This window comes from Pseudophryne corroboree, chromosome 10 (genome assembly GCF_028390025.1).
Source record: "Pseudophryne corroboree isolate aPseCor3 chromosome 10, aPseCor3.hap2, whole genome shotgun sequence".
In the NCBI taxonomy this organism is placed as follows: Eukaryota; Metazoa; Chordata; class Amphibia; order Anura; family Myobatrachidae; genus Pseudophryne; species Pseudophryne corroboree.
The window spans coordinates 47106476-47178564 of record NC_086453.1 but is presented as its reverse complement, the minus strand read 5'-3'; the positions used below and the strand labels follow the sequence as shown (position 1 = coordinate 47178564).

The following is a 72089-nucleotide window of genomic DNA, read 5'->3' as shown; positions in this document are numbered from 1 at the left end:
ATTATTTCGTGGTACACATCTCAAATGAACAATATGCGCTAAATTGGTGTGGCCACTTATGCCAACCATATTTTTAAGAATATGTTTTTTCACTAGAATTGAAAATGTTTACTGGGAAAGACTGACAGCCTTTAACAATGTATGAGTGCATTGTTGTACACATTTAATGTATTCTGTTTTGTGCCCAAAAGGAAGCTTTAAACAGAATATGTAAAGGGTGTAAGGTAGCATTTTTACAGTTCTACGTGTTTGACCATTAAGTTAAGCTCATAGCCCAATATTTACCTTAAAGATTGTTGTAATGAGTAGGGAACCAAAGAAGCCACATTTTTTTAAATATAATGTCCAATATAATCATAAGTTTAGCCCACACTCTATTTATAATTTTCTACATGCATATATAGAAGTAATGCATGTTGTCGTAAAGCACAATAAAAGCAGAAGCCCAACAGTAACTAAATTGTGGCTGTCTTCAACCTCATACAGATCCAGACATCATGCCCCAGGATACCCAGCAGGAAACTGACTTGCAGCGAACTTTCATGCTACACCTGCAAGCAGTTGATCCGAACCAGCCAACCACGCCGGCTGACATTACTCCCCCACCCCAAACAACCCCCACCCAACAATTGAGCCCAACACCACTCCAGCCACAAATGGGACAAGACTTTTGGTCCAGTTGGTCCACACAACAGGCCCAACACTATGCCTGTCTGCAAAACCACAGCCAATACCTTGCCAGTCTGCCACATCATCTACCGAGACTGAGTAGAAACTCAGGCAGACTGATTGTACAACTTGGCAGAGTGGCCAATAGCATGGAACAAATGAGAGCAGACAACAGCCAAATGATAGGAAGCTTTCAACGCATCATGGCCCTCATTCCGAGTTGTTCGCTCGGTATTTTTCATCGCATCGCAGTGAAAATCCGCTTAGTACGCATGCGCAATGTTCGCACTGCGACTGCGCCAAGTAACTTTACTATGAAGAAAGTATTTTTACTCACGGCTTTTTCTTCGCTCCGGCGATCGTAATGTGATTGACAGGAAATGGGTGTTAGTGGGCGGAAACACGGCGTTTCAGGGGCGTGTGGCTGAAAACGCTACCGTTTCCGGGAAAAACGCAGGAGTGGCCGGAGAAACGGTGGGAGTGCCTGGGCGAACGCTGGGTGTGTTTGTGACGTCAACCAGGAACGACAAGCACTGAACTGATCGCACAGGCAGAGTAAGTCTGGAGCTACTCTGAAACTGCTAAGTAGTTAGTAATCGCAATATTGCGAATACATCGTTCGCAATTTTAAGAAGCTAAGATTCACTCCCAGTAGGCGGCGGCTTAGCGTGTGTAACTCTGCTAAATTCGCCTTGCGACCGATCAACTCGGAATGAGGGCCCATGGACGGACAAAACCGCCAGCAACAAGCCCTCATACAACTAATCCAGAACAATCAGCTAATCACAGAAAGTATGTCCAGAATAGTCGCCAACAACACAGCCGCAACAACACAACTGACAGCAAGCATCAACAACCTGAGCCAAAACATCAATTTGTTGGCAGCCCAGCAACAAGGCTCAAGCTCGGGGACAACCACACCTAGCCAGACCCCAATTTCCTCCCCAGTTAGGCGATCAAGCAGAACACGGCCCAATGTGCCAACAGAATCATCTGCAGCCACCAAAAAAAAAAATAAAAAAAAATGAGCAAGCAACAAAAATAATAATAAAGTATTGTCACATATAACTCACGATTCTAGATTTGTGCCCAACACAATTATAGTGTTTAATATAATAAATAACTCAAATGCTATATGTGTAATGTTTAATTTGTTATTGACTGACAGTGTAATCTGAAAATGTTATTGAGTAATTGTAAACAACATGCCTAATATCAAACAAAAACGCTTCACAAACATAATTCATAAATACATATATTTTATGTTTGGGGTTAGCCAATGTTCAGTTAGATAAATTAAGACTTACCTGTAAAATGACGCATAATCAGTTACTGGCTTACCTGCCTCCCTACATCTGTACTCACACTGTGGCAAGATGTTTCTAGCTCCTCTACTTGCTGACTGTTTACTTCATGTGTGCAATCTATGGCACCCAGCACATTGGGCATGCCTGCAAGCTCATAGAAAGATACCCTGACTGCATGCCACTTCGACTCCTGGGTAGGGAAGCAGATAGAGGCATCTATGTGTGGATACAAAGCATCCCAAACCTGAGTGGACATTTCAAAATATAAGGTGAGTGTCATGATGTGTTTAAAATACAATACTGTGTTATATTACATAACAGAAGCACAACTTAGACATAGAGGAGTATGTATGTGTTAACTTACCTGATTTTAAAATTTAGAAAAGGTGGCCTGTGAGATAGAAATTGCATCGCCAGTCACAGCGTGAAAGCTGACAGTAGCCATAAAGTGCAACACAGCCAGGAGTTTGTCCAGGCCGGAGACAGAGCAAGAGCGTGCTGTCTCAGGGTCTAGGTCCAGTTTGACAAGGTCATATAGACGGGAAACAATGTTTGTATGTAGCCAGAACATCTGTATGAGCTGGTCATCGGCCAATGCGTTAAAGTTTAAACGCCCCCTAAAAAACCGAGCGCAGGGAACCTGGACAACCATGGTCAAACATGGTCAGTTTCGTGGCCCTGGTTTATTGTAGCCTGCTGGAGCACTCTCAGGTATCCCACAGGCCCAAAAAAAACAGTACTACACACGGCAGCAGCCATTTCAGAGTGAGAGATGTTAAAAATGTGCTTGTTTCCCTTTTAAAGGACCAAAAATGAAGGTGTGATTAATGTAGAATTGTAAACACATGTAAACACGCTTCTCAAAAGCAGGTCTATTTTTTTCCAGCCTTTTTTTACGATTCGCTTTTTTTCACGGCCGCCAATGCACTTTCACGGTAGAGATTTCAAATACGAATGCATAGTAAATTACCGAGTTGTATACCTAAACAGCCGCGTTTGACCGATGGTGTATTAATTCGTATTTTTTAACTTTGACTTCCAAAAAAATACGAATGCCCTCATCACTGCCGAGATTTGAGTTTAGTAAATTCCCGAGATGACACTTTGAAGAAAAAACACAAAATCGGTCAAAATCGGGAGCTTAGTAAATATACCCCCATGTATCATCAGATAAATGTGCTCCCCATTTGTTGGAATAAGAAGCCGAAATGGGTGAGGGGTAAAAGCCTTTGCCCGAATAGAGCTCGGTAGTGTTTGTTTGCCCATGTACAGACCCTTAAGAAGGATTTAATGTATACTTCACAATACCTCGAAGCTTGCTTAGAACATATACGGCACGATGATACATGACCCTCAGACATTGATTCATACATACATACATGCTTTGTACTATCCCACTAGGCTATACATTTCCCACCTACAACTCTCCCACAATCATCTAAACTTTGTATATAATGTATAGATAATATTTTCTGTTTAGTAGTTAAGTGTGGCAGTTATTGATGACTGCTAAAGGGTGGATTGTCGAAGTCAAAAACATTACAGCCATACACATCACGTACAAACACCACACAGATGGCCTCCGTGCGCATACTTGTTCTGCCGTGCATGCACATACTCGCAAGTTGCGTATAACCGCTCATGCGGTGGTGCGTATTAGCGTGTGGTATGAGTAATTATGGTAGCATTTGTATTCGCATGGAAAAGCCACAAAGACATGTTTCATATATAATCCACATAGTGCACAATTTACACATAGCCTGCATGCACCACACCAGCAAGTTATACTTGCTTAAAAGATATAACAACAAAGGGATTCACCTTTACAGGATATGAGGGAACAGCATTAGGGTAGGAGGTGGTGTTTGGTATCCAGCTGTAAGGTATTTTAAGAGCAATATTCCGGTAGCAGTTTGCAGAAGATAGCACGCTGCTGTGTATAGATATGTGCAGGAATAGAATATTAATATTAACTGCATTTACTGTACTCCTGATATTCGGCGGGAACCCAGTGGAGACCAACTGCAAGTACACCTGGGCCAGCCATCGCCCACCTATTCAAACCGACCTATGACCCCTCCGGTACTGTAAATGACCAGCCCTTTGACCTATAGGTGAAGAGATTACAGTGTCTATTGTATCATGTTTTGGACAAATGTATAAAAGCCCAGCTGCCTGGCCGGCCACACACATTCTCTGGAGGTCATCTATCTTGATTGACTTAGGACCGGGACCGGGTGGCGCTGGCGAGATAAATGTATGTATAATTGATTGTAGCCTTTTCTCTTATTGTGTTTGTATTATCGTTGTAACCCCCTTTTAGAAAATAACTGTTGGTGGGTCGGATCTTAACATATTTTAAATACAATTGGTGTCGTGTCCCTTTCCTGCTAGGGGTTATAGAGTGTATTCCGCCTTACGTGTAGCTACTCTGAGCTTACAGCATGACGGCGTGCGCACACAACGTGTACGCATCTGATAGGGCTTACACACACGCTTATCGATCGCAGCGGCCTGTACAAATATAAGTTAAAAGGTATTGCTTTTATTCCTGAAAGTTAATCAGCTTTAACAGTGGCTACACGGGTTCAGTATGATTTACCGACAGACACAATACCGACGGTCATAATCCCGACAGCCATTGACCAACAGTCAAAATACTGACACAGTCAAAATACCGACATCCATTATGCTGACATGTTTAAAATGCCAACATATTCAGAATACCGACATTTGAAATGCCGACATGTCAAAATAGTGACGTGAGGTTTTCCTGTGTTTTTTGTGTGTCAATGTCGACATAAGTCGACATGGACACAGTCTAGTTGTACCGCTTCCCCTGCATGGCACTATTACATTCCACCTCCAGGCCCACAGGGATGGTAATGTATGAACAAGTCTGTTTTTGGGCAAAAAGTCCTTAAAAACGTATGTCGGTATTTCAAATAATCGGTATCCTTACTATGGCCCTCATTCCGAGTTGTTCGCTCGCTAGCTGCTTTAAGCAGCATTGCACACGCTAAGCCGCCGCCCTCTGGGAGTGTATCTTAGCTTAGCAGAATTGCGAATAGAAATTTCTTAGCAGTTTCTGAGTAGCTCCAGACTTACTCCTACATTGCGATCAGTTCAGTCAGTTTCGTTCCTGGTTTGACGTCACAAACACACCCAGCGTTCGGCCAGACACTCCCCCGTTTCTCAAGACACTCCCGCGTTTTTCCCTGAAACGCCTGCGTTTTTCTGCACACTCCCAGAAAACGGCCAGTCTCCGCCCAGAAACACCAACTTCCTGTCAATCACACTACGATCAGCAGAACAATGAAAAAACTTTGTTACGCCGTGAGTAAAATACCTAACTTTTGTGCTAATTTACTTGGCGCAGGCGCACTGCGAACATTGTGCATGCGCAGTTTGCGACTAATCGCTCCGTAGCGAAAAAAAACAACGAGCGAACAACTCGGAATGACCCCCTATGTCGGAATTTTTAACATGTCTGCATAATGAATATCGGTATTTTGACCGTGTCGGTATTTTGACTGTCAGTCAATGACTGTTGGGATTATGACCGTCAGTATTGTGTCCGTCGGTAAATGAACTGCTACCCGACTACACACATACTGTATCCAGAAGTACTCATATACACACTGTGCTCATAGACATAATATATATTCTGTCCAGCAATGCCCACATGCACATTATACTCAATGGCGCTAAATACACATTGGGGGGAATTCAGTTGTTTGAAAAGTAGGTTGGATGTCTGTTTTTTCCTGTGTATTAGAGAGGAAAAAACAGACACTCAACTTACTTTTCAAACATTTGAATATCCCCCAATGTGTCTATCTACCTACTGTGCGCAGCAAGTATGGGTATAGTCTGTATAGTGAGGGTGTGGTTTAACACAGCTAATAAAATATACTGTATATAAAACAATTATAGTTCAGAGGTATAGTTAAGAGTGCAGCTCTGTCTGACTAATATTCAATGGAGAGACTAGTGACCAATATAGTCATCTCCCCTGATGATGGGGGGGTGACTTATGTATCTGTCGAGTGTCATACTAGGTGCATGCACCAGTTTCCAAGTGGTAGACCTGAACCTCTGTCTATTGATTGTCACTATTCCTTACCCACAGAATCATGCCATCAGTACACAGAACCAGGGCCGCCATCAGGGAGGACTGCAAGGACTGGGGTCCTGGGCCCAACCAGAGTGAGCGCTCCTACCGATGGTACCTGGACTCTCCAGGTATGAGCAGGAACTCATTTGGCAGGTTGTGTGGGTCAGAGCGAGACAGGGATGGCAGTGTCCTTCTGAGCAGCATGGCATCGAGGGATCTAGGGACTGGTGCAGGAAGAAGCAGGCAAGAAGAGTGCTGGGGTAAGGGGTGGCCTGGTGGGCTGGCTGTGCGGATCGGGCTCCGGTAAGTGGCAATGGAGGGGTGTGTAGAAAGGGTGCTGGGGTCAGGGGTCGGCTGGCTGCAGTTGCTGTGCAGCTTATGTTCTACTATGTGGCTGCATTAAGTGTTTGAAATTAAATCTTGTCAGTGTGTGTTGAGTGAGGCTATGGGAAAGTGTGTAAGTGTGTGTGTGTGTGCGTGTGTGACTAGAGGGCAAGGTGTGCGGAGATATGAGGGCAGTATGTGTTCGGCTATAGGTGCAGTGTGTGCGGCTATGGGGGCAGTGCATATGTATGCGGCAATGGGGACAGTATGTTGGGGTACCATGCGTGGTTGCCCTGTGTGGACAGTGTGTGTGTGTTGGGGGGCCCTGCCTGTTTTGTCAGTATCGTCCCCACAATTTTTTATGGCATCCCTGCACACAAACCAAGGCGGGAGAGGGATAGGAAGCACAAATGAAAGGGGAGCAGAATCTGGATGTGACCCGCTGCCCTGTATGAGCTTATCTGTACACGTCATTAGCTGAAGGCTTCTACAAGCAGCGGAGGTGCTTTTATCTATATACTTTGTCCTTGAAGCTATTCATCCTATTGAGATTCACCTTGGATGACATTAGGCGCTGCCTGTAATTCAATTATTTCCTTTTTTCCTGTTGTCATATGTGTACTTGGGCCTAGTGGAGCGGAGGGAGGGGGTGGGTACTAATTACCCAGGCCCCGGCTTGTTAAGGGGTGGAGGGGAAGGAGCCCTCACTTTCTTACCTGCCAGCCTACAGCATTGCAGCCTCTCTTCCCAGACCAGCACACGCTGCTGTGTGCTGGGCCATGGTGGGTCCAGGGAGGCCGCTGCCGCTGAGCATCAGGAGTCTCCTCTGCCTGCGCATTGTGCGTGCACTGTGATTTTAAAAGTATTTAGTCAACCTTCATAAATAAATCTAGACTCCACGGGGTACATTTACTAAAGCTTCTAAAACAGAGAATTGGTGATGTTGCCGATGGCAACCAATCAGATGCCATCTATACTTTCTTTATTGCCTTGTAGAAAATGATAGCATCTGATTGGTTGGTATGGGCAACATCACCAGTTTTCTGTTTTAGAAACTTCAGTAAATTTACCCCCACTATTATCATTTACAAAAAGGAGTCAATGAGGTGCTGATGAAGGCAATAACGTTTATTCAGAACCATAGTGTAGACCTGTGGGTTTAGCTGTCCTGAGCAGTGATTGCTGGAACCACCACACACAAGACTGACCTCAGCATCTCCTCAGAGAAGGGGAGCAGCCGCTGCTGTCTTCTGCTGCAGTCCTGGCTCTCTTCTCCAGTGGAAGACATTTCTTCTACCCTATGACCCGATATTTGTATTCTGCCCTTACTACCGCTTTTCCCTCCCTCCCTCTTGTTTTTCCCTTTCCTCCCCATTCCCCCTTCATCTCTATCTTCTCTGATTACCCTTTCCCTTTTATCCTCGCCCATTGAAGGTCTACCTACACATATACTGTATAATGCCATCTCTAAGGATCATGTCTGGTCTCTAGATATTGTTGGCGCACCACAGAAAAAGACTAGGGGCTACTTTTATATACCGTATTTTTCATTCCAATTAAAATTGAAATTTCACTTCATTAACAGTTAATATCACTGCGTATTTTTATAATTGTCTTTTATCCTCTCTCTGAATATTGCTTCTAACTAACATTCATGTCAATGTGCCCCTGGTCCCTGTGCACTATTTGTGTGTATAAGCAGCTCTACTGTGGTGTAACATATATAAAGTGCTCTGCCATTTGCATAATGTGTAAAGATGCTCTAATGTGGTGTACCATGTATAAATGGCTCTACTGTGGTGTAACATGTATAAGCAGCTCTACTGTGGTGTACCGTGTATAAGTAGCTCTACTGCGGTATACCGTGTATAAGCGGCTCTACTGTGGTGTAACATGTATAAGTAGCTCTACTGTGGTGTAAAATGTATAAGCAGCTCTACTGTGGTGTAACATGTATAAGGGGTGTAACGTGTATAAAGGGCTCAACTGTGTTGTAACATGTATAAGCAGCTCTACTGTGGTGTAATATGTATAAGCAGCTCTACTGTGATGTAATATGTATAAGGGGCTCTACTGTGGTGTAACATGATAAGCAGCTCTACTGTGGTGTAACGTGTATAAGCAGCTCTACTGTGGTGTAAAATGTATAAGGGGCTCTACTGTGGTGTAACATGTATAAGGGGCACTACTGTGGTGTAACATGTTAAGCAGCTCTATAGTGGTGTAACATGTATTAGCAGCTCTACTGTGATGTAACGTGTATAAGGGGCTCTACTGTGGTGTAGCATGTATAAGGTGCTCTATTGTGGTGTAATATGTATAAGGGGCTCTACTGTGGTGTAATATGATAAGTAGCTATACTGTGATGTAACATGTATAAGGGGCTCTACTGTGGTGTAGCATGTATAAGGAGCTCTATTGTGGTGTAATATGTATAAGGGGCTCTACTGTGGTGTAACATGATAAGCAGCTCTACTGTGGTGTAATGTGTATAAGCAGCTCTACTGTGGTGTAACGTGTATAAGGGGCTCTAATGTGGTGTAGTGTGTAAGGGGCTCTACTGTGGTGTAACATGTATAAGGGGCTCTACTGTGGTGTACCGTGTCTAAGCAGCTCTACTGTGGTGTAATATGTATAAGCAGCTCTACTGTGGTGTAACATGTATAAGGGGTGTAACATGTATAAAGGGCTCAACTGTGTTGTAACATGTATAAGCAGCTCTACTGTGGTGTAATATGTATAAGCAGCTCTACTGTGGTGTAATATGTATAAGGGGCTCTACTGTGGTGTAACATGATAAGCAGCTCTACTGTGGTGTAACGTGTATAAGCAGCTCTACTGTGGTGTAACATGTATAAGGGGCTCTACTGTGGTGTAACACGTATAAGCAGCTCTACTGTGGTGTAACATGTATAAGCAGTTCTACTATGGTGTAATATGTATAAGGGGCTCTACTGTGGTGTAACATGATAAGCAGCTCAACGTGGTGTAACGTGTATAAGCAGCTCTTCTGTGGTGTAATGTATATAAGCAGCTCTACTGTGGTGTAACGTGTATCAGGGGCTCTACTGTGGTGTAGCATGTATAAGGTGCTCTACTGTGGTGTAATATGTATAAGGGGCTCTACTGTGGTGTAACATGATAAGCAGCTCTACTGTGGTGTAACGTGTATAAGCAGCTCTACTGTGGTGTAACGTGTATAAGGGGCTCTAATGTGGTGTAGTGTGTAAGGGGCTCTACTGTGGTGTAACATGTATAAGGGGCTCTACTGTGGTGTACCGTGTATAAGCAGCTCTACTGTGGTGTAATATGTATAAGCAGCTCTACTGTGGTGTAACATGTATAAGCAGCACTACTGTGGTGTAACATGTACTGTATAAGCAGCTCTACTGTGGTGTAACGTGTATAAGGGGCTCTACCTTGTGGTGTAATGTAACAGACACTACTGAGTGGTGTAATGTGAACTGATACTATCCTGTAACCATGCCCCATCCCCATGAAGCAACACCCTTATTTTTTTTACACGCGCAGGAAGCTTTTGTCCTGAGTGCCACAAGGTCTAGAACCGCCCCTGTTATGAATTCACATTATGTCACATTGTACCGCTGCCAATACACATTATGCAACACAGTACCCACAATTCCCATTATGACACACGGCATCCCCAGTTCATATTATATGCTACATTACTGTGTCCCCAGTTTGAGTTCATATTGTGCTACATTATAATGCCACAGTTCACATTAGGTAACATTATAATACCCTTCAGTTAATTTTATACCACATTACAATGAGCAGGTCCAAGGGCATAACTAGATATATTGTAGACCCTAAGGCAAACATTTGTATGGGCCCCTATGTACCACCCAGTGGTAAAAAATGTATATAACACAAGTAACTGTGACAAGGAAGGTGGCTTCTCTCAGCTCGCGTTTTCCAGTTCACCTAGCAGGCGCACAGGGGTATTCATAACTCACTGACACATTTTAAAAGATCCACAGATGTATCTAATTATTTCACTTTAGATTCTGTGAGGAGATGTGGAAAACATGAACTGCTTCGGTCCTGAGGACCCAGTATGAGAACCTATGGACTAAAACAGATTTTCCCAGGGCCGTCTTAACAGCAGTGTAGGCCCCTGAGCAAAGCAATGCACTGGGGCCCCTATGCATCCTGCAGCGGAAGGAGTGGGAGGTGCTATCAGTGGCAGCTTTGATATCCTGCGAATAGTAGGGGGTGTTCTCATAGGCGTGCGCAGCTAATTTTATTAGGGGGTGCACCGCAGGAGGGGCGTGTCTAGCACCACCTTTTGGGCGTGTCTAGCACCGCCTTTTGGGCATGTCTAGCACCGCCCAGGGACATGTCTAGCAGTATTTTACATTCTCTCAGTAAAATCACATGGCTTAATTTAATTTCTCCCTAGTTCCTAATAATAAAGTAGATATAATACACTCCAGAGAAATAAAATGATACATAATAGTGCGACCACCGGCCGGAACTGACTGTCCGGTAAGGCATAACCTTGAGTCCTAGCTGCCGCTGCACCCTATCGCTGCTTATACTTCCCCAACCTATCCCTGACCCAGAGGCAGAACTAGAGGGTTGTGCGCCTAGGTGCATATGCACCCCTCACCTCTTGCACCCCGTAAGCACCTACACCCTAAGTTTGAGTGGGACATTCTGAAAAATACAGGAGATATAGGGGGCCGAACATTTGAGTTTTAATATAACACAAGTACAGTTTAAAATATACACATGTGCCATCACAGCCACATCTGCCTCTTTCTATGCCATAAGACTCCTCCTCTGTAAGACAACAGCATTTGTCACACATGTCCCCATGCTCACCAGCTACTGACAGTAGTGCCCATTATTCACATTGTGCCACACAGTATGAGCCAAAATTCACATTACGCCACACGGTATAAGACGAAATCCACATTACGCAACACAGTATGATCCAAATTCACCTTACGCCATACAGTATGAGACGAAATTCCTTTTATGCCACATGGTATGAGCCAAAATTCACATTATGCCACACGGTATGAGCCGAAATGCACATTATGTCACTCGGTGTGAGCCAAAATTCACATTATGCTACACGGTATGAGCCGAAATTGATATTATGCCACATGGTATGAGCCAAAATTCACATTTTGCCACACAGTATGAGCCGAAATTCATATTATGCCACACAGTATGAGCCAAATTCACATTATGCCACACAGTATGAGCTAAAATTCACATTATGCCACACGGTATGAGCCAAAATTCATATTATGCGACACAGTATGAGCCAAAATCACATTATGCCAAAGGTATGAGACACATTCATATTATGCCACACGGTATGAGCCATATTCTCATTATGCCACACGGAATGAGCTGAAATTCATATTATGCAATACAGTATGAGCCAAATTCACATTATGCCCCACATTATGAGCCAAATTCACATTATGCCACACTGTATTAGCCGAAATTCATATTATGCCACACAGTATGAGCCAAATTCACATTATGCCACACACTATGAGCCAAAATTCATATTATGCCACACAGTATGAGCCAAAATCACATTATTCCACACGGTATGAGCCACATTCTCATTATGCCACACAGTATGAGCCGAAATTCACATTATGTCACATGGTATGAGCCGAACTTCATATTATGCCACATGGTATGAGCAAAAATTCACATTATGCCACACAGTATGAGCCGAAATTCATATTATGACACACAGTAGGCATAATGGTAGACAGTGGTAGAAGTAAATGACTGCAGGTCAGGTGGCACCTCGACCCCCGAGAGAGAAAGGGGGAGAGAGAGGGGGGATAGGATACGGAGAAGGAGAGAGACAGAGGGGCCCATTTATCAAAACATATTTCCGGCTACGTCCCCGAAAAACACCCGTTTTGGGGGGTTAGCCGCAAGTATTGTTTCCCTGGTATGTATAAAGGAGGGATCACAGCAGGTATCGGAGATACCTACAGTGATCCCTCCATTTCCACCCGCAGCCGCAGCCCCCATAGATTTCTATGGGGGGGATGCAATGCTGCCCAATGTACCAATTTCCGGAATGCAAAGCATGCCCAATGTACAGTATTAATATCGGGAATTCGCATTCCCGATATTGTTCCCTGCAGCTACTGCAATATTTGACTGCAGTAGCTCATTGTAGCCTACAGATCGGGGAGAGTAGATCCAGCTGGATTCCCCGAGAACCTTCTGCTAGAAATGCCTCAGTGCATCGCGGTCACCCGAAGGGATCGCATATTGCAATGCGATCCTGGGCGGTAAGATCCCGTCCAGATCACATTCAATATGTAATCCATGATAAATGGGCCCCATAGAAAGAGAGGGAGGGAGAGAGAGAGGAGAGAGACATATCTCTATATGGATATCTAGGTGGAGGGAGAGTGGGGGAGAGAGGGGGGGGGGGGGAGAGGGAAAGATAGGGAGAGAGGGGGGACGAGAGAGGGGAAGGGAAAGATATTTATATTATTTATAAGCAGTTTCTTATATAGTGCAGCATTTTACATTGCGCATTCAATTAGATAGGGAGAGAGAGAGATTTAATGAGAATGGAAATATAGTGAAAATATTCTGGCACTTAACACACCGTCTCTGTGTCACTTGCCTCATGAGTGGGGAGGGTACCCACAGCTGCTGTGTGGAATTGGCAGTCTTGCAGTCTGTGCATGGTTGCCTCCTCCTGCGGCTCTTCTGTAAGGGGCCCTACTCATTTGACGATGCGCCGCCGAGGTGCCCGACGGCCGAAACGGCCGACGAGCGACCCGGCGGCGGGGGGGCAGTGACGGGGGGAGTGAAGTTTCTTCACTCCCCCCGTCACGCGGCTGCATTGAAGTGCAGGCAAATATGGACGAGATCGTCCATATTGGCCTGCATGCACAGCCGACGGGGGACCAGCGATGAACGAGCGCGGGACCGCGCATCGTTCATCGCTGGAGCCTCCACACTGAAAGATATGAACGAGTTCTCTGCACCAGCAGGAGAAGGCAGGGCTGCACACAGATCGTCGAGCCCAGGGAAAGTTGGGGGTGTGGCCTAATCACGGACCCCCGTGGCCACGCCCACTTTTAGAGAAAACCCTTCCAGATCAACATGAACTGCCTATCCGGGCCAGAGGGAGAGGAGGTGCACGGGCACGGCACCTCAGTCAGTGCAGACAGAGCAGCAAGCTGGGCTCGGCGGCGGACCACAGCGATCACTACTCCGCTGTGCTGGAGACAGCGTGGCGTGTGGGGGGTGCCGCACATTAGGGGGTGCCTGTGCGCACCAGGCACCCCCCGTGCGCACGCCTATGGGTGTTCTATCTTCCGCTCAGCATGTAGGGCCTGGAGCAGTAATTTCTGCTAAGTACTCCTTTACTGCACAGATGGTGGGAGATGGGACGGGAGGAAGAACACTAAACTGTAGAAGGGGGCATTGGGCTGAATGAAGGGGCCCCCGTTATATGACTTCCCGGGTGGTAGGACAGGGTTTAATACACAGGGGAGTGGTGGATAGTAAAGTGGGCATAATATTCATCATTTTCTAGTGGGAAGGCAGCTTGCTTGACTGCAGATATCTCCATATCTCCAGGAGTCTGGAAATAGATTTCTTATTTTTCAATGGGAAAAAAACAGGGACGTGCGGTGAGCTAAATGGCTGAGGAGGCACTGGCTAGTATCAGAGCCATATTTACACAAAATATATGAGCCCATGGGTACATGTGGGCATTATACACAGGTGCAGCAATATAAAATCCTGAAAATTGTGTGAGTTTTAATCAGAGAGATGTGGAAAAGATAGGCTGGGGAGGGACTGCCTCACCTGTCATAGACTTTTTACTCCAGAGTTTTGGCTATAAAAATCATATAAAGAAGATATTTTAAACATATTCTTTCTATTTTCCATATACTTTATACAGTCAAAACTCTGGTGTAAACGTTAGTGTGACAGGGAAGGCCTCACCTGCCTCACATCACTGGAAAAAACTAGAGTCTCCCACCTTTCAGGAGGTACTGGGGACTTGGGAATCAGAGTTCCGGAGCCAGAGCAATCCACCAATGAAAATATAAAACTGCATACCAGGCGTGTGGAGCTGGAGCAGGGACCAGCTGCTTGAAGGCTGATATCTATGGTTCTGAGCATAGTAGAGACAAGCTGCCAGTGTTCACTGAAAGGAGAGAGTCCCAGCTTTTGGAGTATACCCTCAGAAAATCTCTAAGTCAGACAGAACCCGAGATATCTATCTGTGATGAGCAATTAACAGGCTCAGATGGGGACCACTGCTTAGAAGTCGGATATCTCAGGTTCCCTAGGGCCGATTTTCAAAAATCTGATACCCCTGGAAAGAGGGGACACTCAGTTATTAGTCTATGACCCTTAGACTCCTTGGGCCCTTGGGCAAGTGCCCACTGAGACCATATGAAAAGATGTCCCTGAACATGTCGACATCTTGTCACTGACTACATGATGAATGATGACATGGTCAATATTGACATGATGACCATGTCAACATACTCAATCCCAATCAAACCTAATTATGTATATAAGATCTATACTAAAGGGTATATTTACTAAGCCATGGTTGGAGATAAAGTACCAGCCAATCAGCTCCAAAATGTCATTTTTCAAACCCAGCCTGTGACATGGCAGTTAGACACTGATTGGCTGGTACTTTATCTCCATCCAAGGCTTGGTAAATAGACTGCTTAGTATATTGTGAAAAGGATCACATACATTTGATAAAATAAAAGCCGCTTCCTTTATCTTTCTCACACAGAAGGACAGCTTCAGGTAACTTTTCAACAGCATACCATACCTCCCAACATGACCCTCGCAGGAGGGACAGAATGCTCTGCTTCTGGACTTCCCTCTTACTGTATGATTGCCATTACCTGTAGTGAAACAACTTTCTTATCTATTACCTGTTCAACACAGTGTCACAACTGAGGGCCTGAGCTGACGGGAGGCAGCCTCAGTTGTAGGGGCTGAGATGTACCGGAACCTGGGAGGTTGTATCAGACCCCTGGACATGTAAGTAACATGAATAATAACTGCCCGAAGGCGTGACCACGACAACTTGGATAAAAAGTCAATGATGTTTATTATGACAACTCCGCAACACAGCAGCAGTAAAAGAAAACGTAAAAGTCAGCAAAGAATAAATACAGTTCCTGGGTACTACAGGATGGCAGGAGCCACAGGGCACTGGTAGTGTGAGATAGTTCTTATAATCTTCTAGATGGAAAGTCCTTACCAGGCCCGACTGTAGCAATGGAGATAACCCAGGATTGTGCCAGCTGGTGTTCCAGGAAAAGCTGGGTTGCTGAAGATAAAACGGCTGCTGTGGATACTGGCTGGAACCAGACTGTTGTTAGCACGGAGTGAATACTGGCTGGAACCAGTTAAATAATAAATGAACTTGGGAGCGATGAAATATGAACTGAAATGTAGAACTTGAGAGCGGAGAAATAATAATACCGGTGGAGAGTGGTAAAGTGTAGAAAGGACACCGGCCCTTTAAGAGAAGCTGTACTCTGCTGGAAGCAGGTAATGTTGTAGCTGGAAACAGATGAATCCACAATGGATTGGAGAGTCAGGCTACACCGCAGGTGGAATGCTGGTGCGGGTCTCTATGGTGGAAGTCTTGAGACAGGAGCTGGAACCTGGAAGACAATCACAGGAGAGAGACAAACAGGAACTAGGTTTGACAACCAAAGCACTGACGCCTTCCTTGCTCAGGCACAGTGTATTTATACCTGCAGCAAGGAAGGGATTGGCTAGGCAATTATGCAGATTATCAATACTGAGAACAGATTGGTGGAAATGATCAGCTGACAGAATCCAAGATGGCTGCGCCCATGCAGACACTTGGAGGGAAGTTTGGTTTGTAATCCATGTGGTAATGAAAACAGTAATGGCGGCGCCGGCCACCGGAGACAGGAGGCGCCAGGCTGACAGATGCACATCCAACCACGCGGACACAGCGGAGGCCGCGGCTGACGTAATTGCCACTCAGACACTCTGCATGCAGAAGTTCAGGGACGGCGGCGGAGGCCGCGGGAGACGCCATGCCAGGTGTAATATGGCGTTTACTGTGACAGCGTCCCAGAGTGACAGGAGAGGATACAGGAATGTACACATCAGGATAACAGATGGGATCCGGTCCTGGAGCGCTGAGCCAGCCTTAGGAGGCATCTGATGGGTAAGAAATGGCGTCCAGATACCCGGATCGTGACAGCACCCCCCCCTTTAGGAGTGGCCCCAGGACACTTCTTTGGCTTTTGAGGAAACTTGGAATGGAATCTCCGGACCAAGGCAGGAGCATGGACATCAGAAGCATTGGTCCATGAACGTTCCTCAGGACCATAACCCTTCCAGTCAATAAGATATTGTAGTTGACCGTAACGGTGACGTGAGTCCAGGATCTTGGCCACTTCATACTCAACGCCTCGTTGAGTTTGGACTTTCGGAGTTGGAGGAAGTGAGGAATGAAACCGATTCAAGATCAGCGGTTTCAACAGGGAAACATGGAATGTCCTGGGTATTTTTAAGAAGGGAGGCAACTGGAGTCTGTAAGCAACAGGATTGATGACTTGTTCAATCTTGAAAGGACCGATATAGCGAGGTGCAAACTTCATACTGGGAACTCTTAACCTCAAATTCTTCGTGGATAACCATACCCGATCACCCACCTTGAGAGCAGGAACTGCTCGACGCTTCTTATCCGCAAACTTCTTGTACCTGAACGATGCCTTGAGCAGAGCTGATCGTACGCTCTTCCAGATATTGGCAAACTGATGCAAGGTGATATCCACTGCGGGAACAGAAGTTGCTGGAAGCGGTTGGAACTCAGGGACTTTAGGGTGGAATCCAAAGTTAGTGAAGAATGGTGTTGAAGCAGATGAAGAATGATACTGGTTGTTATGACAGAACTCGGCCCAGGGAAGTAATTGAACCCAGTCATCTTGAGAGGAGGACACATAGATGCGGAGGAAGGCCTCCAAGTCCTGATTCACCCTCTCGGTTTGACCATTGGTCTGAGGATGGTAAGCCGTGGAAAACTTTAGCTTGACTTGGAGGACTTGACATAAACTTCGCCAGAATTTGGCTGTGAATTGAACTCCTCGATCTGAGATAATTTCTTCAGGAAGACCGTGGAGTCGGAAGATCTCTTGTATGAATACTTGAGCCAACTTGGAAGCTGACGGAAGACCGGTGAGAGGAATGAAGTGTGCCATCTTGGTGAACCGGTCAACTACCACCCAGATGGTATTGAACTTGTTGCACATGGGTAAGTCTGTAATGAAATCCATCGACAAGTGGGTCCAAGGTCGACGGGGAACAGATAGTGGAACCAGTTGCCCCGCAGGCGACTGGCGGGATACCTTATGCTGAGCACACTTTGGGCAAGATGCAATAAACTCCAAGACGTCCTTTTTCAGAGTTGGCCACCAATAGGACCTAGAGATAAACTCCAGGGTTTTTTGGATACCTGTATGTCCGGCAAAACGGGAAGCATGGGCCCAATGCATGAGCTTCTTCCTTAGCATCGGTTTCACAAAACTTTTCCCTGATGGGGGCGTAGAGTCCATCCCTACCGTGGAGAATGCCAACGGATTTATAATAGGATGCTTGTCTGAAGACTCTGACTCATTTTCTTGCTCCCATGAGCGGGAAAGGGCATCGGCCTTGCGATTCTGAGAGCCCGGACAGAACTGGAGTTTAAAGTCGAACCTGGAAAAGAAAAGTGCCCATCTGGCCTGACGAGGGTTGAGACATTGTGCGCCTTTCAGATATAAAAGGTTCTTGTGGTCTGTAAGTATGGTGATTGAATGAGAAGCTCCCTCCAACAGATACCTCCACTCTTCTAGAGCGAGCTTGATGGCTAGCAACTCCTGGTCGCCAATGGCATAGTTGCGCTCAGCTGGGGAGAACTTCCGGGAGAAGAAACTGCAAGAGTGTAAATGGCCATCTTTAGCCCTCTGAGATAACACCGCTCCTACTCCAACGGAGGAGGCATCCACCTCTAAGATGAAAGGAGAGTCGATGTCAGGCTGTTTCAGAACAGGCGCAGAGATGAACCTTTGTTTTAAAAGATGAAATGCTTGCATGGCTTCTTCAGACCACTTGGACGGGTTAGCACCCTTCTTAGTGAAAGCAGTAATAGGCGCCACAATGGTGGAAAAGTCTCGTATAAACTTTCGGTAATAGTTGGTGAACCCTAAGAACCTCTGGACCCCTTTGAGGGTTAAGGGTACCGGCCAATTTTGGATTGCTTGTAGTTTCTCAGGATCCATCTCTAGTCCGGAACCGGACACAATGTACCCTAGAAACGGAATGGACTTGACTTCAAAGACGCATTTTTCTAATTTGCAATAGAGATGATTGACACGGAGACGGGACAGAACCTCTTTAACCCAAAAACGATGTTCCTCTAAATCGTTGGCAAAAATGAGGATATCGTCTAGATAGACCACGACATGACGGTATAGAATGTCTCTGAAGATCTCATTGACAAAATGCTGGAAGACAGCTGGAGCATTGCTCAATCCGAAGGGCATGACGAGGTACTCATAATGTCCGTCACGGGTGTTAAAGGCGGTCTTCCACTCGTCACCCTCACGGATCCGGATGAGATTGTATGCACCTCTCAAGTCCAGCTTTGTAAAGATGGTAGCTCCGCTAACTCTGTCAAAGAGCTCAGTAATCAGGGGTAAAGGATAACGGTTCTTGATGGTAATGTCGTTCAAACCTCTGTAGTCGATGCACGGCCGCAGACCACCATCTTTCTTTTTTACAAAAAAGAAGCCTGCGCCGGCTGGAGAAGAAGAAGGTCGAATGAACCCCTTTGCTAGGTTCTCTTTAATATATTCCTCCATAGAATGCGTCTCAGGCAGAGACAACGGATAAGTTCGGCCTCGAGGTGGAACCTTCCCTGGAACGAGATCAATCGGGCAGTCCCATTCTCTATGAGGAGGAAGGATATCAGCAGAAGCTTTACTGAACACATCCGTGAAATCTTGATATGGAGGAGGTGGAACATCAGACGACCTGGGGGAGGAAGAACAGACAGGCAATACTTTAAACAAACATGTCTCAGCACAGGAGGAACCCCATGCCAGGATTTGCGTAGTCGTCCAATCAATTGTAGGATTGTGAAGACGGAGCCATGGAAGGCCCAGGACCAAAGGATGTGTGGCTCTTGGAATCACTAAAAAAGAAATAAGTTCGGAATGAAGAACTCCCACTCTCAGACGAACTGGTAGAGTCCTTAAAGAAATAACTGCATCAAAAATGTTGCTGCCATCCACGGCAGTTAAAGAAATGGACGAAGGAAGTCTCTCGGTGGGTAGGGACCACCGTTTAACATAGGCTTCGGTAATAAAGTTCCCAGCTGCTCCGGAATCAAGGAGGGCAATGACGTTCCGATAACGTTGAGCAACTTGAAGCGAGACTGGGAGATTACAATCTTGAGGAGATGGAGAGGAGATCATTACTCCTAGCCGGCCCTCTCCTTGGCGAGCTAGGATTTGGAGTTTCCCGGACGTTTGGGACAGGCATTAATGGTGTGAGACGGAGCTGCACAATAGAGACAGAGAGACTCGGAGAGACGTCTTCGGCGCTCAGCAGGAGTTAAACGGGAACGGCCAAGTTGCATGGGCTCATCTTTAGATGGTGACAGTTGACGAGGAGGAGGAGCAGAAGATTTTGGAGCAGATGATCTTCCACGGTCAGTTGCTCTCTCTCTGAAACGTAAATCAACTTTCGTGCAGAGTGAGATTAGCTCATCTAACTTAGAAGGTAAGTCTCTGGTAGCTAACTCATCTTTAATACGCTCAGATAAGCCATGCCAGAATGCAGCATACAGGGCCTCGTCGTTCCATGCCAGTTCGGATGCCAGGATCTGGAACTGTATCAGATATTGTCCTACAGTACGTGACCCCTGGCGTAAACGGAGAATCTCGGATGAAGCTGAGGTTACCCGGCCTGGCTCGTCGAAGATGCGCCTGAATGTTGACACGAAGGCAGTGTAGGAAGATAGCAGGGTGTCGGACCTCTCCCATAACGGTGATGCCCAATCAAGGGCTGAGCCACTGAGAAGAGAAATAATGTAGGCAATTTTTGTACGGTCACTGGGAAAATTGCCAGGTTGTAGCTCAAACTGAATCTCACACTGGTTGAGAAATCCCCTGCAGAATCTTGGAGATCCGTCAAATTTTGCTGGCGTTGGAAGATGAAGACGTGGAGCAGAAATGGGTAAGGTGGGTGGGGTTATAGCTGGAGTCACTGTGGTTGACGCACCAGACGCGCCTGATCCACGGAGAGTTGTCTGAATCCCATCCAGCCGAGTAGAGAGATCCTGGAGACAGCGGATGATGTGGCCCTGTGCAGCCTCCTGATGTTCTAGTCGGGCTGCCAGTTCTTGCATCGGCCTGGCCGCTTGATCCTGGTCTCCGGCTGGATTCATTTGGTCAGTGCTTACTGTCACAACTGAGGGCCTGAGCTGACGGGAGGCAGCCTCAGTTGTAGGGGCTGAGATGTACCGGAACCTGGGAGGTTGTATCAGACCCCTGGACATGTAAGTAACATGAATAATAACTGCCCGAAGGCGTGACCACGACAACTTGGATAAAAAGTCAATGATGTTTATTATGACAACTCCGCAACACAGCAGCAGTAAAAGAAAACGTAAAAGTCAGCAAAGAATAAATACAGTTCCTGGGTACTACAGGATGGCAGGAGCCACAGGGCACTGGTAGTGTGAGATAGTTCTTATAATCTTCTAGATGGAAAGTCCTTACCAGGCCCGACTGTAGCAATGGAGATAACCCAGGATTGTGCCAGCTGGTGTTCCAGGAAAAGCTGGGTTGCTGAAGATAAAACGGCTGCTGTGGATACTGGCTGGAACCAGACTGTTGTTAGCACGGAGTGAATACTGGCTGGAACCAGTTAAATAATAAATGAACTTGGGAGCGATGAAATATGAACTGAAATGTAGAACTTGAGAGCGGAGAAATAATAATACCGGTGGAGAGTGGTAAAGTGTAGAAAGGACACCGGCCCTTTAAGAGAAGCTGTACTCTGCTGGAAGCTGAGCTGGAAGCAGGTAATGTTGTAGCTGGAAACAGATGAATCCACAATGGATTGGAGAGTCAGGCTACACCGCAGGTGGAATGCTGGTGCGGGTCTCTATGGTGGAAGTCTTGAGACAGGAGCTGGAACCTGGAAGACAATCACAGGAGAGAGACAAACAGGAACTAGGTTTGACAACCAAAGCACTGACGCCTTCCTTGCTCAGGCACAGTGTATTTATACCTGCAGCAAGGAAGGGATTGGCTAGGCAATTATGCAGATTATCAATACTGAGAACAGATTGGTGGAAATTATCAGCTGACAGAATCCAAGATGGCTGCGCCCATGCAGACACTTGGAGGGAAGTTTGGTTTGTAATCCATGTGGTAATGAAAACAGTAATGGCGGCGCCGGCCACCGGAGACAGGAGGCGCCAGGCTGACAGATGCACATCCAACCACGCGGACACAGCGGAGGCCGCGGCTGACGTAATCGCCACTCAGACACTCTGCATGCAGAAGTTCAGGGACGGCGGCGGAGGCCGCGGGAGACGCCATGCCAGGTGTAATATGGCGTTTACTGTGACAGCGTCCCAGAGTGACAGGAGAGGATACAGGAATGTACACATCAGGATAACAGATGGGATCCGGTCCTGGAGCGCTGAGCCAGCCTTAGGAGGCATCTGATGGGTAAGAAATGGCGTCCAGATACCCGGATCGTGACACACAGGTGCCGGCTACCATGAATTAAGAGAAAAATCCAGAAGCAGAGCATTGTGTCCCTCCTGGAGAAGGTCATGTTGGGAGGTATGAGCATAGGCATCATAACATGGCAGTTCACAATTCAGAGCCAAGTTGTCCACAGGTTACAGACACGTTGGTAGTACATCCCAAATGGCTTCCTAACATAAACCCCACACCCCCAGTCCTATTGTCTGGTCGGCTGGTCCAGCATTGAGAGCAATGTGTCCCTGCACTGAACACATATTTAAAGACAGATGACAGGTGCTGTTAATTAATTAGCTTAGCTTCTGGCTGACAACTGATTGATGCAAAACCTGGACTGGACCCATCAGTCCTGCTGCTCCTGCTCTAAAGCTTAAGGTGACTATCCACTACTCAGACTTGTCTGAACTGCAGATCGCATTAGATTTCTCTTGAACTCTAGCGGGAGCTTCCCGGGAATCGGATCGGACCCTGGCTTTAATTTTCACTAGATTCACTTCAGATATATCTGATGCAATCTATCATGTGCTGACAGCACATCAGATATATCTGATGCACACATGCTACATGTGATTGATCTGATGCGATATTTAAATACAAAAGGCTGGTCAGGGAGATGCCAGTCAAATGACGCTTCAGATGAATCTGATCAGATACATCTGAAGATAAAAAAAAAATGCTCCGATGTGCACTTGATTACTTCAGATTCAGATAAATAGTTGGGGCAGCCACAAAGATCTGTAGTTCAGACATATCGGATAGGGGACTGTGCATCGGATCGGAAGATCCAGCCGATGTGACACTTTTCTTCAGATTTTTAGGTCAGATGCGTCGAAATCTGAAGAAAAGTACCCAAATCGAACTAGTGGATGGGGGCCTTAAGAAATCCTGCTGTTCCACATTAACTTCATGTGGAACTAAGCTGTCTCATCCACAATACCTAGAGAAATAACTCACTTTCTTTTTTCTCTTTTTATAGTTTGCAAGACAGAAGAATCTTCAGCGCAACAGAGGACCTTCTTTGCTCTTAAAACCAGCTTGCCCTTTCAATTCTTGGGTCAGTAATGTGGATCAATTTTTGAACATGAAGATAAATTAGAGTACTAGAACTCTGAACAGAGAACAAATGTATTACTCTTCATTTGGTGAGCTACATACTGTAATATAAAATTGACCAGCCCGATCTCAGGTCCAAAGGAACTTTTATTTGATAGAAACAACAGTATCCCTCACAGGAGATATCATTCATATTTTGATATTAATTAATCACTGTCCCGGATTTTAGGATGTGCTAGATAATTTACCACACAATAAATAAAATGCAGTCATTTATGCATGGTAAAGTCACATTATTATGACCACCACCTACACTTCATGTTGGCAGTAGGGAGGCCAATCCTGGGCCATTTTTTCAATCCTGGGAATTGGGATTGAAAAATGGTCAATCCTGTGATTCCCAGGATTCCTGGGATACCCAGGATTGGTATATTTCCTGTGTTCCCACCCCGCGCACATAACTGACCACCATAGTACCTGGGAGGCTGGGTAGGTCACTTTCTCCAGTTTGGTGAGGTGCGTGCGGTGGGTTGCGGGCAGCATGCTGTGCAGTGTGACCTCTGTCTTCACATCACAGTGCGCAGGCGGAGCCATGAGGAGGGAGCCGGGCAACGTCTGAGTCTCCTTAGGATACTGAACGCTGTCTGGCAATAAAAAAAACAAAGGACCACCTGTTCTTGAAATCCCCTGGATTGGAGCTTCCAATACTGGGATTGAATCCCGGATGACTTTTGGCCTAAATCCTGGGATCCCACTAATCCCAGGATTGGCCACCCTAGTTGGCAGTTCATAGTTCATGAAGTACATCACGTTTTGTATGCTGGCTTGGTGGGTATATAAGGTGTTCGATAGGCCATCTGCACACATATCACTCATTGCTGTCATGGGTGTAAGGAGCCATTTATCTGAGTTACAAAAAAGGATGATTATTGGTTTTTAAGCCAAGGGTGAGGGTATTTCTGAAACATCGTTCATCGCTGGTGCCTACACACTGAAATATATGAACGGTATCTCGTTCAATAATGAACGAGATCGTTCATATCTTTGAGGAATATCGGCCAGTGTGTAGGGTCTATTAGCCAAGCAGGCAGACAGAGCATACACTAGATCATTTGCAATCACAGGCTAAGTGGCAAATAAATTTTCATATATGTAAATTATTTTGCATCTTATCCATTATGTCTATAAACAGGACCACATGTCCTCAAACAAAACAGGCCCCACAGGTGCGTCGGCCCACCGGGAATCTTCCCTGTAAGCCCTATGGCCAATCCGCCTCTGCATGCAGGCCAATATGGACGATCTCGTCCATATTTGCCTGCACTTCAATGGAGCCGGGTGACGGGGGGAGTGAAGAAACTTCACTCCCCCCGTCACTGCCCCCCCCGCCGCCGGGTCACCCGTCTGCCGTATCCGCCGTCAGGCAGCTCGGCAGCAGATCTATTAATGTGTAGAGCCTTGACATATAAGATTGAGTGAATAGTGATTGGGATAAGGTTGGTGTAATAAGCAAGAAAATATATCTTTCTAAAGAATTATATAGTTTTCTAAATTCTGAAGGTGTATCATATAATGTGCTCATAATATTTAATTTTATTTCTTTTTTAACTTCCCCCTTGATGCTGGACATGTCCACTATCTGGAAAGTCTTGGGGGGAGGGTGCTGCTGCCATGGCCCATGGCTAGACCTTACACCTCTGGTGCTGCCCATTTGGGGCCATTAGTACAAATTTTTCCAGGGCCGCTTTTTGTTCCCAATCCGCCCCTGTTTGACACTCATTATTTCTTCATGATACTGTAAGTGTCACATATCATATCTCCCCCATCCTACGTTTTATGTGAATGGGGGAAACAAGATGCCGTGACCTGTGCAATGCTACATTCATAGTGCACATGTACGAGTACAGTACTCAGACTTTGAGCTGTGAGTAATCTCTTATTTTGATGAAAAACAAAGTTTTCATGAACACTGCAATACATTTTCCATTACAGTAGTATAGTATTGTACATTGCAGGGTTGTCAGAATGGGGGGGGGGGGGGGGGGGGGGGGCAAGGCGGCAGCATTCCCCCCCCATCATAACAGAGGTGCAGGTGCTGGGGTGGGGGACCGCTTACCGCTGGATCATCTAAGAGACTCCAGTCCTGTTTTGGAAAGTCTGCTGCCACTGCGTTCTGCCCCATGCCCTGTGTCCTAGTAGGCTCTTCACACAGATGCATTACTGGAAGGAGGCGTGGCCATACTGAGCCTGCTGGGACATCCCCGCCTCCTCCCAGTAATGCCTCTGTGTGAAGGGCCGGCTAGGACAGGACAAGGGGCAACACGCAGCGGCAGCAGATTTTCGAAAGTAGGATTGGAATCTCCGCGGTGATCCTGCGGTAAGCGCTCCCCACATAGGGGGGGTGTTTGTGTGTGTGTAATTGTTGGGGGAGCGCCAATTTTTTTTCCACACCTTCCCCCCAATCATATAACATTGTGGTGCCCCTGGTACATTGGGGGTAATTCCAAGTTGATCGCAGCAGAAATTTTGTTAGCAGTTTGGAAAAACCATGTGCACTGCAGGGGGGGCAGATATAACATGTGCAGAGAGAGTTAGATTTGGGTGTGGTGTGTTCAATCTGCAATCTAATTTGCAGTGTAAAAATAAAGCAGCCAGTATTTACCCTGCACAGAAATAAAATAACCCACCCAAATCTATCTCTCTCTGCACATGTTATATCTGCCTCCCCTGCAGTGCACATGGTTTTGGCCAACTGCTAACAAAATTCCTGCTGCGATCAAATTGGAATTACCCCCATTGATATGATGACTTTTATAGCGTTTAGTCTTTGGTTTTGTTAATGTATATGTCCTAGTTTATGCCTAAAATGCAGATTGCACTATTCAGTAGCGGCTCTTGCCACGGGCAAGCAGGCTTTTTGCCCGGGGCACCGCTACTCTGTGGGCGCCGCCGACGTGGCAAGAGCCGCTACTAATCTACCCTCCCCCCCACCCCGCTCCCCGACTGCAGCGAGCGCCGTGTGCGCCCGCTGCAGCCGGCGTCGCTGACAGACACTAGAGGTCATAATTGACCCCTAGTGTCAGTGCGGCGCTGCTATGGGAGAGACGTCAGGACGTCTCTCCCATAGAGAGGAGCCGGCGCAGCAGCAGCGGTCCGGAAACAGGAGCGAGGTTGGTAAGTATTGTGATTTTTATTTTTTTAAAGTTTCAAAGCGGCGCTACTAAAGGGGGCACTACAAATGGAGGCACTACTACAGGGGGCACATACTGGTGGCACTACAAATGGGGGCACTACTACAGGGGGCACATACTGGTGGCACTACAAATGGGGGCACTACTACAGGGGGCACATACTGGTGGCACTCTAAATGGGGGCACTACTACAGGGGGCACATACTGGTGGCACTACAAGTGGGGGCACTGCTACGGGGCACATACTGGGGGCACTACAAATGGGGGCACAGCCACAAGGGGCACAGCTACGGGGGGCAGATCTACAGGGGTCACATTGTGGGGGCAATGCTACAGGGGGAATAGCAACTGGGGGCAAATTAACTGGGGGCACAACTACTGGGCACAGCTACTGGGGGCAAATCTACAGGGGGCACAAGTACTGGGGGCACAGCTACTGAGGGCAAATCTACAGAGGGGCAAAACTACTGGGGGCAAATCTACAGGGGGCACAACTACTGGGGACACAAATACAGGGGGCACATACTTGGGGCACTGCTACAGGGTGCAAATCAACTGGGGGCACAGCTACAAGAGGCACCGCTAATGGGGGCACTACTATAAGGGGCACTGGTACTGGGGGCACAACTACAGGGGGCACTACCAAAGGGGGCACTGCTACAGGGGGAACAGCCACTGGGGGGAAATTAACTAGGGGCACAGCTGCTGGGGGCACAAGTACAGGGGGATAACTGTGGGCACGCCCCTTCCCTATGAAGGAGCCACACCCCTTCCCTATGAAGGAGCCACGCCCCTTCCCTATGAAGGAGCCACGCCCCTTCTCTATGAAGGAGCCATGCCCCTGTTTTGGGGCGTGTACCAACTGTATTTTACCTGGAAAGGGGGGGCCCACAGGAAACTTTCGCCCTGGGCGCCACAAGGTCTAGAACCGGCCCTGACACTATTGCTACAGCTGTTGGTGAAGAGTTGCAGCCTGTTAGTAAGGAGTCTCTGTACATGATAACTAAAGTGAAAGTACATTATTATAACAATATAACTGATGTATACACTGTATTGTTTAAATACTGTAAGCTATTTGTTTTTGTAAGATAATTGATAGTGTTCAATTAAAATCATGTTAATTTGTTTATGATTATAACTTTCCTTTAAGTGAATCGTATCATAAAAATGATCTTTACTAGAGTAAAATAAAATAATAACTTTACAATTTATTTGATGAAATATTGTTTTATCTATATAACAATTGTGTAAGGCCAGTCCTATTTCCAAAATGTGTGCACAATGGGAGCCAGGTCACATGCCCCAATAGCTCCCACTGCTATGAAGACGTAATAAATGGAGTGTATTCACAGGGGGGGAATGTTACCAGTGGAGTACCCCGGGGATCTGTACGTGGACCAGTGTTTATTAATATCTTTCTTGGTGACACTGCAAATGGTATTTAAGGGAAAGTATGCTTTTTGCATATGACAAAAAGGTATGCGATAGGGTAGACACACCAGGCGGGGGTAAAACAATAGACAGATAATCTAGGTAGACTAAAGGAATGGTAAAGAACATGGCAACCAGTGGAGCAAGTAGAAAAAAAGGCTTATAGGTACTGTGTGCGCGAGCCAAAAGCACGCACCCTGAAAAAATGGGTGTGGCACATGGGGCGTGGCCAATTGAAATGGGGGCGTGATAAACATATGGGGGAAGCAGATACACATATGACCCCAATAGTGCCAGATACACGTTGCCCCACAGTGCCAGATATACATTGCCCCAGAGTGCCAGATACACAAATGCCCCCACAGTGCCAGATACACAAATGACCCCACAATGCCAGATACACAAATGCCCCCCCCCCCCCCCCAGTGCCAGATACACAAATGCCCCTGCAGTGCCAGATACACAAATGCCCCCACAGTGCCAGATACACAAATGGGCCCACAGTGCCAGGTACACAAATGTCCCCACAGTGCCAGGTACACAAATGTCCCCACAGTGCCAGATACACAAATGACCCCACAGTGCCAAGTACACAAATGCCCCCACAGTGCCAGATATACATTGCCCCACAGAGCCAGATACACAAATGCCCCCACAGTGCCAGATACACAAATGACCCCACAGTGCCAGGTACACAAATGCCCCCACAGTGCCAGATATACATTGCCCCACAGAGCCAGATACACAAATGCCCCCACAGTGCCAGATACACAAATGACCCCACAGTGCCAGGTACACAAATGCCCCCACAGTGCCATATATACATTGCCCCACAGAGCCAGATACACAAATGCCCCCACAGTGCCAGATATACTTTGCCCCCACAGTGCTAGATACACAAATGCCCCCACAGCGCCAGATATACATTGGCCCAGTGTGCCCCCCCTCCCCCTGCTTACCGCTGGCTCAGTCTGTTTGTGCTTTGTGAGGGGAGGACAGCACAGCACAGCACCTCTCCTGTCGCTCAATGCTTGTGATGTCCGGTCTCCTCTCCGGCTGCGGGTATCTCAAATGAGGCGCCGGTTCATTAGCCAATCAGAGCTCGTGGACCGACAGTCAATCAGGAGCCGCGGCTGCTGGTCCGCGAGCTCTGATTGGCTAGCAAACCGGAGCCTTATTGATATTCACCCCACCGCAGCTGCCGGAGACCGCAGAGATCACAGAGAATTAAGGGGCAAGAGAGGCGCTGCGCTGCACTCTCCTCCCCTCACACAGCAGCCAGGGGGGTTGCAGGTATGGTGGATGGCCTGGTGGTGGTACAGCGTACCGGCTGGGAATTTCTTACCGGTACATCGTACCTCCCCGTACCACCATATTTACAGCGCTGGTGGCAACTACAGATTAATACCAAAAAATGCAAAATCATGCGCTTGGGTCTCAAAAACCCAAAGGCTAAATATAGTATAGGTCATTGGTACAGCCTCATCTTGAATAATCTGTTCAGTTCTGGAGGCCATATCTTCAGACAGACTGTACAGAGAAGGGTAACTAAAAAGGTGCATGGCCTAAGCACTAAGTGGGGAGGGTTAGGTTTAAGAGGCAGGTAGGGAAGGTTAGGGTTAAAGGGGTAGAGGGGGGAGGGTTACAATACTTACCTATCAGGTTTCGGGATTTTGTGATTCGAGATGCCGCAGTCAATCTTCTGACCGCCGGCATCCCAAGCACCGGGATCCCAACACCATCCCATTTAAACTGCTTGGTTTATATATAAGAATATTTTTACAAAGTACTAAGGGGCAGATGGAATAAGCCTTGGAGAGTGATAAAGTGAAGAAAGATAAAGTACTAGCCAATCAGCTCCTAACTGCCATGTTACAGGTTGTGTTTGAAAAATGACAGGTAGGATATGATCGGTTATAACTTCATCTCTCTCCAGTTTATAGCTCTCGCCCATAAGGAACAAATGGGTTTGAAGTAGAGATGTGCGTCGGACACTTTTCGGGTTTTGTGTTTTGGTTTTGGATCTGGATTTCCGTTCGTGTTTTGGATCTGGATTGGTTTGCCAAAACCACCCTTTTCGTGGTTTTGGTTTTGGATCCGGATTTTTTTAGGGAAAAAAAACTAATAACAGTTAAAATCACAGATTTGTTTTTTTTGTATTTGTTCTTATGGTATTATTAACCTCAATAACATTTCCACTCATTTCTAGTCTATTCTGAACACCTCACACCTCACAATATTTTTTTTAGGCCAAAAGGCTGCACCAAGGTAAGCTAAGCGACACAAGTGGGCAGCACAAACACCTGGCCCATCTAGCAGTGGCACTGCAGTGTCAGACAGGATGGCAGTTTTAAAAAACAGTCTCCAAAGAGCACATAATGCAAAGAAAAAAAAGAAGTGCAAGATGGAATTGTCCTTGGGCCCTCCCACCCACCCTTATGCAGGACATGCACACTTTAACAAACCAATTATTTCAGCGACAGGGTCTTCCACATGACTGTGGCTGAAATGATTGGTTTGTTTGGGCCCCCACCAAAAAAGAAGCAATTAATCTCTCCTTGCAAAAACTGGCTCTACAGAAGCAAGATGTCATCCTCATCCTCCGATTCCTCACCCCTTTCAGTGTTTACATTCTCATCCTCACAGAGTATTAATTCATCCCCACTGGAATCCACCATCACAGGTCCCTGTGTATTTTCTGAAGGCAATGCTGGTATACAGTAGGTCTTCCTGGAGGAATGTATAATTCATTTTGATGAACATCATCTTCTCCACATTTTGTGGAAGTAACCTCCTACACCGATTGCTGACAAGGTTACATTCTGCACTTAACACTCTTTCGGAGTACACACTGGAGGGGGGGCAACTTAGGTAAAATAAATCCAGTTTGTGCAAGGGCCTCCAAATTGCATGCGTGCTGGAATTTGCCCAGATGTAATGCACGCACAATATTGGTGGCATTGTCAAATATCACAAATCCCCAAGAGAGTCTAAGTGGGGTAAGCTATTGTGTAATGATGTCCCTCATTTTCTGTAAGAGGTTCTCAGCGGTGTGCCTCTTATGCAAACCGGTGATCCACAGCGTAGCCTGCCAAGGAATGAGCTGGTGTTTGTGAGATGCTTCTGGTGCCGCTGCTGTTGTTGCTGCAGAAGGCAGTACTTCTACCCAGTGGGCTGTCACAGTCATGTAGTCCTTAGTTTGCCCTGCTCCACTTGTCCACATGTCCGTGGTTAAGTGGACATGGGTACAACTGCATTTTTTAGGACACTGAGGACACTTTCTTAATGTCCCTGTACAGTCCGGGAATCGATTGCCTAGTGAAGTGGAATCTAGATGGGATTTGGTACTGGGGACACAGTATGTCCATCAAATGTCTAAATCCCACTGCACTAATATCGGATACTGCTCGTACATCTAACACCAGCATAGTTTTTATGGCCTCAGTAATCCGCTTTGCAACAGGGTGACTGCTGTCATATTTCATCTTCCTCGCAAAGGACTGTTGTACAGTCAACTGCTTATTTAAAGTAGTACAAGTAGTCTTCTGACTTCCTCTCTGGGATGACGATCGACTTCCAGCAGCAACAACAGCAGCTGCAGCAGTAGGCGTAGCACTAAAGGATTCTCCAGAGGAATACCGGATAGGAGAGTACTCTTCATTCATGCCAGTGACATGGCCTGCAGGACTACTTCCGTTCCTGACTGAGGAGGAAATTGATGTTGAGGGAGTTGGAAAGGTGGATTGCAGGAGCTTGGATACAACAGGAAAAAGGGATTTCAGTGTCAGTGGACTGCTTACACTCTTACGCAAAGTTTCTGAACTTGACAATGACTTCTGATGAATGCGCTGCAGGTGACGTATAAGGGAGGATGGTCCTAAGTGGTTAACGTCCTTAAACCTACTTATTATGGATTGACAAAGGCAACATATGGCTTGACACCTGTTGTCCGGATTTGTGGAGAAAAATTTCCCAAACGAAGAGATGGCTATTTTGGTATTTTTTCCAGGCATGACAATGAGCTTTTTCATCCCATGGACAACAACTGTCTCCACTGGTGTACGTCTACAGTGACATCCTCAATCTCAATATCAGCAACTGGACTGGTGGTGCTCCTCCCAGCACTTGCAGAGGGCGTGCAAATGGTGGTAGGAGCCTCCTCTTCCCACAGAGTCTTGGGAAGGTCAGGCCTAGACATCGCAACCGCGGACACACTTGGACTCTCCTTGGTGATTTGTGATATCTCTGAAAACAGTTTTTCTTTTCCTGTGCTTTAACAAGCTGAATTTGGTACATTTTTCGAGAGGGAGAAGGGCTTTGATCTTCATGAGAAGCTGAGCCACCAGTCATGAACATAGGTCAAGGCCTTAGCCTTTCCTTGCCACTTCGTGTCGTGAATGGCATATTGCCAATTTTACATCAGATATATATATATATATATATATATATACACAACACAAATGTCCCAGCACTCCACATAAATACCTTTACTTGGTTTGGTGCCCTCATAAAAATTCAAATAGAACTGGATGCTGATGCGGCACTCATAACCGATTGGCAAAAAAATGGAATCACGCAGTAAATGCTTTCAACGTTTCAATCTGTATTAAGATTGTCTTCAGGAAAGACAATCTTAATACAGATTGAAACGTTGAAAGCATTTACTGCGTGATTCCATTTTTTTGCCAATCGGTTATGAGTGCCGCATCAGCATCCAGTTCTATATATATATATATATATATATATATATATATATATACATAGTAGAAAGAAGAGGCGGCACTCCCAGCGTTTTAAAGTGAAAAAAATCTTTTAGTCAAGAACGACGTTTCGGGGGGTCTCACCCCATCATCAGGATAACATGTGCATAACAAAAGAACAGACATTTATACTTACATGCCGCCCGTCTCCCTGCCCGACGCTGGCCGCAGTCCACGGACGCCACCATCTCCTTCCGGGTTCAGGACCCTGACGTCACCGGAAGCAGTGAGACCACGTGAGCCTGCGCCGGGAGGTCTAAGAGAGACAAGCCGCATGCATTACGTGTCGCCATAGTAACAATAAACAAAATACAGCATAAGTGAAAAAACTGTACTATGTGAGGAAAAGCCCCACAATAATAACTGTGCTAAAACAACAACATTATAGTGACACTAACCATTAAAAGCAGCAGAAGTGGACTATAATGCATATATACAAGAGTCAATGCTTAAAATAAATATGCTTAATAGCAACAAATCCGGAACACAGCAACCCCCACTTCACATTGCCTGCACAGCTAGTATCACTATGCTTTCTCACTCCTCCACTACTAATAAACTGACTACAATGTACAATGTCGCAAAAATCTTTTTATATAGTAACATTACTAACGTAGGGTGGGTGAGTTGAGTGTCTGAAGAACTGGACTTCAACACAGCTACTAATCTACATTTGGCCATTCGTCGACTGCAATACGGCATATAGTAATAGCTAGAGCTCAAATAAATGCAGACAGGCTTAAAGATTCATTCAGCCCCTTGGGGTTCACGGTATCAAGGGTGAATATCCACCATGCCTCTAGTTGCTGCAGTTTTTTCCCCCGATCACCTCCACGCAACGACTTGGGCACCTGTGCTATCATTCTATATCTTAGTGCCGCTAGACTATGTCTAGCCTGCGCAAAATGCCTGGCCACTGCCTGGTCACTGGTGCCAGACACCAAAGCTGCCCCCTAATGGCAGTCCTGTGTTGGGCAATCCGTTCTTTGAATTGTCTTTCTGTCTTGCCCACGTAGTGTAGGCCACATGGGCAAGACAGAAGATAGACCACAAACCTTGAAGTACAAGACAAGGCTGGCTTAATAAAGAACACCTTCCCGGAAAAGGGATGGTTGAACTTATTGCCCGTGATCAACGCACTACAGGTCGTACTCCCCGTGCATTTGAAGCAACCACCCCTTCTAGATAGAAAGTGCTGTTTAGGTTGCCCCAACCCAGTGATATCTGTGCGGACTAACCGTTCTTTAATGTTGGAGCCCCTCGTGAAGCCTGGCAGAAGCCGTGAGTTGTGTAAGGATGGTAATTCAGCCTCTGAACTAGTGATGGGCCAAAGCTGCTTGGCCCTTTTACACGTGTGTTTACTTTTACTAGTGTATCTGTTAACCCATGGAACCTACTGTGTTTCTGATATCCTTGGCCCTTTTTCCTTCAATAGTGTGTGTCGATCAAGTGACAGAGCCCTATTTTTCGCCTGCGTAAGTAACTTCTGTGGGTATCCTCGCTCAAGGAATTTGGTGGTCATTTTGTTAATTTGAACCTCTCTGTCCTTAGCATCACTGGATATACGGCAGGCACTGATAAACTGAGAAAAAGGCAAACTTTCAATGGTCGCATGGGGGTGAAAACTGTTGTGTTTTAAAAGGGTGTTGCGGTCAGCAGGCTTTACATATAGGCTGGTCCGCAGATGCCCCTCACTGATACTAATATCAACATCAAGAAACTGCACCCTCTCAAGACTGATGCTAGCTGTAAGCTTGGCTGGACAGGGAGAAGCATTATGCACTGATATAATTTCCTGCAACATCTCAATGCTACCTGTCCAGAACAGCAGGATGTCATCTATGTATCTAAAATATTTAAATACATAGCCTTTAATGTTGGGCACTGAGAAAAACAATTTATCTTCCACCACATGCATAAATGAATTTGCATATGAGGGGGCCACCCGGCTCCCCATCGCACACCCTGCTTGTTGAAGGAAGAAACTACCATCGTACAGAAAAAAATTGTGCCTTAATGTGAATTCTAGTAGCTTCATAAAGAAGCCTACTTCTGGTCCCGTATATAGTGGGTTGTCACAAATCAATTGATATACAGCTGCCAAACCCAAGTCGTGAGGTATACAAGTATATAAACTTGTGACATCAATACTCGCCATTACCATGTCTGGGGGTAATTGACCAATTTCCTCAAACTCTCTTAATAGTGACTTTGTATCTTTAAGGTGTGTTTTAGTGCCCTGAATTACTGGTTGTAGAAAAAAATCCAAAAAACTAGCTACAGGTTCACACAACGACCCCCTGGCAGATATGATCGGTCTGCCAGGGGGGCGCTGCGGATCCTTGTGTAGCTTGGGGATAATGTAAAAGATCGGAACGACTGGAAATGCTCTACATAAGAATGCCTTAATGTCAGAATCTATCACACCATCCTGAACTCCATCCTGCACTAAACACAACAACTCTTTCTTAAATCTCTCAGTAGGATCTGTGACCAGCTTGCAATACGTGTTAGCATCATCCAAAAGTCTAAGACATTCTTGCTTATAAAAGCTCAGGTCCATCACCACTACGGCTCCCCCCTTATCGGCTCCCATTATGATGATATCTTGACGTTTACTTAAGTCATTCAAGGCAGACCTCTCATCCCTTGAAAGATTATGATGTATATATGGGGCAGTCGCAGGGGGTTCCTGGCTGCATGTGTCCAACAATCTATGGAACGTCCGGACTGAAGGGTTAAATGACTGTGGGTCAAACGTTGAAGCAGGTTTAAATTTCTTGCTAGCCTGTATGCCGTCGATTACAGCTTCACAATTCCCACCAGGCATTTCGTAATGCTCTTTATTCCTATTTTTGCTCTTATCAAAGAATTCCCTAATTTTAAGCTTTCTGTGAAACTTAAAATTGTCCACCTTCCATTGGAAGTCTTGATGAAAATGTGTGGGAACAAAACTAAGACCTTTCGCCAACACCTGTGTCTCAGCTTCAGTCAGAGGGTGGCAGGATAAATTAAAGATTAGGTCCTTTGACCCCTCGGAGGCTTGCTTGCGCCTCTGCCTCTCCGCCTGCCGCCCCCTTCTCGTGCATTTGTTCTTGACCCGGCCTTGTAGGCTCGGGTATCCACGCCTAAAGGGACATTTTTAGGTGCTTGTGCTTGGTCACTATCGCTGGCTGAAGTGCTGGAATATGTAACAGCTCTTTGACCTCTGGCTTTAGTAAAGTGCATCGTGCCTCTTGGTGGTCTGTTGGTGGTGTTCAACCAGTTGTAGACTCTGTGTTCCGTGTAATCTTGTTGAACTTTAATTCGTTTTTATTTTTTGAATTTTAAAAGGTCCTTCTGATATGTCTACAGCTGTTGTTGTAGCTGATTGATCCAGTTCGTCTTATCATCCTGGCTTAATGAAGTGAGATGCTCTTGTTCAAAGCTTGTGATTTTCTCCTTGACAGTGTTCAGTTCCTTAGTGGATTCCTCGATGACGAGGAGGATAAGATCCATCGAACACTTGTTCAAGATCGCAATCCACTTGGAGCAAAACGGAATGCTGTAGCGTCCAATCGTCGGGATGTTATGTAATCTAAAACCCCTTGGAATCTGTTTATTTCTGTAATATTCAGAGAGGGTCAGTCCATGGTATCAAAAATCCATTTCACGTTTTTTTCAACTTAAACCACTCTCTGTACAGATCTTCATTTGAGCCACTTGCACGTAAATCAAACTGGGGTTCTGTCAATAAGATGTCATTTGCTTCAGCATCTGAGAAGCTAAAAGTGTCCGTTGTATCACAAACAAGCATCTGGTTGATGAGGTCCGTTGCCGCTTTGTCAGACCCTGTCATGATGTCCACAAAGTGCTTCAATGTACCGTGCAGTAAAAAAGTGCAAGTGCTATATAAAGAGACCAGTGCTGGTTTAAAGTGCTAAGTGAAACAAAGTGCTGCAGGTCCTGGAAAGTACAAATGATGCTGATTAATGGTGCCTTGGTAGCTGATCAGGTTCCGAACACGGGCCACCTGTAGCCATAAATGCAGACATCCAACCCGGCTGTATATATATATATATATATATATATATATATATATATATATATATATATTTATATATTTTTTTTTTTTGTGGGGGGGGGGGGTCATTTTTGCTTATTGGATTTTACATTCCCTATCTGACATAGGGCATTGGCCTCAGCAGACGACATTGATGGAGTTGCACCGTTAATGCTATGAGTGGTGGCAGCAGCAGCTTCAGCACTAGTACTAGAAACTGGAAGTGGTTCCTGATCTTTCACTATTTTTTCCTCCAAATCTTTGTTCTCCATTTCACAGTACAGCACCCCTTTATTATTACAGCACACAGAACAGTGCCCCTTTTTTCACAGCATCCTGTATTTTTACAACATACAGGACAGGGCAAGTGTATCTTTATTTTAACAGCACCCCTGCATTTTTACTGCATACAGGACAGGGCCAGTGTAACTTTATTTTACGACCCTGCTCATCTCTAGTTTCCAAAAAAAAAAAAAAAAGGCAGACTAGATGGGCCAAGAGGTTATTATCTGCCTTCAAATTCTCTGCTGTTATGAGATGAGAAAGACCTTACCTAGAAGATGGACCTGGCCAGCAGAACAGGCATGGATGGATTATGCCTTCAGGCCCCTCCCTCCAGGTCCAATTCTGGGGGCGTGGCCTAACTGTGGGAAGCGTGACCACGTCCCTTATGCAAATTACAAGGGGGGGTGCTATCAGTATGATCACTCCCCCCATCCCCCGCACAGACAGAAGACATTGCTTCTGCTAAGTGGCAGCAGCCTCCCTGCACCACCAGAGACCAGCCTGCACACATGAGCGTCTCTGGAGGCAGTGTGTGCGCCATCTACCTCCCCCTCCTCTCAGTCAGTGCGGGGACTGATTCTTTAATCTCCAGCAACTGCTGCTGGTGGTGGAGGCTGGATAATGGAGACGACAGCTTCAGAGCTGGGGAAGAGCTGCTCCAGTTGGGGGTGCCCCTAAAACTGGGGGGCCCAGGGTACTTACCCCCTGGGTCCCCCCTTTAATCCTGCTCTGGAAACAGGATATTATGGGGGAAGGTGGGGGATGTGGGACAGGTCTTGATCAGGTGCAAAGAAGTGTGAGGAGGGTGGAGCAGTGATTTGAGAGGGACCCGCAGACATTACTGACCTCTACTGGTTAAAATGCTTTCTTTATTCTATTGCAAGTGGCCTCTCTACAAATTGTATATATTTTAATATTACATGTCCTGTTAGGTATCCTTCTTTAGCTTTTCCAAATATTTATAAATGGCATCCAGTATTGGCTAATTTCTGACAAGGTTGTGTCTGTTTTCTGTATGTTTTAGCAGGGACATGTCTGTTGTAGTTCTGCGCCTGTGTTTTAGTACATGTTTTAAATAGCTTTAAAATATACCTACAGCATTTGCCACAATTACAGTACTTTGGAACAGAAAACACAGGAAGCTGTAGACCAATATATTTCATCACCTTTGCGGTGAGCAGGATGTTTGGGTATGTATTTTTATAATTTACAGTCTGCCAATTTACAGCAAAATATATGTACTATCTATTCAACAGAAATTCACAGTGTATTATTCTGAGCTTTGAAACAGGAGGCAAATGTTATTGGTTTATGGATCACTACTGTTGACGTAGACATGGTTGACATGGAAAAAAGGTCAACACATTAAAATGGTTGACACGGGCAGTTCGACACATGACTTGGTGTCGTTTTTTGCGTAATATGACCAGGACCCCAATTAGTGGACCACGTCCCCTTGATGCTGTGGGCACGGCGCCTTGCTCTGCTACTACTGCGCTTGGCACTATTCCCAATCGTAGTCCATGTAGATGGTAAAGTATGAAAAAGTAAATGTGTCGACCTTACATATGTCGACCTATTTAATGGGCTGACCGTTTCCCATGTTGACCATGTCCATGTCAACCAACAATGGTCAACCTATCGACTGGCGACCTACCACCTAGATACCATGTTAGTGATATAGCCTATTGGGGGGGTGGTCACAATAGGGCCGCACAGAGAGTCCTTAACCAGATTCCTGGGTTTAATGGTAAACGTCAGGTAGCCTGCATGGTAAGTACTGCATGTGTGTGCAGTACTGTGACACTCTACACAGCAAAGAAAATGACTGCAGTCTGCACATATGTAGTAGAACGTCAGGTCAGGGGTTGCACATACTTGACACCTCTGGGTCCTAGTGCCTGTAGTGTATACAGCATAGGAAACAGTGCAGAGTGCTGCTCTTCCTTTAAATGTTTAAAAATATTCTCTACTTTTTCTTTTGCTATTTCTTACTTTTGGTAAATGGTCTAAAGAGAAGCAAGGTACTGTAGGAAGTAGCACAGTGAGGCTAAGGCTAAGTTCAACTGACTCCCGTTTGTGGAGCATAATCTGAGCATATTCACATGCCCTCAAACAGAGGCAAATATAGACCTCATGGGGCCCTAATCAAGGCACTGATTTGTGCTCCCCCCTTCCTCAAATGGATTGGGTATGGAATCCCGGCAGCCGGGATGCCAGTGGTCAGAATACCAATGCCGGGATGCCAGAATGCTGGCAGCGGGCCCAGCGCTAGAAAGCCCCACAGGTTCTATTACCACTCTATGGGTGCTGTGGACACCTATGAGTGGGAATAGTCCTGGTGCAGCTGTCTGCATTCTCGGGGGTCGGGATCCCGGCATTGGTATTCAGACCGCAGGGATATTAACTACATCCCCCTCAAACAATCCCCCTCTCATCAGTCAGTGTATGGCAAGTCCCTTATTCATGTTACGACACACAGTAGTGCCCCTTATTTAGGTTACACTACACAGTAGTACCTCATATACACATTATACCACACAGTAATTCCCCTTATACATAATGCCCACAGTAGTAATGCCCTTTACACACAAAATGCCCACAGTAGTAGTGTTGCTTACACACAGTGGGGGTCATTCGGATCTGATTACTAGGCAGTGATTTTTGCAGTCCTGCGATAAGATATTCGCCGCCTACAGGGGGAGTGTAGTTTCGCTGTGCATGTGTGCGATCGCATGTGTAGTAGAGTTACACAAACTGATTTTGTGCAGTCTCTGCACAGCCCAGGACTTACTAACCCGCTGCGATTAAAACAGGCTGATCGGAACAGGATTTAATGTCAGACACCCTCCCTTCAAATGCTTGGTCCTGCCTGCATTTTTCCGGACATTCCCTGAAAACAGTCAGTTGCCACCCACAAATGGCCTCTTCCAGTCAATCACCTTGTGAATGTCCACGCGAATTGATACTTTGCACAATCCTGTCACAGGGCGCCGATCCCCATTGCAGCCATGCAATGCGCCGGTGCAGTGCGGTGCATACGCATGCACAGTTTGGCTCTGATCGCCCACTGTGTGAAAACGCACAGCAGCGATCAGATCTGAATGACCTCCATAATTCCCACAGTAGTAGTGCCCCTTACACATATAATGCCCACAGAAGTAGTGCTGCTTACACACAAAATGCCCACAGTAGTAGTGCCCCTTAAACAAATAATGCCCACAGTAGTAATGCCACTTACACACATTACGCTTACACACATAATGCCCACAGTAGTTTTGCCCCTTACACATATAATGCCCACAGTAATTGTGCTACTTACACATATAATACCCACAAGCGGCAGCTCCTACTTACTTCAAGTAGGGGAGCTGCCGCTGCCCCATGCCCTCAGAGGAGATGGGTAGCTTCAGGTCCTGGCACCTATGCAATGGCTCTGGCAGGTGTTTGGACCAGCACATGCACAAATGCCATTGTGTGACTGCACATGTGCAAACCCCTGGCTTCTATGGACTGCATCAGCTGCAGCCCATAGAAGCCAGCTAGGGCTGATGAGGCAGGAGTGGCTCCCACAGGAAGCCTGCTCTCTGCTTATCGCAACCTGGTCTGGCAGTCCTGGAGGGAGGAAACACCTCCCAGTGGGACTGCCTGTAGTATACTGTATGTGACTGGCAGGTAGAACTGTCAGCCAGAGGGAAGCTAGTGCAGTCTCAAGGACTGCATCTGGCTTCACTGACACTGAGTGGGGTAGCGGATTTTACCTGGGGGGTATGCCCTCCGGCAGCCTATAGGTAAAATCCACCACTGATTCCCACAGTAGTTGTGCTGCTTACACATAATGCCAACAGCAGTTGTGCTGCTTATACACATAATGCCCACAGTAGTTGTGCTGTTTACACATATAAGGCCCACAGTAGTTGTGCTGCTTACCCACATAATGCCCACAGTAGTTGTGCTGTTTACACATATAAGGCCCACAGTAGTTGTGCTGCTTACCCACATAATGCCCACAGTAGTTGTGCTGTTTACACATATAAGGCCCACAGTAGTTGTGCTGCTTACCCACATAATGCCCACAGTAGTTGTGCTGTTTACACATATAAGGCCCACAGTAGTTGTGCTGCTTACCCACATAATGCCCACAGCAGTTGTGCTGCTTATACACATAATGCCCACAGTAGTTGTGCTGTTTACACATATAAGGCCCACAGTAGTTGTGCTGCTTACCCACATAATGCCCACAGTAGTTGTGCTGCTTACACATATAAGGCCCACAGTAGTTGTGCTGCTTACCCACATAATGCCCACAGCAGTTGTGCTGCTTATACACATAATGCCCACAGTAGTTGTGCTGCTTACACATATAATGCCCACAGCAGTTGTGCTGCTTATACACATAATGCCCACAGTAGTTGTGCTGCTTACACACATAATACCCACAGTAGATGTACCTCTTAACCCTGTCCTTGAGCTTGGAGCCAGCGGCAGAAGCTGCCCGCAAAGGAAAGGAGCCTGGAGGGGAGAAAGACTACTGCTACAGTTTGTTTCATTGCTCAGCACCACTGCCCACCAGTTGGACAGGACGTGCTGGGACTAGGAGGCATGGACAGGAGGTGCCCGGAAAGGGTAGGAGGCTGACATCATCAGACGGTCCATTGCCACACTGAAGCAAAACAAAGTACTACAAAGTACCCCCTGGCACTGATTGAAAAAGGCTCAGTGTTTTAAATATTCTAAATGTTTTGTCTGCATGCAGCTCACTGCAAAAAAAGGGACTCCTCTACCATTTCAAGACAACCAAAAGAAAAGCACAAAGCACAGACCGCACTAGCAGACTAAATTTAAAAAGATTTTATTTATCTAAAATCATAAAATGAATTAATAATTCCTTTCTATACCTCTATGCTTATATAAAAATTTATATTGGTATATTACTATATCAAAACCTGGTTATATATGTACAGCAGTCTATCACAAACATAATAGAAACAGAAACATTTGTCTCATTTCATCTTATTCAGTGATACTGTACATTATAATTCAGCTCCACTTTATACTTTGTATCCTTGTCAGCACAAGCTTCAGATATTATTTTTTTAGTGATATTAGCAAGCTGTAGCGACAGAGTCTCTTTATCCAATTGCAAAGATGTTGAATATACAGTCCATATAACTTTCATAGACCTTGAAACACACTATTTCTGCCGCTGTAATTGTTAGTTGATTAACTTGCAGGATCTCAAAGCAGTTATTTAGAAAGAGCAGATTTGTTCATGCAAACAGCTGTTAATTAAACATGGCCATGTTAATGCATATTACCACATCCTCCTCCTGGGTTGTAATACTTCTCAACTCCCCGCTCTGGTGCTCAAAACCTTCTCAGCAAGCGTTAGCCAGAGATCAGATGAAAATTCCCCCAGTCTTGAGGCAAGTTGTTTTATCGTGGTATATCATCAAGAGGTAATCAGGATCACCTTTAAACTTTTAAAAGACGCGTTTCCACGCCTGTAAATTCATGTCAGCGGCTTCCTCAGTCAGAGCTGGGAGTTGAAAAGTATTACAACCCAGGACAGCTTTGGTTGCATAGCAGTAAATCTGCTACTGCCTACAAACTGGTAATGTTATACAGCCAGGTTAGCACAATGGGGGGGGGGGGGGGGGGTTCCAGAGTAGGGGCGGTGTGAGGACATGGAGATGTGATTGTGTCATTGTGGCCCCTTCCATTGCTATACAATGCCCACATTACTGGCAAGTGGAGGATGGGGCTACAACGCAATTTAGTGGGAATCACGTCATCACTCCGCCCACTTTTCCTCTGTGAGCGGGGCTGTGCAGGGGTGTGACCAGGATGCAGAAGACTTGCCCACTTTTCCGGGTGACTGGGAGTGCCACATGATTTTCGGGAGCCTCTTGGCCATTCCGGGAGAGTAGGCTAGTCACATACAGTATATGCACCACTGCAGGCTTAGCCTTTATTCGGCGCATATGCTGCAAATGTGGAGCCACGGTCACCTTGTACAGCTCTGCATAGGGGCCAAAGTAATTTGGGGTCCATGTACTGTACTAAAGTGGGATTAGAGGGATAAACAAAAAAGACAGAGAAAATCCCTGTACATATCACATCTCAATATACAATAAAGGGATTTCTCTGTCTTCTGACTGCTAGTGCTAAGAGCAGGCTAGAATAAAACCTATTCCAGTGATCCATGTATCATTAAGGAGGCAATCACTTACCGTCGTCTATAGAAATATATAGGTATCCTAGCGCAAAACCTCTGTCAATATCAATAAATAAATTAGCATATAATTTAATTATATAATATCACATTTACAGTATTTAGAAAAAAGCGAGATACAATATAAAACAGTTCACTGATCGTTAACATTTAACATTCAATTTCACAATATTTAACATTAACATTTCACAACAAGACAGAGAGTAGAGAAAAAAAATATGTTTAATAATTCAGTGGTAATACAAATGTATTTAAAAATTCAGGGTTATTTGAAAATGTTTTTTTTAATCATTTTAAAATAATGATGATGTAAAAATAACTGGAAAATCCACAATATTTAGAGTAAGGTCCCAAACTGACCTGCACTGTATCCGACCCACATTGTATTTAACCTGACCCACACTGTATCCAACCCCCATTGTATCTGACCTGCACTGTATCCAACCCACACTGTATCCAACCCACACTGTATCCGACCTGCGCTGTATCAAACCCACACTATATTTGACCCGCACTGTAACCTGCACTTTATCCGGCCCACGCTGTATCTGACCCACAATATATACAACTCAGTGTATGCGACCCGTACCTGACCTTCACTGTATCTTGCACTGTATCCGATGTGCACTGTATCTAACCTTGCTCTGTAGCCAACCCTCACTGTATGAGACACGCACTGTATCAAACCGGCACTGTAGCCTACACTGTATCCAACCCACACTGTATCCAACCTGCACTGTGACCTGCGCTGTATCTGACACGAACTGTATCCCACACTGTATCCAACCTGCACTGCATCTGACCAACGCGCACTATATCCAACCCGCACTCCGACCTGCACTGTATCCAACCTGCACTGTATCCAATCCGCACAGTAACCTGCACTGTATCCGACCTACACTGTATCCAACCCACACTGTATCTGATCTACACTGTGGGTGTAATTCTGAGTTGATCGCAGCAGGATTTTTGTTAGCAGTTGGGCAAAACCATGTGCACTGCAGGGGAGGCAGATATAACATGTGCAGAGAGAGTTAGATTTGGGTGTGGTGTGTTCAATCTGCAATCTAAATTGCAGTGTAAAAATAAAGCAGCCAGTATTTACCCTGCACAGAAACAAAATAACCCACCCAAATCTAACTCTCTCTGCACATGTTGTATCTCCCTCCCCTGCAGTGCACATGGTTTTGCCCAACTGCTAACAAATTTCCTGCTGCGATCAACTCAGAATTACCCCCTGTATGCGATCTGCACTATGGCCCTCATTCCGAGTTGTTTGCTCGCTAGCTGCTTTTAGCAGCATTGCACACGCTAAGCCGCCGCCCTCTGGGAGTGTATCTTAGCTTAGCAGAATTGCAAACGAAAGATTAGCAGAATTGCGAATAGAAAATTCTTAACAGTTTCTGAGTAGCTCCAGACTTACTCAGCCATTGCGATCAGTTCAGTCAGTTTCATTCCTGGTTTGACGTCACAAACACACCCAGCATTCGCCCAGACACTCCCCCGTTTCTTCAGACACTCCCGTGTTTTTCCCAGAAACGCCAGCGTTTTTTCGCACACGCCCAGAAAACGGCCAGTTTCCGCCCAGAAACACCCACTTCCTGTCAATCACATTCCGATCACCAGAACGATGAAAAATCCTCGTTATGCCGTGAGTAAAATACCTAACTTTTGAGTCAAATAACTAAGCACATGCGCTCTGCGAACCTTGCGCATGCGCAGTAAGTGACTAATCGCAATATAGCGAAACTCGGCAACGAGCGAACAACTCGGAATGAGGGCTTATATACAACCCGCAATGAATTCCACATACACTGTATCCAACCTGCCCTGTATCCACCTGCACTTTATCTGACCCACACTGTAACCTGTATTGTATCTGACCCGCCTTGTATCCAACCTGCACTGTAACCCACACTGTGTCTGAACCACACTGTATCCAACCAGCACTGTAACCTGGTCAATATTTAACTGTGAGTCCCAAAGTATTCCGCACTGTACTACGCAGGTACGGAATGCTGTTTTTTTGTGATTGGGGAGATTTTGGGAAGCTGCTCGACAAAAAGGCTGATTTATCGGGGCTTTACATGGGCACAGAGTGCCAGTCATCAGTGACCAAGGGCCCCCAGGAGGGAGGTACAGACTGGGCACTGAGAATAGGCATGTGCTGGGGGCATGTGCACTTGTGTAGGTGGCATCAATGTCTGCTGTTGCTTATTTACACATGGTTTCAGGTTTTTTTCTTTGCTGTTTGGTAACTACTTTAGAGCAATGATATTGTACACACGATTCTCATGAATTTTCTGTATTGGATTGTGTTCTATTAATAGTACTGGTGGTATTTGATATGCCGTCGGTCGGGATCCCGGCACCCAGTATTCCAGTGCCAGAATCCCAACAGCTGGCATACCGACAACTATTCTCCCTCTTGGGAGGTCCACAGCCCCCCTGGAGAGAGAATAAATAGCGTGGCATGCGTAGCACGCCATCGTGCCCACAGCGTTGCGAGCACAGCGAGCCTGCAAGGGGCTCTTTTGCATGACGGCGGTCAGGATCCCGGAGCTGGAATGCTGGGCGCCGGGATCCCGACTGCCGGCATATCATACTACACCCGATAGACTTGTGAGTTGGTTTGATTGGTTATTGCTAATACAGTACTAATTTGTAAATTACTGCCGTGTGTTTGTGCCGCTGCTCTGTTGCTTAATTTAGCAAGCCAGGCTTTGGCCTATGTTGATGAACAATATTGTGAGCAGTGAGGTGGTCAAAATTGACTGGCAATGAGTGGAAATTAATGTTATTGTGGTTAATAATACTGTAGGAACAAAAAAAGAATTATTTGATTTTAGGTGTTTTTGTGTTTAAAAAAAAAAACATATTCAAAAGCAAAACCCGAAAGGGTGGTTTTGGCAAAACCAATCCAGATCCAAAACACGAAAGGAGATCCAGATCCAAAACCAAAAACACAAAACACAAAAAGTGTCTGGTGCACATCTCTAATCAAGCCCCTGCACTGGGTTACTATTAGTGATGAGCGGGTTCGGTTTCTCGGAAACCGACCCACCCGAACTTCAGCCTTTTTACACGGGTCCGAGCCGTGCTCGGATTCTCCCGTGTGGCTCGGGTAAACCGAGCGCGCCCGAACGTCATCATCCCGCTGTCGGATTCTCGCAAGATTCGGATTCTATATAAGCAGCTGCGCGTCGCCGCCATTTTCACACGTGCATTGAGATTGATAGGGAGAGGACGTGGCTGGCGTCCTCTCCGTTATAGTAGAAAAGAGTGACTTAGTTATAATTGTGGGGAGGATTGGGGACGGGGAGCAGCTGTTAGGGAGTACAGTGCAGGGTTTTGATTATAATACCACCAGTGAGTTTAATCCGTTGTTTCTCTGCCTGAAAAAAACGCTCCACCATATCTGTGCTCACTCAGTGTGCTGCACTGCTGCATGATATATCTGTGCTGAGTGCACTGCTCACACTGCCTAATTGTGGGGACTGGGGAGCAGTTATAGCAGGAGTACAGTGCACAGTTTTGCTGACAGTGACCACCAGTCCAGTATACGTTTGTCTGCCTGAAAAACACTCCTGTGGTGGCTTTTTTTTTCTTCATACTACTAGTTTAGCAGTCTGCTGACAGTGTCCACCAGGTCCGTTATTATTATACAGTATATTATATATATATATATATAGCAGTACGGTAGTCCACGGCTGTACTTACCTCTGTGTCGTCAGTGCACTCGTCGTCCATAAGTAATATAATACTATACTATCCATCCATCTACATTGTATACCTGTGGTGGCTTTTTTTTTCTTCATACTAGTTTAGCAGTCTGCTGACAGTGTCCACCAGGTCCGTTATTATTATTATTATTATACAGTATATTATATATATATATATATATAGCAGTACGGTAGGCCACGGCTGTACCTACCTATGTGTCGTCAGTGCACTCGTCGTCCATAAGTAATATAATACTATACAATCCATCCATCTACATTGTATACCTGTGGTGGTTTTTTTTTTCTTCATACTAGTTTAGCAGTCTGCTGACAGTGTCCACCAGGTCCGTTATTATTATACAGTATATTATATATATATATAGCAGTACAGTAGGCTACGGCTGTTCCTACCTCTGTGTCGTCAGTGCACTCGTCCTCCATAAGTAATATAATACTATACTATCCATCCATCTACATTGTATACCTGTGGTGGCTTTTTTTCCCTTCATACTAGTTTAGCAGTCTGCTGACAGTGTCCACCAGTTCCGTTATTATTATACAGTATATTATATATATATATATATATATATATATATATATATATAGCAGTACGGTAGGCCACGGCTGTACCTACCTCTGTGTCGTCAGTGCACTCGTCCTCCATAAGTAATATAATACTATACTATCCATCCATCTACATTGTATACCTGTGGTGGCTTTTAGTTGTGCGCATTAAAATATGGAGAACAAAAATGTGGAGGTTAAAAAAATAGGGAAAGATCAAGATCCACTTCCACCTCGTGCTGAAGCTGCTGCCACTAGTCATGGCCGAGACGATGAAATGCCATCAACGTCATCTGCCAAGGCCGATGCCCAATGTCATAGTACAGAGCATGTAAAATCCAAAACACAAAAGATCAGTAAAATGACCCAAAAATCAAAATTAAAAGCGTCTGAGGAGAAGCGTAAACTTGCCAATATGCCATTTACGACACGGAGTGGCAAGGAACGGCTGAGGCCCTGGCCTATGTTCATGGCTAGTGGTTCAGCTTCACATGAGGATGGAAGCACTCATCCTCTCGCTAGAAAAAAGAAAAGACTTAAGCTGGCAAAAGCACAGCAAAGAACTGTGCGTTCTTCGAAATCACAAATCCCCAAGGAGAGTCCAATTGTGTCGGTTGCGATGCCTGACCTTCCCAACACTGGACGGGAAGAGCTTGCGCCTTCCACCATTTGCACGCCCCCTGCAAGTGCTGGAAGGAGCACCCGCAGTCCAGTTCCTGATAGTTAAATTGAAGATGTCAGTGTTGAAGTACACCAGGATGAGGATATGGGTGTTGCTGGCGCTGGGGAGGAAATTGACAAGGAGGATTCTGATGGTGAGGTGGTTTGTTTAAGTCAGGCACCCGGGGAGACACCTGTTGTCCGTGGGAGAAATATGTCCATTGACATGCCTGGTCAAAATACAAAAAAAATCAGCTCTTCAGTGTGGAATTATTTCAATAGAAATGCGGACAACCGTGTGTTGCCTTTGTCAAGCTGTAATAAGTAGGGGTAAGGACGTTAACCACCTCGGAACATCCTCCCTTATACGTCACCTGCAGCGCATTCATAATAAGTCAGTGACAAGTTCAAAAACTTTGGGCGACAGCGGAAGCAGTCCACTGACCAGTAAATCCCTTCCTCTTGTAACCAAGCTCCCGCAAACCACACCACCAACTCCCTCAGTGTCAATTTCCTCCTTACCCAGGAAAACCAATAGTCCTGCAGGCCATGTCACTGGCAAGTCTGACGAGTCCTCTCCTGCCTGGGATTCCTCCGATGCATCCTTGAGTGTAACGCCTACTGCTGCTGGCGCTGCTGTTGTTGCTGCTGGGAGTCGATCGTCATCCCAGAGGGAAAGTCGGAAGACCACTTGTACTACTTCCAGTAAGCAATTGACTGTCCAACAGTCCTTTGCGAGGAAGATGAAATATCACAGCAGTCATCCTGTTGCAAAGCGGATAACTCAGGCCTTGACAACTATGTTGGTGTTAGACGTGCATCCAGTATCCGCCGTTAGTTCACGGGGAACTAGAGAATTGCTTGAGGTAGTGTGCCCCCGTTACCAAATACCATCTAGGTTCCACTTCTCTAGGCAGGCGATACCGAGAATGTACACGGACGTCAGAAAAAGAGTCACCAGTGTCCTAAAAAATGCAGTTGTACCCAATGTCCACTTAACCACGGACATGTGGACAAGTGGAGCAGGGCAGACTCAGGACTATATGACTGTGACAGCCCACTGGGTAGATGTATTGCCTCCCGCTGCAAGAACAGCAGCGGCGGCACCAGTAGCAGCATCTCGCAAACGCCAACTCGTTCCTAGGCAGGCTACGCTTTGTATCACCGCTTTCCAGAATACGCACACAGCTGAAAACCTCTTATGGCAACTGAGGAAGATCATCGCAGAATGGCTTACCCCAATTGGACTCTCCTGGGGATTTGTGGCATCGGACAACGCCAGCAATATTGTGCGTGCATTACATCTGGGCAAATTCCAGCACGTCCCATGTTTTGCACATACCTTGAATTTGGTGGTGCAGAATTATTTAAAAAACGACAGGGGTGTGTAAGAGATGCTGTCGGTGGCCAGAAGAATTGCAGGAAACTTTCGGCGTACAGGCACTGCGTACAGAAGACTGGAGCACCACCAAAAGCACCTGAACCTGCCCTGCCATCATCTGAAGCAGGAGGTGGTAACGAGGTGGAATTCAACCCTCTATATGCTTCAGAGGATGGAGGAGCAGCAAAAGGCCATTCAAGCCTATACATCTGGCCACGATATAGGCAAAGGAGGTGGAATGCACCTGTCTCAAGCGCAGTGGAGAATGATTTCAACATTGTGCAAGGTTCTGCAACCTTTTGAACTTGCCACACGTGAAGTCAGTTCAGACACTGCCAGCCTGAATCAGGTCATTCCCCTCATCAGGCTTTTGCAGAAGAAGCTGGAGGCATTGAAGGAGGAGCTAAAACAGAGTGATTCCGCTAGGCATGTGGGAATTGTGGATGGAGCCCTTCATTCGCTTAACCAGGATTCACGGGTGGTCAATCTGTTGAAATCAGAGCACTACATTTTGGCCACCGTGCTCGAACCTAGATTTAAAACCTACGTTGTATCTCTCTTTCCGGCAGACACAAGTCTGCAGAGGTTCAAAGACCTGCTGGTGAGAAAATTGTCAAGTCAAGCAGAACGTGACCCGTCAACATCTCCTCCTTCACATTCTCCCGCAACTGGGGGTGCGAGGAAAAGGCTACGAATTCCGAGCCCACCCGCTGGCAGTGATGCAGGGCAGTCTGGAGCGAGTGCTGACATCTGGTCCGGACTGAAGGACCTGCCAACGATTACTGACATGTCGTCTACTGTCACTGCATATGATTCTGTCACCATTGAAAGAATGGTGGAGGATTATATGAGTGACCGCATCCAAGTAGGCACCTCAGACAGTCCGTACGTATACTGGCAGGAAAAAGAGGCAATTTGTAGGCCCTTGCAGAAACTGGCTTTATTCTACCTAAGTTGCCCTCCCTCCAGTGTGTACTCTGAAAGAGTGTTTAGTGCCGCCGCTCACCTTGTCAGCAATCGGCGTACGAGGTTACTTCCAGAAAATGTGGAGAAGATGATGTTCATTAAAATGAATTATAATCAATTCCTCCGTGGAGACATTCACCAGCAGCAATTGCCTCCAGAAAGTACACGGGGACCTGAGATGGTGGATTCCAGTGGGGACGAATTAATAATCTGTGAGGAGGGGGATGTACACAGTGAAAGGGGTGATGAATCGGACGATGATGATGAGGTGGACATCTTGCCTCTGTAGAGCCAGTTTGTGCAAGGAGAGATTGATTGCTTCTTTTTTGGTGGAGGCCCAAACCAACCAGTCATTTCAGTCACAGTCATGTGGCAGACCCTGTCGCTGAAATGATGGGTTCGTTAAAGTGTGCATGTCCTATTTATACAACATAAGGGTGGGTGGGAGGGCCCAAGGACAATTCTATCTTGCACCTCTTTTTTCTTTCATTTTTCTTTGCGTCATGTGCTGTTTGGGGAGTATTTTTTTGAAGGGCCATCCTGCGTGACACTGCAGTGCCACTCCTAGATGGGCCAGGTGTTTGTGTCGGCCACTTGGGTCGCTTATCTTAGTCACACAGCTACCTCATTGCGCCTCTTTTTTTCTTTGCGTCATGTGCTGTTTGGGGAGTATTTTTTTGAAGGGTCATTCTGCGTGACACTGCAGTGTCACTCCTAGATGGGCCAGGTGTTTGTGTCGGCCACTTGGGTCGCTTATCTTAGTCACACAGCTACCTCATTGCGCCTCTTTTTTTCTTTGCGTCATGTGCTGTTTGGGGAGTATTTTTTTGAAGTGCCATGCTGCGTGACACTGCAGTGCCACTCCTAGATGGGCCAGGTGTTTGTGTCGGCCACTTGGGTCGCTTATCTTAGTCACACAGCTACCTCATTGCGCCTCTTTTTTTCTTTGCGTCATGTGCTGTTTGGGGAGTATTTTTTTGAAGGGCCATCCTGCGTGACACTGCAGTGCCACTCTTAGATGGGCCAGGTGTTTGTGTCGGCCACTTGGGTCGCTTATCTTAGTCACACAGCTACCTCATTGCGCCTCTTTTTTTCTTTGCATCATGTGCTGTTTGGGGAGTATTTTTTTGAAGGGCCATCCTGCGTGACACTGCAGTACCACTCCTAGATGGGCCAGGTGTTTGTGTCGGCCACTTGTGTCGCTTAGCTTAGTCACACAGCTACCTCATTGCGCCTCTTTTTTTCTTTGCGTCATGTGCTGTTTGGGGAGTATTTTTTTCAAGTGCCATCCTGTCTGACACTGCAGTGCCACTCCTAGATGGGCCAGGTGTTTGTGTCGGCCACTTGGGTCGCTTAGCTTAGTCACACAGCTACCTCGGTGCAAATTTTAGGACTAAAAATAATATTGTGAGGTGTGAGGTGTTCAGAATAGACTGAAAATGAGTGGAAATTATGGTTATTGAGGATATTAATACTTTGGGATCAAAATGACCCCCAAATTCTATTATTTAAGCTGTTTTTGAGAGAGTTTTGAAAAAAACACCCGAATCCGACAAAAAATTTTCGGTGAGGTTTTGCCAAAACGCGTCCGAATCCAAAACACGGCCGCCGAACCGAACCCAAAACCAAAACACAAAACCCGAAAAATTTCCGGTGCACATCACTAGTTACTATATACCTATAGTGCCTGATTCATGTGTGCACGCACATACTTTAGCAAGTGCTGTTTTCCAGACTATGGAATTGCTAAAAAGACCCCCACCGGAGACATTGTAAACTCATTTTTCCACTGCATACACATTTGCAGCTTATATGCAAGAATGAGGAACATCAACTGTAAGGGTAAACCTATGGCAACACAGACTGGCCGCAGCAGCAGCAGCAACACTGGTGCCATGCTGCTCTACCTACATATATAATAGGGGTGGTCTTCAGTTTGCTGGCTGTCGGGATCCCGGCGCACAGTATACCGGTGCCGGAATCCCGACAGCCGGCATACCGACACTATTTCTTCCTCTTGGGGGTCCACGACCCCCCTGGAGGGAGAATAGGTAGCACCTTTGCCTGCAGCGTGGCGAGCGCAGCAAGCCTGCAAGGGGCTCATTTGCGCTCGCCATGCTGGCGGTTGGGATTCCGGCGCCGGTATGCTGGTCGCCGGGAGCCCGGCCGCCGGCATACCATACTACACCCATTTAATAGCATCACTGCGCTGATATTTGTGAACAGCTCATTAGAAAAATTAAAAAGCATGTTGGGGCAGATGTATTAACCTGGAGAAGGCATAAGGAAGTGATAAACCAGTGATATGTGCAAGGTGATAAACACACCAGCCAATCAGCTCCTGTATGTAAATTAACAGTTATGATCTGATTGGCTGCTGCCTTTATCACCTTGCACATATCACTGGTTTATCACTTCCTTATGCCTTCTCCAGGTTAATACATATGCCCCATTATGTAATATGAGCGGTGATGATTCCTGAAGTGGCACGTGTAAAAAAGAATAATGACAGTTAGGAGCTGATTGGCTGGTACTTTATCTCCGTCGACTTTATCTCCATCCAAGGCTTAGTAAATAGACCTCTTAGTGATTAAAAAATGTAGAGCCCTTATAGGGTTAGTTTTGGAATGAGCCAGTGCAGTGGGTAGTGGTAGCGAGTCCAGTATAATCTGTCCATGACTTACCGTATCGTTGATGTTCCTTCCCTCCATCAGGTGGGGGGGCCTAATTGGGACCCTAATTTTATAACTAGCACCGGCCTGAACCATCCTGGGGTCTTACGCTACCAGGAGGACACACACATGGTCTCCCACTGTCATACCATACAACCAGGCCCAGGGGGACCCCAAAAGAGGGAACTACCAGACCATAGCTATTTCCTGCACCCCTGGTGGTGGTTGGTGCATGACAAAATTGTGCAAAAAAAAGATAATAATACTATTCTTCACATTGGAACTACATGTCGGCACTTGTGGAACAGAATAATAGTTTTTGTTTAATCACAAGCTTGCCCGTACAATAGAAATTGGATTAATAATTGAACAACCCTTTGAAATGTAGGGCATTCTTCTTCCATAGAATGGGCAGAGCATCTGCTTTCTTATTGCTAGCACCTGGCCTGGGATTCAAATTTAGAGAAAAACTGAGACCATTGAGCCTGGTGAGGAATAACACATTGTGCAGTTTTGAGGTCAGCAAATTTAGTAGTAGAACATCTGGCCCCTTCTAACAAATGTCTCCACTCTTGAAGTGCCAATTTCATTGTCAACATTTCCTTCTCTCCATTGGGGTAATTCATCTCTGCAGGAAGGAATTTCCTAGAGAAAAACCTGCAAGGGTGTAACTGCATCATCTCCATACTGGGATGATACAGCACCAACTTCATCTGAAGAAGTATCTGGTTGATTAAGAATCGGGGCAGATATGAATGCTTGTTTAAGTTAGAGATGTGCGGGTTCGAATTTACCTGGATTTAGTCAGATTTACCCGGATCTCAAAACTGCATCTTATTTAGTGATGAGCGGATTCGGTTTTACTCGGTTTTACTCGGTTCTCAAAACCGAATCTTATTGGCTATCCAAAACACGTGACATCAGTGAGCCAATAAGATTCGGTTTTGAGAACCGAGTAAAACCGAGTAAAACCGAATCCGCTCATCACTAATTTCTTATTGGCTCTCGGATGTCAGATGTTTTGGATAGCCAATAAGAAAAATCCGGATAATTCTGAACTTGTGTTGATTCTGGTAAATCCGAACCCGCACATCTCTAGTTTGAGTGTGTAGAAGGCTTGTTTTTAATTTCACGATACCCCCAATGTCTATTCAGGAAATCTTTAATTTCTACTTATTTTGTGTTATACAGATGTGTCCACTTACATCTTTGCTTTTTTACAAATTTGTCACAACACGCAAAACACGGCTAAGCTGTTTTTCACGAGTAGCGAGTGGATGATTTTGACCTAAAGTCTTTGCAAAAGTACTGTATGAGGTGTTGCGGCTGTGTTATGGGAGTGTCAAGGACATGTTATGGGATGTAACATGCAGCTGCTATCTTGTTTGCAGCACTGCAGCCACAGTGGCCATATCTTAAGAAAGTCTGTGAAAGGCTGGAGCTATCAGAGGTGTCAATTTTGCAACTGATGGTGCATTGATGGTTAAGATATTGGATCCACCAGTGCAGATGAGTATTGCTCTGTTATGCAAAGTCATTGTGGCAGGGCTTCCGAAGTACGCAACGTGGTGATAGAGCACAATGGGAATGCTTAATCTGCATATTTTTGCACTTGAGAAGTTCATGAGACATCACAGCGGCGCATGATCTGCCTGCGCCACTGAATCAGTCCCATCATTTGGGAAATATTATTTTCAAAAGAAAGAAAAACTCACTCAGAACAAATTGCCTGGGAGGAGTTCATGGTTTGGTGAATGATTTACTGTATGGTACTGATGTGTCCAGTGGCGTTTTAAGAGAGGAGGAGGCCCGAGTGCAGTATCTGGTTGATTAAGAATTGGGGCAGATATGAATGCTTGCTTGAGTTAGAGATGTACGGGTTCGAATTTACCCAGATTTAGTCAGACCGAGGGACAAGGTTTTAATACTTTCCTCTCTGTAGTCCCCCGGTGGTTCTATTCTTCTCCGCAGCGGCAATAGTGTTGAAGCACAGACTCTATTGCGCATGCGCAGTCCTCCGGGAACACGGCGTGGCGGCCATTTTCCCAAAGATTTTCCTGCACGAAACTCCAGAAAAATGGCTGCCATGCCACGTTTCTCGGGTTTTCAGCAGGTGCAATAGAGTTTGTTCCCCGTAGTGTTCAGACTCTGTTACGATGCTGAAAAGAAATGGCTCAGACGAGGAACTCCAGAAAGGTAAGTATTAAACAAATCGGTGTAGTGTGTGCAGGGTAGGACCCCTTGGACCCCGAGGCCCTTGTGCCCTGGACACACTGCACCCATTGTAGATACGCCAATGGGTGTGTCCTTTTACATCCTTGCTGTAATGCTGCGGTATAGCATGTCGCAAGTGATCTCATGCTCCAGCTATGACATAGACTTGAATGGGAGCCAGTGTGCACATGTGCCCGCCTCCCATCCACTTTAGTGTGACCTGGCATCACAGTCCCACTACAGTAAGCTGCTATACGCAGCATAGCATCAACACGGTATAAGGACACATCTGTATATTTTGATGTCAGACCCTACCTTCACTTTTACAGGTTCTGCTGAAAATCTGAGGCATCATTAAATGGGTGTGCCTTTTTCTGTTATTTTGTGTTTTTAAACATATTTCACCCAAATCTGTGTAAATGCGTCCCCTTGTGGGATTGCTTCGCTCGCCATGCTTCGGGCTCGGTGGCTCACTCATCTCCGCTTCGCTGACTACAAGGTTACTAAATATAACAGTTTGTGACATGGATAGTAAATGCAGCAAAAGTAATAAAACATGTGTTGACCATATGCGTGTCGACCTTTTTTTATGTTGACCTTTTGACCCTGTTGACCTTTTGACTGTCTATCTGACAAACACCTTCCTATTAAGCCAAGCTAAAGCTAGAACAGGAATTTCATCCCCACACCACCACCCCAAAGAGAAAACTAAGCATCTATTGTTTGAGAGAACTGCCACCATTCTCAATATCATAAGAACATCCTAAACATAAAAATCAGCAAGAAAAGATCATTCAGAACATTCATTGCAGTTATATTTCCTTTTGTTAGTTCACGCACAGTTCTCGTGCTAACATCCCTGGTGATAACCCCCTGAACTGCCTGTAATCTATAAACCACATCAGTCAGAAAGAGAACTGCCATCAATACAACCTCCCCAGCAGTGTGAGAATGTAGGAGATGGTGATAGGGAAATAAGTTGGAAAACCAGAAGAGATCTTTATGAGTTCTACTTACTGATCTAGTCTAGTAAATCAGAGGTGCGATGTCTTCAGAGTATCTATATATGTGACCGCACAATCTGTACAGAATAAAAAACTATTGGAAAGAGGCATCAAACTATTCAAGAGCATGTAAGTAACAATGAAATGTATCAGTCTTGTTATTACTAATGTACACGAGACACTGCACTCTCCTATAATATATTACAAAAAAAGTACCTTTTTATATTTGTAAGTGTCATAATTTGGGAATCCTGTTAGATATAAATATCTACTTATTATAGGTTGGACCAGCAATATTGATCAGGTAAAATATTTGCAACCGATTTATGCTTATTGTTACTTGTTAATTAATGTAATTTTGATAACTGTCTATTTTACTTTCAGCAGGTAATAAGTTGTTTTGCAAATGGTTTCTATTGCTTGTATAAGTCATTTAGATGTACTGTATAACTTACATACTGTATGTAAAAATAATTTTGTTTATTGCTTTTGATCCAGTATTATGTGAACACTGAAATTATCTGAAGGAATATATGTTTCAACCGCTACAGCTCCACACATGTACAGTATCTATCTATCTATCTATCTATCTATCTATCTATCTATCTATCTATCTATCTATCTATCTATCTATCTATCTATCTATCTATCTATCTATCTACCATTGGGTGTCCCTGCGCCCTGCACTCCTATGCTTTATCATTGCTCGCCTCATAGGTACATAGCAAGCTGGACTGAGCAGCAATGCCTGGCTGATGCAACCCCCCGTCCCGCCAGCTGTTTCAGTATTGCAACTCTTACTGAAGTACAGTATATACTTTCTGCCTGCTGTTTGTAATATTGCACTGTCTGGATTATTTACTTCCACCTGATGTTACAGTACTGCAGCTCCAATTGAATTGCATTAAATTGAAGTGGACATACTACCTACATATTACCGGCAATTTATGTGCATAATACGTGCACCATATCTACATTATACATCAGTATATGCAGGGCATTTGCCAGATAGGTTGTTATCTCCTTCATTTTGTGTGATCTGCTAGCACAGTCTGGTACTGTTTGACAGCAGACCTACTGTACTTTAGGGGAATCTGAAATATCTATATCAATAAAGAGCCTGCTGAATACACAGATGTTTATATTCATCCTTTACAAGTGTGTTTCTAGGACTCATTACATTCTTATCGTCATCTGCCAGGGACGACTGATGCATCTGGTGTAAAACTCATCTCCCACCCATGTAACAGTCTTGAGACAAACTCATCCTCTCCCTCTATTTGTCTTGACCTAACTCAGTTTTGTCTACCTGTGGTTATCTGTGGACTCCAGTATCATGGCTTCCAAGAAACAAACAAAATTTACCTCATTGACCCAGCCAATTAGCTTTCAACCGCTGGCCCACCAGGGTCAATATGTTGACATTCTAACATGTCGACATTTCCTCACTGACTACATGATAAATGATGACCCTGCCAACATAATCAATCCCAATCAAACCTAATTATATATAAAATCTTAGTATACCTAGAGAAATAATTCACTTTTTTTTCTCTTTTTTGATAGTTCGCAAGACAGAAGAATCTCCAACGCAACAGAGGATCTTCTTTGCTCTAACGACCTGTTTGCTCTTTCAATTCTTGGGTTAGTATCATGGTTCAATTTCTGAACATGGAGCTAGACTGTAGAACAAATGCATTACTCTCATTTTGGTGAGCTACATACTGTAATATAAAATTGACAGCCCGATCTCAGGTCCAAAGTAACTTTTATTTGACAGAAAAAACAGTATCCCTCACAGGGGATATAATTAATATTTTGACATTAATAAATCACTGTTCAAGATTTTGGGATGAGCTAAATAGTATACAGTACAATACATAACTTGCAGTCATTTATATAAAGATTCCACCAAATACGTGTCAGCTTCTGAAATAACAATAAAAACATTGTAAAAATTTTTTTTAAACACATAAAAAGCAAAAATATAAAAAATATAAAAAAACTAAGCAAAAAATAGAATAGAATGTATGTAGTCTCACTTCAGTAGCCACACAGTTTACGAATCATGTCTACTTCATCAGGCTGATATAACAGAGATAAGACCTTCAGCATATATAGCAAGAGTTATATTTCTGTGTGATCTTTTTTTAAACTGTACCGAACAGAAAGAGTAGTATCTTTTTTTTATATATATATATTAAATGGGGTGCTTTGAAATTAATTTGCTTTAGTGATATATTTTCTAGTAAAGAAAATAAGTAACAATTGCTAAATTATAAATTTTTTATATGTCTACAGAATATACAAAACATGAGTTTGAAACTCTAGTATCTTTAATAACTGTCTCCTTTGAGGTGTCGACCATTTTGGGAGGGACATTTACAATTGAAGCTTGCAACATCATGTCCCCCTCCTGTGAGTGTGTCAGAACTCGGGAATGAAAAGGTGGCGGAGCAGAGCGGCGGGCGGATGGCGGCATGAGCGGCCCAGGCCCTTTCCTCTCTGTTAGAGAGGCTGGGCTTGGGACAGCTGTGCCTGCAGTGCCCCCTGGTGGCAAGCCTGCCCATGAGACTCCTATGACACTCTGTTGACATGCCGATAATGCTCACCTAACACTCCCCTGATACTCCCATGACACTCCCACAATCAAGGGTAGTTCCGTGCAATTTCACTGTCACCATTCAGCTCCTGTCCCACAATACCCTATCTAAGATTTAGAGATGTGCGCAATCACCATATTTTGGTTTTGGTTGTACATTTTTTGTCAGGTTTTTGATTTCTTTAAAAAACAGTGAAAATAATGTAATTTTGATATAGTTTTGTTCCTAATCCAGTCACATGGTCAGGCCACCACTCAGTTTGGTTCTCAGTTGCATCCCCTCAAAATACAATTTTGTCCATGGAGTTGACCAAGTATCGTCCAAGGAGGTGTATGACTCCCCAGATTCTTGCAGCAAATTTCGATCTCTCTGCAGTGAAGAGGGCCTCTGGAAATAGTAGCTCCCTAATCCAGTATTATAATAGGGATGCGATGGCTGCAGTGCATATCAGGGACGTGCGGTGAGCTAAATGGCTCAGGAGGCACTGGCTAACCCCAGAGCCAGATTTCCATGCAATATTTAAGCCAAAGGGTACATCTGGGCATTATACACAGTTAAGGCTCTGCCTCACCTGCCTCACCCCTCCGCACGTCACTGGTGCATATTATTGCCCCTGTACTTATACCACCTTTGAAATCACTCAATCAAGCTCCTTGGTTTGACAATAGTGTTACTGAGCTCAAGAAAAGGAGTCTTAGCAGTGAAAGATTATGGAGTAAAACTAACTTGGTAGAGGATAAGTTAAAACTATAGTAATCAAGCATATTTTAGCATAGAAATCCAGAATCACCTGTAAGAAAACAGAGTTCCTGACAAATGAGATCACGACAGCAATCCATGGGCCAGCTCTGCTTTTCCATACAGTGGAGATGCTTTGCAAGCCAGCATGCCTGCAGCCTCATGAAATCCTCTCCCAGGAAAGATGCAATAAGTTTGCAAACTTCTTTGCAGATAAAGAATCCTACATCTGGGCTAGAATCACTACAGTGCCATCAAAGGAGTGCCAATCTGCCAAGCCTGCCAATGTAAGCCACGTATCTTCAGCACCAGCTTTGACCCAATGGATGTACTGTAAAAGACATTGATGAAATTACCCAAATGTTGCACCTCACTACCTGTGATCAAGACCCTGCCTCAACCAAGCTTCTAATAGGGTGTATGGACATACTTGCCCCTGTATAAAATTTACAGTCCGACTTCATGACCAACTACAGACTAGTATCAAACCTTCCTTTTCTAAGAAAGTTTATTGAGAAAGTGATTGAAACTCAATTAGCAACCTGCCTGTCAACCCCTTATATTTATGATCCATTCCAGTTAGAATTCAGGAAAAGACATGAAACAGTGTGTGTGTGTGTGTGTGTGTGTGTGTGTGTGTGTGTGTGTGTGTGTGTGTGTGTGTGTGTGTGCGCGCGCGCACGCTTAATGATCTGCTGGCAAGAGACAGATGTGACTGTTAAATCCTAATACTTCTTTATCTCTCTGCACCATTTGATACCATGGACCACAGGATTCAAATTGAGCACCTGAATAATTTCTGTGGACTAGGACAAACATTCCTTAACTCGTTCAAGTAATTTCTCACCGGCAGGGTACAGAGTTTTTTCTGGAGTATACTCATTTTCACCAGTGCCACTGCCATGTGGTGTTCCACAGGGTTCTAACAATCCCCAATGCTTTTTTGCAGTATACATGCTACCACTGCGTGAAATAAGCAAACATCATGGCCTTTTCTACCACTGCATTGCAGATAACACACAACTGTACCTCTCCTTTGCTCCAGAGAACCCAATAGCAGCCCTAAATGGCTGAATATCTGAGCTCCAGGAGTGAATATGCTGTTACTGAACCCTATGAAAACACAGGTCCTCATGAATGGTCACAGGACAAGACTGCAGCATAACCAACCAACCAACCAACCAACCAACCAACCAACCAACCAACTGTATTTATGCTTGGGGGTTCAGAATTACAAAACACTGAACATGTGAATAATCTTGGTGTCTTGATAGTGGCTTGACACTTAGAGTCAGGCCCGACGTTACCCGCTCAGCGAAGGGATGCAGTGCAGGGAGGCGCTGGGACGGATAGGCGCTTCCCCTGCTCTGCATCCCTTCCCTGCTGTGCCATCCTGTCCCCCCTCCTGCTGCTGCTGCTGCTGCTGCCAGTGCTGTGTCTGTCACTGTATGACAGGCACTGGCAGCGGGCACCTGCAGCATGAAACGCCTCCTCCCTCCCCTCACCTCATCTCATCTGTGTGAGAGCGCCGAGTACAGGACAGAAGGGGGCGGAGCTACACGGGACGTTAGGGGGCATGGCTAAACGGTCCATAAGGGGGCGGAGCTACACGGACCTTGCTGCTGTACAGAGGGAGACTGGATTAGGTAAGTGGAGGGTGAGAGAGAAGTGTGTGTGTGTGTGTATATATGTGTGAATTGTGTGTGTGTGTGTGTGTGTGTGTGTGTGAGGTATGTCTGTGCGCGCGCTCTATGGACGCCACTACGGGGGGGGCATTACGTATAAGGACGCTATTACTACAGGGGGGCATTACGTGTAACAACGCTTCTACTGGGGGGGCCATTACGTGTAAGGACGCTACTACTACTGGGGCTGGGGGCATTACGTATAAGGATGATACTACTACTGGGGTGCACTACATATAAGAACGCTACTACTACTGGGGGGGCATTACATATAAGGACGATACTACTACTTGGGGGCATTATGTATAAGGACGCTACTATTACCGGGAGGGCATTAAGTATAACAATGCTACTACTACTGGGGGGAGGGCATTACGTATAAGGATTCTACTACTGCGGGGGGGATTATGTATAAGGGCGGTGCTACTACTGGGGGCGCATTACGTATAAGGACGCTAATACTACTGGGGGTGCACTACGTATAAGGACGCTAATACTACTGGGGGTGCATTATGTATAAGAACGCTACTACTACTGGGATGGCATTACGTATAAGGACGCCAATACTACTGGGGGTGCACTACGTATAAGGACGCTAATACTACTGGGGGTGCACTACGTATAAGGACGCTAATACTACTGGGGGTGCACTACGTATAAGGACGCTAATACTACTGGGGGTGCACTACGTATAAGGACGCTTCTACTACTTGGGGTGCACTACGTATAAGGACGCTTCTACTACTGGGGGTGCACTACGTATAAGGATGCTTCTACTACTGGGGGTGCACTACGTATAAGGACGCTAATACTACTGGGGGTGCACTACGTATAAGGATGCTACTACTACTGGGGGGTATTACGTATAAGGACGCTACTACTACTGTGGGTGCATTATGTATAAGAATGCTACTACTACTCGGGGGGCATTATGTATAAGGATGCTACTACTACTGGGGGGGCATTGTGTATAAGGAAGCTACTACTACTGGGGTGCATTACATATAAGGACGCTACTACTACGGGTAGGGCATTACGTATAAGATTAATAAGATTGTGCTACATTGTGGCGTAATTTTAAATGGGGGTACTACTGTGTGGCCATGCCCCTTACTTGTGAGACCACACCCCTTTTCCTGGCGCGCGCCAAAGGAATATGGGAGGGCGCAAATTTATAGTTTGCATGGGGGCGCCGAACACCCTAGCACCGGCCCTGCTTAGAGTTCAAGTATCAACTACAGTTAAATCCTCATTCTTTCCTCTGAGGAACATAGCCAGAATCAAGCACTTAATTCACTTTCAGGATCAGACAAAAACATACATACATTTGTATCATCACACCTAGACTACTGCAATGCCCTCTACCTTGGTTTCCAAGCAAAAGAACTGCACAATTGGCACAAGATGCAGCTGCCAGGGTAATAAACAACCAGCCCAGTTCCAGACACATAATACCCATTCTCTACTTCCTGTACTGGCTGCCCGCAAGATGGCAAATCATTTCAAGATGGGTTTGCTGGCTTTCAAAGCCAGACATGACCAGGGTCCAAGGTATCTGAAGCAACTTTTGATTCCTTACTGCCCCACTTGATTACTGTGTTCTGTAGATGAATGACTATTAGCAATATCTAGAATATCCCTGAATTCATTTGGGGATCAAGCTTTTAGTTTTGGGGCTCTGACTCTATCGAACTCTCCTCCCTGCATAGTTTGAGAAGACTCCACTTTAGAATCCTTCAAAAACAGTCTTATCTATTTACTCAAGAATTTCACTAATGTCCCATTAGTTCCTAAAAATACAACCATAATGCTTAGTTCTCTCTCTTGTTGAGCCTATTTTGGATTCTGTCCTGTAAATGCAAATAAAAACACTTTGAATCCTTTTGGGATAGGAAGAGGAGAAGAAGAAGAAGAAGGAAGAGGAGGAGGAGGAGGAGAAGAAGGAGAAAAAGAAGAAGAAGAAGAAGAAGAAGAAGAAGAAGAAGAAGAAGAAGAAGAAGAAATATCAGGATATTATTGCACATTTTGATACGTAACGATTGCCTATCTACTTCTACAAGGTAACATTATTCTTTACTTCCTAAATGATTCTTATTGGTATTAGTATGTCTTTAGTGTCTAAATCTATTGAAAATAAAGCAAGTGCCATATTTTCATTATTATTTTTTTCTCTTTATAGAACACTAAATCTCCGTATATAATCGGTATTATCTGAGAGCATGGAGATCGTCTATACCAATGCCCCTGACACACTTAACATCACTGAATATGATGATTATTTTGATGTTCTACAAAAAAAAGTAGACATTGCAAACAGTTTCTATATGACGATTTGCTCTGTGGCTTTTTTAATAGGAACAACAGGAAATGGGCTGGTCATCTGGTTCACTGTCTTTAGGTTAAAGAAGACGCTCAACGTCATGTGGTTTTTAAATTTAGCTGTAGCCGATTTTATGTTAACCTCTTTTCTACCATTCAGCATTTCTACCATTGCCCTTAGGCATCACTGGCCTCTTGGAACCTTCATGTGCAAGTTTAACGGATTTATTGTCAGCCTCAGTCAGTCTGTCAGTGTCCTCCAGCTAACGGCTATCAGCATAGATCGTTGTATCACTGTAGTCTTCCCTGTTTGGTGTCAGAATCATCGAACAACAAAACTGGCTTCAGTTGCAATCCTGGTTATTTGGATCATTTCTTTTGCTTTCAGTTTACCACTACTTATATTTAATAAAACATATCAGATTTTTGATAACTATATAGTTTGCTATACAGCTTCCTATGAAATGTTTGTTACAAATGTGATACTGAGATTCATAATGTTCTTTGTTCTTCCTTTCACCGTAATTGTCTCATGTTACACCATAATTGCCATTCACATCCAAAGAAAACATATCATCCAGTCTTCCAAGCCTTTTAAAATTATTGCAGCTGTAATATCATCATTCTTTGTCTGCTGGCTTCCTTTACATATATTTCTTCTTCTGAATATATCTGAAAGCAATGCTTTCTTTTATATAGTAGTCATTGGAATGCCAGTTGTCTCTAGCCTAATCTTCATCAATAGTTGCATTAATCCCCTTATTTATGTCTTTATCGGTCGAGAATTCAAGGAAAAATTCTGGAGCTCTATCCAGGCTACATTTGAGAAAGCGTTCTCTGAGGAAACTGATAAGAAAAAAGTCAGTTTAGGCCACAACACTCAAGTTTGTCCGGAATATAATCAAGATCACAAAGGAGAAGTCATATAATATAGTATAGTGAATAAAGTTAGTAATTACCTACAAACAAGTCTCTTTGTCTCATCCTATTCCAAATGGGTGTGGCTCATTAGTTCTACACTAAAAAGGTCTACAGTCAATAAGTCAACCATTAATGGTCGACATGCATTAGGTGGACAGGGTCAAACGGTCGACAAAGTCAAAAGCTCGACATGGAATAGGTAGACAGTATAAATGGTCGACATGGTCAATAGCTCGACATGGTAAAAAGGTCAACATAATTTATTTTTTGGGGTGTTTTCTCACTTTTCTGGCAAAAAAAAGCCCTATTAGTGTACCGCATCTCCTCGCATGGCTTGCTTCACTCGCCATGCTTCGGGTTACTATTCCCAATCGTAGTCCATGTGGATGGTAAAGTATGAATATGTTTAAGAAAATTAAAATAGAAAAATAAAACTTGTGTTGACCATATGTGTGTCGACCATTGTCATGTTGATATTTTGAACCTGTCAACCTTTTGAATCTGTCAAACTTTTGAACTGTCTACCTTTTACAAGTCGACCTTTTGACCCTATCAAACTTTTGATCCAGTTGACCTATTGCATGTTGACCATTAGTGGTCAACCTATTGACTGTATACCTTTTCAGTGTAGATCTATAGACCGGATACCATTTCAAATTAGAATATATATTTTATAGCCATTTAAACACAATATTTTAATTATTCATCAATAGAGAATATTAACAAATAATTCAAAGGATGAAGTCAAAGTGCCGGTAAAGCCTTTTTATATTTTAAGGAAGCATGTGTATCATAATTGTTATAACTGAAAAACTGAGGGGTAATCCAGATCTGACCGCAGCAGCAAATTTGTTAGCAGTTGGGCAAAACCATGTGCAAACGCAGGAGGGACAGATGTAACATGTGCAGAGAGAGTTAGGTTTGGCTGGGGTATATTGTTTCTGTGCAGAGTAAATACTGGCTGCTTTATATTTACACTGCATTTTAGATTTCAGATTGAACACACCCCACCTAAATCTAACTCTCTCTGCACATGTTAAATCTGCCCCCCCGCTGCAATGTACATGGGCCCTAATTCAGATCTGTTCGCTCACTAGCTATTTTTGCATTGCTGCGAACAGATAGACGCTGCCCATAGGGGAGTGTATTTTAGCTGTGCAAGTGTGCGAACGCGTGTGCTGCCGCCCTGTACAAAAACAGCTTGTGCAGTTTCTGAGTAGCTCTGACCTTACTCAGCCGCTGCGATCACTTCAGCCTGTTTGAGCCCGGAATTGACGTCAGACACCCACCCTGCAAACGCTTAGACACGCCTGCATTTTTGTAAATACTCCCAGAAAATGGTCAGTTGACACCCAAGAATGCTCTCTTCTTGTCAATCTCCTTGCGAACAGCTGTGCGAATGGATTCTTCACTAGAACCAGTGCACAACAATGACCCGCTGTATAACCGTACGGCACGCCTGTGCATTGCGGTGCATATGCATGCGCAGTAGTTACCTGATCGCTGCGATGCGAAAAACGCTAGCGAGCGAACAGATCTGAATTAGGGCCATGGTTTTGCCCATCTGCTGCGATCAGATGTGAATTAGGCCCCTAAATTCTACATTCTAAATTAGTTTAATATACTCAAGAAAATCAAAATAATAAAACAGAGGGCACTGTAGATGCTTATAACACTTCTATAAAGTATTTATCTAGAGATCCTCATTTTTACATTGTTGCCTTTGATTCCCAGAGAACTTCAGTCCTTTCAAGACCAATGTTTGTGTTTTAAAGCTATGTGAGTTCCATCTGATATTACTTTTTGTTTTTACATGTTGCAGTTTGTCTAGCTACATTTTATTTTATTTGCTTTGGAGAGTTCTAACATTTTTTGTACACTACATAAATAAAAATTATATTTTGGGGAGTATATATGCAGAAAAAATGGGGAAAAAAAACTTTTTTGATGAATAAAAGTGGCGTTAGCTAACGTTAATTGCCCCTAATGACAATGCAACACTATGTAATGGTTTTACAAATCTACATCATGGTTCTTTTGCAACATGTACCTTTTGCCATATGCAATAAAACATTGAATGAATAAATACATGAAATATGTACTGAACTACATTACAGCTTATAACAAATGCTAAATATGTGGTATATGTTTATATATACTTTTTTTTTTACAATTTAGTTTTCTAAATCTATATTTAGCAATGCCGATGTTTTCTTTTTATTATCAATTACTTTTTAGGTAAAAAAATATTTTGTGGTAGATTTACTAAAGCATCTTAATATGAAAAGTGGTGATGTCACTCTTAGCAACAAATCAAATTCTAGCATCCTAGTAAATGATAGACAGGAAGTTGTAATACCAGTTTAGTAAATGTACCTTTAACATCAGCCGACTTTGCTCTCCCACTGTCTCAGAGAGTATCCAGCGGATTGAGCAGGTAGCCGGCCGTATGGGGGTGTGGCTCTATGACTTTCTCATCATAGCTCCAAACACTTTACAAAGCCACAATTCCAGGCAGGGGTGTATCTAGGGGTCCGAGCTCCCCTGGCAAAGTAAGGGGCTGGCGCCCCCCCTACACACATTTAGAATAAGGTGTGAGTATTGGAAATGGGGCATGGTCTTGTGGGGGAAGGGTGTGGACACAATAGTACTTCCAATTCAAATTATGCCACACAGTAGTGTCCCTCATTCACATTACACCGCACAGTAGTGTTTCGTATTCACGTTACACCATCCCTCCCCCCTAACCCACCTTTCCCACAGCCTGACCTTAACCTGCCCCCCTACCCCAAAAGCTTCTTCAGTGGTGCCTAACCCTAACCCACCCTTCCTAATCTCTCTCCCTGCAGCCTAACCCTAGCCCTCCCACCCTCGCAGCCTAACCCTAACCCTCCCACGTGGCTTGCCAGTACAGACTTTGGCACCAACTCAAACCAGATTTTGCCATTCTGCATTGCTATCTATGTTGGGATGCCAGCATCAGCATTCCGAGCAGTGTCGGGATGCTGGCGTCAGCTTTCCGATCGCCGGGATGCCAAATGCCGGCATCTTGAATGCATCCTGAATGAAATGCTAATGAGCTGCAGTGAGATGAGCCTCAAATGGACCCAGCCATTAACCAAACACTATTAGTTGGATGGTAGAAGTGCTTCCTGTTAGAAAAAACATCAGGGTGCCATCACTTCCAAGATAAAATGATCAATTATACAATTAACTGATATACATTTCCTTGAACATGGCCTTGAAATAGGTAAGATATGTATTTTCTTTATTACACACAGTAAGTTAAAGTTTTCACTTACTTACTACTTACTTACATCTAACATGCATGAAAATCATGTAGCTTTCCAGGTACTACAGTCCCTTGTCCCAAACACTGACACTTTTTTATTATCTTCAACAACAAATAGATCTATAGCACTGTGCTATATAACAATTGCTGTGTACCTGGTGAGAGTCTGTTACTGCCGCGGCGGCGCCGGTGTCCGTCAGCACCGCGTACTGCACTAGTGATCAGACTAGTGTCCGGCAGCACTGCACTGCACTAGTGATCAGACTAGTGTCCGGCAGCACCGCACTGCACTAGTGATCAGACTAGTGTCCGGCAGCACCGCACTGCACTAGTGATCAGACTAGTGTCCGGCAGCACCGCACTGCACTAGTGATCAGACTAGTGTCCGGCAGCACCGCACTGCACTAGTGATCAGACTAGTGTCCGGCAGCACCGTATTTGTAAGCAGACTCACAATAAACTACAGTTCCCAGCAGCCCTTGCTGTCAGGAGCTCCCAGCAACAAGGGCTGCTGGGAGCTGTAGTTTATTTTGAGTCTGATTACAAGTGCGGTGCTGCCGGACACCAGCGCCGCTCCAGCAGTAACAGACTCTCACCAGGTCAGTCTGACAGTACTGCTTTTCTATCCTTTGGCCGCGGGTGGCACAGCGAGTGCCATCCTGGCCAATAGGTAGATACACCCCTGATTCCAGGTTTAGTAAAACAGGGCTGAGGCCCCCAACAGAGCCGGCCTTAGCTATAGGCAGGCTAGGCATTTGCCTGGGGCATCCAAGCATGTCTAGGGGCATCCAAGCATGTCCCTGCAGTATCTCATGCTGGGAGGGACAGTCCGCAAACTAACTGTTACTTTCCAAATGTATTCAATCAGTACTTGTATACACTGCTGTTTACATTTGTAAAAAAAAATGCACACTGTGCCTTAAACTTCCTCTGACATGCTTGAATGCCCCTGACTTGTGAGACCTCAGACAGACAGCAGAAGCCAAGTAAATGCAATTCCTGGACCTGTGACATTTTCACTGACTATATAAGGTTATTACTGGATGGCTTCTATAACACATGTGTATTTTGGAAGACTGCTTCACAGAAACCTGACATCACCTATACTGCTTGTGCACATGGGGGAGGGGGACCCTGTTCTCCTGTGTCCCTTATCCCTGTGCAATTCCCAGGTGTCTGCAGGGACATAACATGGGCAGTGTTCTCCCCACACTTTATTTCCTAGTCAGTCCATGCCGTAAAATTCCCCTGCCACCCAGCACTGTAACGTGGTCAGTAAGTTGCGTTGTGCTTTTCTATATGAAACATCAGTGCAGCGTGACTTTCGGACACATCAGACTGGAGGGCAGAGCATATCACTCCCACAGTATAAAGTAAAGGGCATGCAGTAACAGACACCAGCAAACACACTGAATAGTGAAGAGAATGGACAGTTTCTACATGTTTGATACTGGTCTTTTTGTATAACCAGCAAGTGTGGCAGTATCTGTGGCAGTATATGTGTATTATGGGCATTACTAATGTGGGGCATATGTGTAAGGTGCATTACTGTGTGGCATTATGTGTATTATGGGCATTACTAATGTGGGGCATATGTGTAAGGTTCCTTTACTGTGTGGAATTATATGTATTATGGTCATTACTGTGTGGCATTGTGCAGAGTTGAACTGGCCCACAGGGTAACCCCCCGGTGGGCCCCACTACCTGAGCGTTGCAGGTACAGATGCAGAACTAGCGGCAGAGCTAGGGGGCACCAGACAAAATTTTGCCTAGGGCATCAAATTGGCTAGGGCCGGCTCTGGCCCCCAATAATACGATCCGTGAAGTGGGTGCAACATCAGTTTCTGGGAGCCTTGCCAGATCTTCCCGGAGTCTGGGAGAGCCACCTGCAATTCAAGAATCAGGCATTCAGGGAATGTAAGTATGATGTTATCAGCCTGAGGACTTTTTTTGTGTGCAAATTTCCATACATATTCTCGTTTGCATGTCTTTGATGATATGCAATCACGAAGATATGTTTTTTAAGCGCATGGAGGACCATTTACTAATATTGCTGAAAGGTGTGAATCTGCTCTTACATAAAGAAACAAATCAGATTTTTGCTTTTATTTTCTAATTAGATAAATAACAACTAATTGGTAACATTAGTAAATAGCCATCAGAATGAGCTCTTCTAAATGCACCAGCTGTTGGTAAAAAGATATGCCATCATACAGGATGTAGTTATGTGACTGGTGGTCAGGAGACAATCCTGTCCCCTTCCAATCCCAATAGTCCGCATGACGACTAACAGGGACTATTCCCACTCATGGGTGTCCATGACACCCATAGAGTGGGAATAGAACCTGTGACTAGCGCAGCTGGCCATGGAGTCCGCAGCGTGGCAAGCACAGCCAGCACACAAGGGGTTTGTTGCGCTTGCCCACCCTCCGCCGGCCATCTCAAAGCCGGGATACCGGTGTCGGTAAGGTCACACATACCCAACCCCATCATACACTGTGTTGCTCTAGTTGTGGCAAAAAACCTCTCTTGGCGCGCCAGGTCCTGGCCGATCTAGACGTGCCGAGCGTCTTTTCACGCAAAATGTGTGTCTGATACTCACAAATAAAACAAAACAACTCTGCTAGATTATACTGATCAAATTGATATGCAACATTTGTTTATCTGTGTGTGTGTCTGTATCTGTATAGCAAGTGCTACAATGCAGTGGTCACTGCTTTTTCTGATGCAAAGTTCCATTGTGCAAATTTGTATGTGTTTAAAATGAGTTCCTTTGAAGCCTAACATCACTAGTACACTTTTTGTGGTGCTTTGCTCAGTGGTGTCACTACGGGTGTGTGTGTGTGTGTGTGTGTGGGGGGGGGGGGGGGTTGTACCCGCTTGTCACCCGCCTAGGGGTGACACCAAAATGCCATCTACTCTTCAGGGACAGGGAGCTGGGTGCTGCACGGATCTTGTCACTGTGTAGGAGCCGACTCCGCAGCCACACAGTCTCTGGGGACAGCTTTCGGCACAAGCAGGGGGTTTCAACCATACCGGGTAACCCAGATACCTACATGAAATATAGACTTGGAGTGATGGGAATACCTAAATAAATGGATGCCATACTTATGTACAAACCATTCTGAATAAGAACATACTGATAACCTCCATTGGTATAATAAGTGATATTGCCATAGTCTAGTGATTTACACATCGTCAGTCAAGGAATAAAAGAGAAAACTGAGAGACATTTGGCTACAAACCAGGAATTACAGAATTTTCCTTTTTAAACAATATTTTATTCTTTGCACATACTGTACTTCTTGATCTTTATTTTAATCAACGTCTTTCACTGCTGCTTTTCTAATGAAGACATATTTTAAATACTGCAGATGTACTAAAAGTCACATTTTAAAATAATAGTGCACCATACTGTATACAGACTTCTTTTAATCTTTCTTTTTGTTGGATTCCAGTCTTGAACAGTAACTAGCACAGTTTCATAACTGTCTTTAATAACCACTCTTTATTCTCTGATGCTGCTGTTACCCTCTCTCTGTACCTGCTTTTCCATCCACTCTAGCCATATACAAAGTGGCCCCACCCAAAACCAGAGTATTGTGGGGGGTGCCAGCATCAGCTTAAGCCTGGGGAGAGATGGACACCTGTGTCTGACTCCTTACCCTGTCTGCTAGCATGCACACTAATCAGATGGTCCAAGGAGCTGTATTTGTTAGTAGGTAATCTGTACCTTACCTTTCAGTGTGCTCTTTTGTCCAGGCTGCTGGGGATACACTCTGTAAACAGGGACTCCCTAACAAGCCTACTGGACAGCGGGGGTGTTGTCAATCTCATTATCATTCAATGTAGTCTTGCAGATGATAAACAGCAGATGTGGCATATCCTATAAACCCCTTACACTTACTTTTCTCTATTAAGCCTTTATGTCAATTTCCAGATATCTGACCAGTCCAATATATGTTGTGACATACAGCATCCAGTGATAAACATATAATCCACTCGTATGTGTCAAAACAAATGCCCTGGTATATGGTTTTGCATGGAACAGTGTATTTTTCTGATAATTTGATATTTAGATACTGTATAGAATAGCCTATAAGTGTATACTTA

General features: G+C 45.1%; 1 protein-coding gene across 1 annotated transcript; it reads left to right on the top strand.

The window, feature by feature from the left end:
- The first annotated feature begins 56394 nt into the window (after nucleotides 1–56394).
- Nucleotides 56395–64692, top strand: LOC134965184 (chemerin-like receptor 1). The gene is made up of 4 exons (XM_063941698.1): nucleotides 56395–56547; nucleotides 57985–58062; nucleotides 63337–63504; nucleotides 63624–64692. The coding sequence occupies exon 4, from the start codon at nucleotides 63664–63666 to the stop codon at nucleotides 64690–64692; it is 1029 nt and encodes a 342-aa protein (XP_063797768.1). The 5' UTR covers nucleotides 56395–56547; nucleotides 57985–58062; nucleotides 63337–63504; nucleotides 63624–63663.
- Nucleotides 64693–72089: the final 7397 nt, after the last annotated feature.

What these genes read in the sequence shown, in the direction of transcription:
- LOC134965184 (XM_063941698.1), top strand. Translation starts at nt 63,664, where the DNA reads ATGGAGATCGTCTATACCAATGCCCCTGACACACTTAACATCACTGAA.